The sequence below is a fragment of the Haliotis rubra genome, unplaced genomic scaffold, assembly GCF_003918875.1.
Source record: "Haliotis rubra isolate DU_JTF1 unplaced genomic scaffold, ASM391887v1 Scf223, whole genome shotgun sequence".
NCBI lineage: Eukaryota > Metazoa > Mollusca > Gastropoda > Lepetellida > Haliotidae > Haliotis > Haliotis rubra.
The window spans coordinates 1,198,335-1,264,347 of record NW_025766259.1 but is presented as its reverse complement, the minus strand read 5'-3'; the positions used below and the strand labels follow the sequence as shown (position 1 = coordinate 1,264,347).

The following is a 66,013-nucleotide window of genomic DNA, read 5'->3' as shown; positions in this document are numbered from 1 at the left end:
GTTGAGTTTCTCCACTAATCAAAGTAAAGTCCAAATAATTCATTTGTCACTTCATGATCATGTTGCCTACCTCCCACGTGTATATTTCGGACAGTGTAGTGGACGGACTGGGCTGCGTTAACCTGGCCTTCTCAGCAGTGTCTATGGTGATGTTGTGGAGTTTACAACTGACGTTGTCACTGTTGAAGGCCATGGTCTTGCACAGCGCCCTCTTCCGACACTCACTGACACACATCTTCATGCCTGTTGCGTCCAGGTCCTTTATCCCGAACTCGTTTATCTTAACGTGCTTCTTAAACACGGGCTTTGTCCATGTTCCAGAGACAGTTAGGACCAGGCAGACTAAGTTACACTTCATTGTTCTCTTTAGGTACATCCTCCTGGATGGCTATATCCTCTTGATGTAACTGAAACATGTAACTTTATGCAAGGAAAAATGATGTATATCCTCGTGCTAATATATCTAACTGGAAGACCATGTTACACTTCATTGTTCTCTTTAGGTACATCCTCCTGGATGAGTACATCCTCTTGATGTAACTGAAGCAGCGTATACTTTATATAAGGAAAAATGATGTATATCCTCGTGCTAATATATCTAACTGGAAGACCATGTTACACTTCATTGTTCCCTTTAGGTACAACATCATCGATCGCTATATCCTCTTAATGTAACTGAAACATGTAACTTTATATATAAAGGAAAATGATATACATCCTCGTGCTGATATATCTAACTGGAAGACAATGTTACACTCCATTCTTCTCTTTAGGTACATCCTCCTGGATCGCTATATCCTCTTGATGTAACTGAAACATGTAACTTTATGCAAGGAAAAATGATGTATATCCTCGTGCTAATATATCTAACTGGAAGACCATGTTACACTTCATTGTTCCCTTTAGGTACAACATCATCGATCGCTATATCCTCTTAATGTAACTGAAACATGTAACTTTATATAAGGAAAATGATATACACCCTCGTGCTAATATATCTAACTGGAAGACCATGTTACACTTCATTGTTCCCTTTAGGTACAACATCATCGATCGCTATATCCTCTTAATGTAACTGAAACATGTAACTTTATATAAGGAAAATGATATACACCCTCGTGCTAATATATCTAACTGGAAGACCATGTTACACTTCATTGTTCCCTTTAGGTACATCCTCCTGGATGAGTACATCCTCTTGATGTAACTGAAACATGTAACTTTATGCAAAGAAAAATGATGTATATCCTCGTGCTAATATATCTAACTGGAAGACCATGTTACACTTCATTGTTCTCTTTAGGTACATCCTCCTGGATGAGTACATCCTCTTGATGTAACTGAAGCAGCGTATACTTTATATAAGGAAAAATGATGTATATCCTCGTGCTAATATATCTAACTGGAAGACCATGTTACACTTCATTGTTCTCTTTAGGTACATCATCCTGGATGAGTACATCCTCTTGATGTAACTGAAGCAGCGTATACTTTATATAAGGAAAAATGATGTATATCCTCGTGCTAATATATCTAACTGGAAGACCATGTTACACTTCATTGTTCCCTTAGGTACATCCTCCTGGATGAGTACATCCTCTTGATGTAACTGAAACATGTAACTTTATGCAAGGAAAAATGATATACATCCTCGTGCTAATATATCTAACTGGAAGACCATGTTACACTTCATTGTTCCCTTTAGGTACATCCTCCTGGATGAGTACATCCTCTTGATGTAACTGAAGCAGCGTATACTTTATATAAGGAAAAATGATGTATATCCTCGTGCTAATATATCTAACTGGAAGACCATGTTACACTTCATTGTTCCCTTTAGGTACATCCTCCTGGATGAGTACATCCTCTTGATGTAACTGAAGCATGTAACTTTATATAAGGAAAAATGATGTATATCCTCGTGCTAATATATCTAACTGGAAGACCATGTTACACTTCATTGTTCCCTTTAGGTACATCCTCCTGGATGAGTACATCCTCTTGATGTAACTGAAGCATGTAACTTTATATAAGGAAAAATGATGTATATCCTCGTGCTAATATATCTAACTGAGTTAAGAAGAAGAGACTGTAGACGACTTTTTGAACTGATTAATTTACATGCATATCCACTTACTGTATGACCGCCTCCGTGGTGTAGTGGTTAGAGCGTCCGCCCGGAGAGCGGAAGGTCGCGGGTTCGATCCCCGACCGCGTCATACCAAAAGACGTTAAAATATGGTACTTGCTGGTCCCTGCCTGGCCCTCGGCATTAATGGGTACAACAAGGACTGGTCGGCTCGGAGTCAGTATAATGTGTCTGAGTGGGGTATTCATGATTCACTGCGGCATGGTATCTCAGTGGGCTAGCACTATAAAACCAGCTTCAGTCTGGGCTTGTACAAGCAGCCGCACATACACATGCACGTCGTCATATGAGCGAATATTCTCAAGCACGACGTAAAACCCAATTTCACCTCACCTCACCTCACTTACTGTATAATAGCACAAAGACTGAAGCTGCTACTTTCATTTTATGCTAAACTGAATCTGTCTCGGTGCATATTTGAGACTGGTTATCCCTTGGTGTTGACATTTAAACGTCTTTTGTGTACGCACCCATTTTAACGAAGTTGATTTATTTAGTCATAGCTAGGCAAGTTCTTATTTGGCCAAAAGCCAATACAATTTTGCTCAATCAAATGGAAACAGCAATCATAATATCATTGCCAAAGAGTGAGGATATGTGTAAACGAAATATCACAAAAAATCAACTTTGTTTCTTTCATTGAGGATGTAATTAATACACTTCGCAGCTTTAAGTACTTCCAGACTGCTTTCACATTTTAACAATTTAATAAACTTAAACGTACATATATTTTCCAATAGAATATAACATTTACTTAAATGTTGTTTACGTATTTCTCGACATTTTGGATAAATCAGGAGTACGTGGTACTCATCGTCTATTTCGTTAGTACAAAAGGGACATGATCTATCAGCAAATGGGATTTTAGGCACACTCCATCTTCGTTTTTTCAATAATAAGCATATATTACTGAGCAATTCTGTACTTCTTAACATCAATATTGGTTAAGTATTTCTCGATACACAAAGTTTCCTTAACATGAAGATACAATCTATTTTCACTCAGAGTTGATAATTGATGTTTCCACATTTGAGAATAAATATCCTTAAGCCCTTTGTGTAAATTCTTTCACAAAATGACTACCTTCAGGAACATACTGGGTAACCCAAATATTACCAAACCCTCACCTGAAGAGCTTATCTCTCAATAAACGTGCCCAATTTTCAACATCAGGATTCCATTTGAACTATTCAATAATGAACTGTATATCAACGCTATACATTTGTCTGGTTTACTTCTCAAAATTTTAAGCCAATATTTGATAATCCTGACAAGACGAATAACTTTCAAATGGAATGTACCCAAGAAAGCTGATAGAGTGGACATTTTGACATATAGTACATATGTTTCATAATTTTCAAGAGCACCCTTTCAATAGCATTAGCTTCCATAAAGCCCCAAACTTCACAACCATATGAGAGAATAGGAATAACGACTGATTGATTGGAATAACTGATACTGAATATTTGGAGGAGTGTACACATTATCATTGAACATTTTGTAAAATGACCCAAGTGCCTTGTAGTCTTGTCCGGATAAGACTTTCTGAACTAGTGAAAAACTGGCATCTGTTGAAAATACTAAACCCAGATATTTCAAACTATTTACTACCTCCAAAGGTGAACCAGTTTAAGACCATTTTTCAGCCTTGCCTTGTCTAACTGTTTTTTCAGTATTTATGGTCAAGCCCCATTTCCTGCAGTAAGTATAAGTATACATCATATCCAAACCATTTTGTAAACCTTTAACACTGTTGATAAAGAGCACCATATCATCCACAAAAAACAACTGGAGTAAACGTACATGAGAAATAACAACTTCCAAGTCATCAACAGAAGAAGGTTGTTCTACTATGTCATTGATACATAATGAAAACAAATTTGGCGTCAGATTTTCTCCTTGCCTGACACCAATATTCGACACGAAAAAAAACAACGGAATGAATATTACTGGACAGCCTCACACAAGAATGCATACCTCCTCATGCATACTTCGAAGTAAAGTTAGAAATTTTGAACGTATCCCAAGCTTATATAAATTATCCTCAAGTGCATGTCTATTTACATAATCGAATGCTTTTCGATAGTCATGATTCAAGATTCAAGATGTGTATTTGTAGAAATGCCATATGACCCAAGTACAAATGATATAATATAGAATTCTATAGTTACTTTCTTTTGTTTTATAGATTCAAATACATGTTTAACAAAATTAGCAAGATTTGACAGAAAGATGTTAATTATTTGATTGACTCATGTTTGAAACATCATAATGATTACCACCACTACAATTTGTGATGAAACGCGCTCTCTCTATAACAAAATATACACATTTATACAATACATGTTTTTCATTCAGTATTACATTACAGTGTTTAGAAACGTAGGAATTATTACTAACGACATTTTTCTCACTCAGATATCCACTTCTAAATAAAGTTAATACACGTCTATGCTCATGGGAACTAATGTTTAACAAATACTTTTCACAGTTAAGTAAAGACTTATGAGAATTACAAAATGGGAGAGAATCACTCTGGAGACAATAATGCCAGTTCTGATAAGCGCATTCATTCACACGTTGACTAAAAACGTAAACAAAATGATCTGGATCCCCAACCTCTTGGCTTATCCAAACTAACCCCTTGGCATAACGAAAAAGTACATATTTTACATGATTCGCCCAACTTGGCCTTTTTCTCTCACAAATGGACAGCAACATATTATTGCATTAGAATGCGTGGCATTGTTAACAATCGTAGCCAATACTTAATGTATTTACTATGATAAGAAACATAAAGTGGATATCTCACTCCCGCATAAAACAGCATTCGACGATTTATAGCTAATGTCGAGAACAAATTTAAAAAAACTTTAATCTCTCTATCAAATAAAAGAAAGCATATTTTATTGAAAAATTAAAATGTCTGATCAACGATTTTATAGGCCATAATGGTTAACTAGCTTGCTCCGTTTATGTTTTACAGGCTCTAGTCCATATCAATTTTACGCGTTATCATTAACCCAAAATATTGCGTTAACATAGGATTCCCATTAAAGAAGAATTTTCCATATTTTGACAGAGGCCCACCCATTTTAAAGACAATTTCTTTACTTTTAGCTAAATTAATATCCATACCCCATCTATAGAAATAACCATGTAGAGCATCCGATCGTCTTTGCAACTATGCGGCACTATCTGCAATAAGTATTATTATCAGCAAACAACAAAGCAGTAAGGTCCAAAATTTCATTGGATACAAAGATACCACCATTAAACTGGCTGTGCAAATCACACATAAGTTCATTTATGCATAGCGAAAACAACACTTGGCTTAATGCACATCCTTGTCTGACACCACAGGAGCTGTAAAATAGTTTGTTAATTGTTTACCATAATTAAAAGTAACTGAAGATTTAACATTAGTATACATACTAATTATGGCATTGAATAATTTACCATGAATACCATTTTGTGATAGATAGTCAATGAATGCACAGTATAACATTGCTTTATTTTTAATTGTAATATTAATTAACCCATGTAGAACAAACATACAGCCAACAGTGCTGTAATTTTCTCGAAAACCGACCTGTTCTTCAATGATTAAACTGTACTTTTCACACCAAGAAGAAATCCTCGAATTCAAAATGCAAGTAAACAACTTGCTCCAACACGACAGTAATGTGTGATCAAAACATGATATAGTAGGTCAACAACGGAAAGAATTTTCATTATTCCGAAAACAACTTCATTTAATTGATTAATTTATTGATTAATTGATGTATATGCTCTTGACGAAAATAAGGTGCCTGTGGGAATATTTAATGTCCCAAATTCTGGAACCATCATTATATATAGGACCTATGAGAATATGGAAATCACGTCATGCAAAAGAACCTATTGTATGTACAGAATATGGAATGAACAATATTGGAAGCAGGAGAATATGCAGATCGGCACAATAAGTAGCCAGCGAGAACATATGGAACCAGTGAATTCACGGAATCACCGTGAATACGGATCAGCAAGAATATACACCTGCAAGAGTATAAAACAAGCGAAAATATGGAAGAATAAAGAACATGAAACCAACGAGAATATGAACCTGCAAGAATATGGAACCAGCGAGAATATGGACCTGCAAGAATATGAAACAAGCGAAAATCTGGAGCCATCAAGAACATGGGACCAGCGAGAATATGGACCTGCAAGAATATAGAATCGTCGAGAATACGGAACGCGCAAGAGCTATGAAATCTGCCGCAAGAATAAATAACCATTCAGGAAATGGAACTAGAGAGAATTGGGAACTAAAATCAATCTGGCTCTGAAGAAAATGTTGAAGTACCGAGAATATGGAATTTCCAATTATGTACCTGTACCAGGGGCTTTCATCTGAGAGGTAAACGCCTGAGGTCATTTTGGACTTTTCTACCTAATGAAGCCGGCAAGTCGTGCTAAAACTGAAACACCGTTCAAAGGTGTGTAAATAAAACTCACTCACTAATGGTTCATATCATAACAGCAAGGAACTGTCCGTTTTCTATCTATCTATCTATCTATCTATCTATCTATCTATCTATCTATCTATCTATCTATCTATCTATCTATCTATCTATCTATCTATACTAGATGTCTAGATTTATATTAGATCAGCACCGATGCTTAACATATGCAAGATAGACATCTAGATCTGTTTTTCGAACGAAGTATACACATACGCTTGTAATCCCATACAGTACCCTGTATCTTGTATTGTCATGATCTGCAAAAGAAAGAAAGTAAAGAAACAGCCGGGCAAAAGAAGCATAACTCTTGCAAGCTGGATTTGAAACAAAAATCACAAACGTCCATATCACTTGGGCCGTATGGCGACGGGCCAGGCAACAATGTCGAAAATTCAATAACGGGTACACCCAACGTTAGCAGCGTGCACACTGAGCTACCAAATGTGCATGGAAGGCCTGTGGAATTCCTTGGCATAGTCTCTGAAACTCAACAGCCAGTTATCTGGCGGATTCGGTTCACGGCGTAGACGTTGCTCCATTTCATCCCATACATGCTCTATTGCCGAGAGGCAGTACTTGAACATTGTGCTGTAGCCATAGAAACCTTAGCCGTGTGAGTACGGGGCCATTATCCTGGGCCATGGCGATGGAGAAACGGAATAGCCACTGGTCCGAAATGATAATTCTGTAGCCCACACGTGATTTCGGTACCACCTTTGATTTTCCCGATGGCTAATCAGAGGTGGGCCACCTGTATCCGTCTGTTCTGTCCTGAGTGAGTGGAGTGAGTTTAGTTTTACGCCGCTTTCAGCAATATTCCAGCAATATCACTGCGGGGGTTCTAGAAATATTCCAGAAAACACGGGCTTCACACAGAAATGGGCTTCACACATTGTACCCATGTGGGGAATCGAACACGGGTTTTCGGCGTGATGAGCGAACGCTTTAACCACTAAGCTACCCCACCACCCTGTCCTGTCCTGATGTTGTGACGCGTGGACGTCCTTGCACGTACGACATCGGTAGCTTCACCTTTGTTCTGATAACGTCTCAACGGTACTGAAATGGTGTTCGAGTGCCAATGGAAATGCGCCGTCAGTGACGTTGGACATTCCCCGTGGGCCACCCCAAATAGCATGATGAAGTTGTGCAGTCGTGAGTCGTAATATGATGTATGGTTCAGTATCCGTTTCAGTTTTTGAAAGATCAAGAGTCATAGAATTGGGTTTCCCAAATCGACATCAGTTTTGGACATTCCTTTGCGCCATCCAGTTTATCGAGATCAACATTCAAAAGCATGTTGCTAAAACCACTGATGTCATGAAACGTAGCACATACATATGTTTTCAGTTCAATTCACTAATTACTGTGTTTACGTCTGCATTTGTGTACACATGTGGTTCCAATATATGTTTTGATTTCTTATGTGCAGTTTCTTTTTGTTGCTAGTATATGATACTATATCAAATGCCACCTCTTGTTGGTTTCTTTTTACCCACCATCAAACACGAGTGCATATTTTCTTTTGAAGGACAGTGTGTTTGAATAATAAAGATACTAATGTACTATAATGAAATGACAACATAATAAGATTATTCACCATTTAGTTTTTGCGTAATAGCGAGTGAGTCAGTATGAATGATTGTCATAATTGTGAATAGATGCTTGTGCAAGATATTTCCTATTTATTTATTCTTTCGTCCACATAGAATATAGAAACATTTATGTACATAGTTTAGAACAGAAACTGAAATAACAAGGAGAGACATGGTCATCAATATCCCCGCCACAGTGTTCTGCACCTATTTTGATAACTATTCATTCTTCCTACAAACAGCGATACATAAGCCGCCGTTAAATGAGAAAATCTGTTCCCATTGGGGATACCGAGCACTAAGTCAAGAAACGCATGACAAGGGTCATAACTCTGTGACAAATTGTAACATGGTTTCCGTTGTCGAACCCCATCAAGGCTTTCATGTCCTGAAAACACATACCAAATTTGGTTCCCAATCTATAACGGTTTCTGAGAAAATCTGTCCCCATAGGGGATACCATGCACAAAGTCAAGAAACGCATGACAAGGGTCATAACTCTGTGACAAATTGTAACACGTTTCCGTTTTCGAACTCCTTCAAGGCTTTCATGTCCTGAAAACACATACCAAATTTGGTTTCCAATCTATAACGGTTTCTGAGAAAATCTGTCCCCATTGGAGATACCGTGCACAAAGTCAAGAAACGCATGACAAGGGTCATAACTCTGTGACAAATTGTAACACGTTTTCGAACTCCTTCAAGGATTTCATGTCCTGAAAACACATACCAAATTTGGTTTCCCTATCTATAGAACAAATCTATGAGAACATCTGTCCCCATCATCTCGGACGGACAGAAGGACGGACGGACGGAGCTCAAACCTATATCCCCCTCCCACTTCGTGGTGGGGGATAATGTTATTGCATTTCCTCTATGGCGGATGCAAACTAGAACATATTTTACGAGAAAAAGACATCCCTGGAGAGTTTGTGCAGGCAAAGACCCACCCCTCTAACCTCTACGGGCGGTGGGGTAGCCTAATGGTTAAAGCCTTGGCTCGTCACGCCAAAGACCCGGGTTCGAATCCCCACATGGGTACAATTTGTGAAGCCCATTTCTGGTGTCCCCCGCCGTGATGTTGCTGGAATATTGCTAAAAGCGGCGTAAAACCAAATTCAGTCAGTCAGTCAGTCTAACCTCTACACTTGTTTTTGTCCCAAAGTCGTTATACCACCATTTCTGCAACCGTTTTCAAAGTATTCCGCTAAGGAAATAAAAACATATTTCAGAAACGATGAACTTCATAACTACATATAGCGAACCTTGTTTATATATACCGTATCCGAAGGCATTAACGAATGTTGTCCGGAATGTTGGATTTCCGAATTAACGAGGTTTGAATGTATGCTTTGTATCTTTCTTAAAAAAGTGTTTGTACTACACACCCAACAATGCACATAACATAATGATAACAATAACATGACAAACTTTAACTGGGACTACCTGCTGGATATATATACCAAAGTATACTTACGTGGCACCATACGGTGTACCGCTTAGATGGACCAGATCAGAAAATGACGGATGTCTATGTAGCAGATACATCGTATGTTAGAATTCAGTCTCACACAAAAGATGCATTAAATATGTATTCCACCTCTTATCTGTGAAGACGTCAAGACCTGCTGCTAAGCCGACCTCCACATGAGTCTGAATGTTTAATGCTTAAACGAGAACGCCAGCACACACTGATGTAAAGTGGAATTGGTAAACTAGTGCTCAAGAGAAACTGTACAACAAAATATCACTTACAAACTCACCAAGAGAGAGAGAGAGAGAGAGAGAGAGAGAGAGAGAGAGAGAGAGAGAGAGAGAGAGAGAGAGAGAGAGAGAGAGAGAGAGAGAGAGAGAGAGAGAGAGAGAGAGAGAGAGAGAGAGAGAGAGAGAGAGAGAGAGAGAGAGAGCTGTCGGAATGGCCCAAATAGGAGCTAACCACACGGTCATTGCCAGATCTCAACACGAGACTTGTGATTATTCATGGCAATCTGAATGCTCGAAGATACAGGGATGAAGTTTTGCGATTAGCTGTGTTGCCATTTACCCAGCAACAACCACGTGACATTGTCTACCAAAACGAAAACGCAAGGCCTCATACAGCAAGGCTGACAAACGACTGTCTGAAAACGCTAACATCATTGTTTGGCCGTGGTCAGCATGTTCACCCGACATGAATCCGACAGAACACTTATGGGACTACCTGGATCGCCAAAAAATAAGACCTGTCACCGCTCACCAACTTGACAATGTCTCCAATAGGAACGGCAACGATTTTTTGGCGAGTATTGAAGTCAATGGTGGTCATACTCACTATAGATTCAACATTTGATGACATTTTGCAGAAAAAACCCGCCTTGTTGATCTGTGTAAAAGTTCAGACTATGATACCACGTAGAATGCCGATAATATTTTTATGGCTATACATTCTGTGAAAGGCGACGTTTCGACATAGATTCTAATGTCGTTAATAAGCATGTGAACCCACCAAGAACTTTCCGGAGAATATGAAGGCTCCCCAACACTGGGCAATGCATTACCCAGAGTGTCAGAAGGGATGTGCTCCCAGGAACAATAGGGAGCCTGACGACAGTGTATTTGGGATGCAAGCGAGACATTTCAAAGGCGAGGTCCGCATATTTGGCATGCTTTTCCTGAATCTTGCCAATCACATTGCTGTCAAAAGGGACAGAAAATTCAATAACATCAAAATATTCATTTGCTTTATCAATAAGGACAAGATCAGGTTGTTGGCTGGAATTCTTCGAAGGCTGTAATTGGGAGTATTCCAAAGAAGTTTAAAAGCATCATTTTCCATGGCGTCCTGGGCATAGATGGACCTTGGAGTCAAAGCCACAGGCATGGCGAAGGCGATAGTAGAAGCAACGAGCCATGCCATCATGTCGTTTAAGTTATGCTGTTTGTGCCAAGGAAGGGCATCCACTACCCAAAATGTGTCAATATTTTGGTTTGTACAATTTATACAATTGGTTTGTCATAGCCTTACTTCCTTGCGTACATGTTCGCTTATTTTCAATATTGCAGACAATAATCATGCCATACATTACTACTCTTTATACACGTGCTTTACCACATGTGTGAGTGAGGTTTACGCTGCTTCTAGAAATATTCCAGCAATATCACGGCAGGGAACACCAGAAATGGGCTTCACATATTGTACCCTTAATTGGGAATCGAACCCGGGTCTTCAGCGTGACGAGCGAATGCTTTAACCACCAGGCTACTGCATTGCCCCCTTTACTACATGAAGACAGGAATCTACATGAAGACATAGAAATGGCAAAGTCGTAGACTACTAAAATACGTTTTACAGTGTTGATACCAGGTGTTCGTATCAAGGATGTGGTGTCTAGCAAAAACCCACTTGATTTATAGGTAAAATGTCAAAAATGTCGTCCCATAAACAACACACATTCATTATATAGAGAGGCTTTTGTCCAATTTGCTCTGTACAAATTTCACATGAGGATGAAAGTATTTCATTTGTCAGTACTCTATCGAATATTAGAACTTGCTTTTGGATCTTTTTAACCGGTTAAGAAAAGAACCCATATAATATTCAGAAGATACTGAAGCAGTCATCTTGTATACATATTGCAAGACTTTAATTTCTAAAGCTCAAGACGAGCATAAAAGACAGGTCGATGTTATATTTATGTCGTTTAGGCATACGTAAAGACAGTCACGATCGTTACCTTCTGTCAAATTTAATTTGCATGGAAAGAAAAGACAAACACAAAGAACATGTAATGTTCAGTTAGAACACTTCGTTTGGGGGCTTTTCAAGATAGTGCCTGGTTTAAATTTCCAGATACGTCTAATATTACGAACAACACTTCTCAGTACGGTATTTGAATACACAAATTTGGAAATCAGAAAACATTCGCTCTGCATTCCGTCAGACACATTCATGATAACGGTACCTCTGAGGTACACGTGATCCAACACTGCACTGACACTGATATCCGTGAGATATACCCGACCAAACAATACCTTGATAATGGCATCTTCTGAGGTACACACGACAAAACGCTACCTTGACACTGATGTCCCTGAGGTATACAAGACCAAACAATACCTTGATAATGGAATCTTCTGAGGTACACACGAAAAATCGCTACCTTGTTAATGATTATATCCCTGAGTAACACACTATCAAACAATACCTTGATAAAAGCATCTTCTGAGGTACACACGAAAAAACGCTACCTTGACACTGATATCCCTGAGGTATACACGACCAAACAATATCTTGATAAAAACATCTTCTGAGGTACACACGAAAAAAAGCTACCTTGACACTGATATCCCTGAGGTATACACGACCAAACACTACCTTGGTACTGGCATCTCTGAGGTAAACGACGACCAAACACTACCTTGATAATGGCATCTCTGAGGTACACACGACCAAACACTACCTTGGTACTGGCATCTCTGAGGTACACACGACCAAACACTACCTTGATAATGGTATCTTCTCAGGTACACACGAAAAAACCGCTACCTTGTTAATGGTATCCCTGAGGTACACACTATCAAATACTACATGTACCTTGAAAATGACATCTCGGAGGTACACACGACCAAACACTACCTTGATAATGGCATGTTGGAGGTTTACGAGATCTAACACTACCTTGATAATAGTATACCATTGGTACACATGACCAAACACTTCCTTGATGATAGTATCTCCGAGGTACCACGACCAAACACAACCCTGATACTGGTATCTCTGAGGTACCCACGACCATGCAACATCTGCTGGTCTAATGAAGGATGACCGATGCGGAGGGGTGTGAGAAATATATTTATTTCCATTGTAGCTATCTCATGCTGTGGCATGATAGTCTGTAATAATAATAACAAAAATAATGCTTCGAGCAGCGATATAGGGCTCCTTGGCTTTGATATAATCTAGCCACTTGTACCTGTGATGTAGATGTTGAAAGTAGTAATGGCTACTGTTAATAGGGATCATATCACTGCCAGTAATGGGAAATTCGTCATTCGTTAACTTTGAATTCTTATGGTCCAGGGTTAGATGGGTTAGATACAAAGGATTGTGTAGTAATGTGTGGATAATGACACTTTCGATGTAGATTCTTACATCGTTATCAAGCTAAAAGTGACTAGAACCAATTACTGAAAAGTGTTCACTGTGAATCACATTATAAGGATTAAAACGTAAGTCTATCTCAAACAACAAAACAAACGTTTGCAGTAGTCTACTTTCAACAGCATATAGAAAAATTACCAAGGACCTTATTGACTCAGCATACTTAAATTACTACCGAGCTTATGAAGACTCTAGAAAACTTCAGTCCACCAGCAGAAACATGGACCCAGTCCAAAATAGCAGTTTGTAGATGGTTGTTGGCTTATCTATGGGTTTCACTTCGCCAAAACGTTTTTTTAGAGGGTAAGAAACGAACAAACAAGAGAAGGCCACTTTGTCAGTAAAGACGTCAAATATGGAATTAAACATCGCAAGACAAGATTATGTACCTATTTAGTTCTAATTTGTTTTTGATAGGCATTGTCTTATATGCAAGCATTAAGATTACAGTGAGTAATTATCTCGTATACAGCACTGGAAATAGCAGTGCACACGTTCCCCTACCGGTGATTTAGTTAAATTCTACTCCATAATATAACGAGATGAATTTTGATGCAGTGATCTTAAAATTATAGTACCTGAAACTATTATTATATAAAGAGAAATATATTCTAGTATTGTGTCATTTTAATTGAAGGCTGTGCTCTATAAATGTAAAATATTTTTAAGCATAGCCAAGGATATGCGACAGCTTTTTGGTGTATTTCCAATAGCTTTTGTGCATGGAACAATTTGACCTGTCACCTATGAGGTTTCGCGCGCTCTCGCTTTTTCCACTGCGAAAGCAGTTTGTTCACATGTGAGCGTCCAACTACTTTAATTATGACGCACATCAACCAATATTTGCACTACCAGTCCAACCATCCACCACAGGTAAAGACTGGCATAATATCCACACTCACCAGGAGAGCTAAGAACATCTGCTCCACTAATCTTCAAGAGAAAATAAACCATCTCATTGACCCTAATGATTATCCACCCCAATTAGTCAACAAGACAATTCTTTCAATTCTTTCACCACCAACTAAGTTACCAAGACCAGAGCCAGCACCGATAACAATCTGTATCCCCTACATTGGCAAGAACTCACACCAGACTCCTGAAGCAACAAGCAGATATAGACACCACATTCTCCACTTCACGAACTATAAACAATCTTCAACGGGCAAAACCACCCCAGCAACGGAAAACCCAATCCCAAAGGTGTGATTTACAAAATTTACTCTAACTGTGCACATATTGGCAAAACATCTAGGCCAGTAAACACCAGAGTGAAAGAGCACCAGGCATCAACAAACAAATTCGACAACAAATCAGCTATCTCAGAAGACATTCAGACCAACCCCAATCACCAAATCAACTGGACAGAATACAAAATCCTGGCAAACAATCTGGCTTTACCAAACGGAAATTAACTTATGCCATCCACGTCAAACGACACCGACCCCTGATCAACAGAGATCAAGATTATTTCATCCCCTCAGCATACGACGAACTCATCAACCAACCCTAACTGCTTGGATAACTTGTATAAACATGTCCAACCTCTCCTGCTCTGTACATCCCTCTGGCTTTTAACTGTTATCCATTGTCCCTGGCTTCTACATGTAAGCCTTTATCTTCACATTGTTTCTGTACTTTCCAATTAACTTCTTGTTCTTGTTATTATTTACTGTATATTTGATACATGCTATTTCATTTACCTCGAACAAGCATGAACAACATATGTACCAAACGGCGTTACTATCCACATGCACCATAGAACATATAATGTTCAGCAAACGTTTGGGACACATACTGCTAACTTTCATCGTGCTCTCTAGAGAACCGATAGCAACTGTAGTGTGGAAAATATAATCATTTGTCCCCTTACTGAAATCGGCAGATATGATCAGAACTAACAGCCTACATGTACAGGTACATTTTAGTCGAAATCGGACGGTTGGTTTCAGAGTTAGGGCTGTTTGAAGCGTATTTGAGGGTTTAAATCGTCCAAAACGGAGCCAGAACACGTTTTTGACAGGCGAGCGGATCTTAGAAATACAGCCGAGGTCGCGGGGTCATGTACCTTTTTAAGAAGTTCCGGAGAAGAAATAGTTCCTTCTTTAATAGACTGTAGTTCCGTTATCCTTGGATCTACCGTCAAAATGATTAGTGTTCTGGAATTGCCAGGACCTCAGCTACCAGATGCACACACAGATGACATACGGACCAGCGGAAATGCCTACCCGTCAAAAACGTGAAATTTCCTTAAATCCAATTTGGCGGCCAAACGGTGCCTCGTAGCCCCATGGGTCTTGCAGTTGAAATTGAAGGTAATCGGATTCCAGAGCTGCTCCAGAAATTTGGTAGTCATTGGACTTGCAGTTTCGGAGATTATTGCTTTGGAAACTGAATGTTTAAAATTAATTTTGAATGATCTGCCCTTTGCTCTTGGGCCTAGAGCCTTGAGATTTTTATGGGGAATATCTACACCTCTGTGGGCATCTGGGTAATGTTTTTCAAGCGATTTTGTCCGCTGGTGATCTTTGTAGGAGTGGAACAAAATACGGCGGAATGATAAATAATAAAAAAATTAACGATTACAATAGGTCTCCTGCTTTGCAGCAAGGAGCCCTAATAAGCCATAAGTATTTCCAAACACATTCACATATATACATACCAGTAAATTAAATATTGCATAAAAGGTAATTATCATTTTATCAGATATCATTGTGAAGTCACTGCATACGTGTAATATGCAGTAATGTAATTGCATGATAAGTTCATGATGTTGCTCATAAACATCTACCTATTACCCATTAGTTGATCATTACGTATTACTGTATCATTACTGATACAGATTATTATAGCCATTGGCTGATTATTTCTATGCAATATGACCTGTGACATATCAAGATGAGAAACTAACTATAAAAATGCACATACTGTGGGTGACACGGAAGTGTAGCCTTCGGACTGTGTGGTTGCTTACCATTAGAACAGGCAGTATTCGTAAGGCCCTACAGTATATATAATATTCAATCTACATTGTTGATAATGAGTACACAATGCAGACAACATACATTTTCTAAATAGCATTACTTCCATATTTACAATTTCCTGATTATTACACATTGGATAATAATCATACAGGTAAAGTTTAAAATATGCATTTAGATTAAAGTAGTACACAGCCATTACAATGAAATCTAACACATTCATCCATGAATGAAATAACATTCATGCTCACCAATCCCTAACTATTTACACATTAGATTATTTGAAGGTATTTAATGCAATCAATAAGATTAATATATTTCAGACAACAGACTTAGTTTGGTAAGTAATAATATTAACTGACCTTTAAACTGACCTGTACCACGGTGCAGGGCAGTGATTGTGCAAACCGAAGCAAGAGTATCATGAACCAATTCAGACAATGACCTACTTTTTAGCCGATCCGAATATGAAAAGTGAAAGTTAAAAGAGACGCTATAATCAACTATGGCTACACGAAATTCCAATCATTGTTTCATAAAAAATGGTATTTACAAATAATACTGATTAATATTTATATATCCAGTTGAATGAGTTGGTCTCAATAGGACGAACCCAGTCAGCAGGAAACGAGACTGCCGTGTAATCAATGTTTTGACTTGCCAGTTCTGAGAAGCCTTAAGATGGCTGGTGACATAGATATTCAAAATCACCAATCAAGACAACGAATTAGGCTTCAGTCCTTAAAACAGATATACTAAAATGGAATAACCTGTCTACCCTTAAAACAAGAATGAAGTGACCCTATAACCGGATTAAGATATGAGAGTTATACCTGACATGAAGATAGACAGACAACTACTTAGAACACTTGTTGTAAATAAGCTGTAGTCTGTTGAATAACCCTATACACCTTTATACAATATTTTAAGATGCTTTGCTAAAAGATCAAAGGCGCCGACAGTACTTTATCAGGCGATAATGTGCACTTTTTGCATTACGTCACACTGTATTGAGATCACTACGCCATTCTCGTCTGCCCCCTTGTAATCAAACGTACCCTTGGTAACCGACGTCACGATGCATGCCACTGTCTCCTACAGTAAACTACTCCGTAGCACCCCGTTTCTTGGTTTGTAGTTGACTTCACTTGGCTAACATCATTGGTGGAAACATTACGTTTAACCTTTTTGGGCGGATACATGTCTCAACTCGAGTCACAATTGAACAGCGAAACGGCAATGTTCGCTGACTGAGCCTATGTCCACAGTCCCACAAACATCCGTGGAATATCGCGTGAACTTCATCTGGATTTACTGTTCAAACCTTACGTTGGTAGAAGAAGAGCGACGTTCACATTGTCCAATGTACCATTCCTGCAATGTATGCATGGCTTTTGTTGTCGACCCTCTTTACTGCAAGACGACAATGCTAGGCCTCATAGGGCCAGGATTGTCACGGAAGTCCTTAGGCAGCAGGGTGTGGAGCGGATGGAGTGGACAGCATGCTCGCCAGAGTTCAACCCTGAGCATGCCTGGGATGAACTCGGTCGAGGACTCCGCAGAGCTCTAGTAGAGGAATGGAATGCGATTCCGCAAACTTTATGTATGAACTTGATAAGGATCAGGAGAACAAGGTGCACCTGTACTGCGGGGTAGTGTGTGTGTGTGTGTGTGTGTGTGTGTGTGTGTGTGTGTGTGTGTGTGTGTGTGTGTGTGTGTGTGTGTGTGTGTGTGTGTGTGTGTGTGTGTGTGTGTGTGTGTGTGTGTGTGTGTGTGTGTGGATGGGTGCTGTACATGTGCTATATATCATTTGGCCCATTATGAATGACGCCTGGGGGTGGGGCAGTAATCATCCTCACAACCACGTTTCCAACCCCAAACCCCTTACAGTTTCATGGCGTCAGAAGTGGGATATCTTTTTTGTATAAATAATAAACCTTCACTTTGAAGTAAATTCAAAATGTATCGCGCACACAAATACACAGGTTCGAGTTCTGCGGTAAATTTCCTGTTTCTTGATACCATCCACTATTATCTTAGGCAAAGCTGGAGTGCTGAAAATGACCTTTATAAATTGACTACATCGTATATGTCGCCATTGTTTGATACATTACAAAATTGCGATTCACAGACTGATTTGGTGCATGTTGTGAAATGTAAAAATCGATTAATTACTCGGAGTACTGAATTTCCAAAATAGTTTATTAATGATTACTGATATCAGTTTTTTTTTATCAAATCACAATTGATATTTCGCAATTCTTAAACGTTGCCAATAAGCCTGGAGTAGATTGAGACGTTCTGGAAAATACATGAACACGAACGCGGAAGTGAGCTTTCCGCCATATTGCATAGTATTTACAAAATCACGTTTCGCGAAGGCCGGTCATGAGACGCCTATTACATCACGTATATTTCATATTCAGCTGCGACAATTACATCACTGAATTTAAGAAATACAGTTCGCTCTACCCCCGTGTATTTCTTTTCTAAGATGCCAAATATAATACACACAGGAATAATCTAGGCAGAAAACAAACAGAAAAACAATCCTCGTTCAGGGCTAACTGACGGGCTCTTCCAATGACGTGTCTGGGCCCCTGCGTTAAGACGCACGTTGCCGTGAAAACAAATGATAAACAGTTTGAAGACGGTTTATGTTCGGGTAAATATACTCTCTATACTATTTTAGCTGTGATTATCGTAAACCAGTTGCTCAGGGTTGAACTCTGGCGAGCATGCTGTCCACTCCATCCGCTCTACACCCTGCTGCCTAAGGACTTCCGTGACAATCCTGGCCCTATGAGGCCTAGCATTGTCGTCTTGCAGTAAAGAGGGTCGACAACAAAAGCCATGCATACATTGCAGGAATGGTACATTGGACAATGTGAACGTCGCTCTTCTTCTACCAACGTAAGGTTTGAACAGTAAATCCAGATGAAGTTCACGCGATATTCCACGGATGTTTGTGGAACTGTGGACATAGGCTCAGTCAGCGAACATTGCCGTTTCGCTGTTTAATTGTGATTCGAGTTGAGACATGTATCCGTCGAAAAAAGTTAAACGTAATGTTTACACCAATGATGTTAGTCGAGTGAAGTCAACTACAAATCATGAAACGGGGTACAACGGAGTAGTTTAATGTACGAGGCTGTGCGAGGCGATGACAACTTACATGCATCGTGACGTCGGTTACCAAGGGTACGTTTGATTACAAGGGGGCAGACGAGAATGGCGTAGTGACGTCAATACGGTGTGACGTCATGCAAAAAAAGTGTACTTTATTGCCTGTTAAAGTACTGTCGGCGCCTTTGATCTCTTTGCGAAGCATCTTTGAATTGAGAAATACAGAGTATTGTTCTTGGTTTGCGTGTTTATAATGAACTGATATATCTTTTTCTTTATCCCGACCAGACGATGGTCTGATGCTTGATCTACCAAGCATATACAGGTACATGTATGGGTATACTGGTAAATACATTTTAGAATCAAATTGCAAAATTGATCTTTGTCACCAATACCAAGTGTCTAGATGAAATCAAACGCAACATGATTGAGTGTGAAAGGAACGCTGTGCTCGTAAGGCAGCTCTTATTTGAAATGTAAACAATGAAAAATTAAGATTTTACACTGTGTAGCAAACTGTTCTCAAATTTTCAGACATTGATTTGTCTGCTCGTAGCATGCATTAGCTCAATAATTTTAAAATATGCACAGAAAGAGTGCCGTAGCGATAACTAGAAAATTAACAGAAATAATACAGTAATTTGATATACATGTATTCATACGAAACTGTCAGTTTCTGTGCAGCTAGAACACGCAGCTAGTCAGAATGATTCGGAGTACCTACGTCACATATTTATGTACAAACGATCCCAAGATGAAGGGAAGGACCCTCACAAAATCCTGCGTACCGATGTCAGCGAGCCCGCCAGCGAACAACATTGTTGACAATGTACATATTTCTTTCAGGTTAAAGTCAGTTGAATGAGAGTATACGGAATACTCCGATCCTGCCGCTTACAGTTTCAATATTATGATCTATATTTTCATTATCTACATTTTCCATGCACAATATCAAATTATACGCAGATGATGGCTGTACGTTCTGTCTATTCTTTGAAAGTTATTCTTTGCTTAAACACTAAATAAGAAATTGACACATATAGCGTAGATCACCATATTCTTAATCTTTACACATGTTAGACGATGAAACGTAGGCATAACTGGAACATGTTCGTAGTTCTTGTCATCTGTCTATTCAATGTCGTTAAGGGTAAATGAACATGTAGCGATTTCATTCAATCTTATAAGTAAAGCTGGCTATAGTATATAATTAAGAAAGCAATTAATACTTTTTAATTTATTGTATATGCATATATATACTATTCACAAAAAGAAACGCATTACCCAGAAATCTGTTGCGAAAATGTTGTATTTTCAAACATGTATAACTCGTCCACAAATAGACTTTAGGAAATGAATTTTTGCATCAATTTAGAAGAAGGAAATGTCTATACAACCAAGTGGATAATTTTAGATAACGGAGACGTTGAGCGCCATGGTGACGACGTAGCATGGGCCCGACGTCGGATCTCTTGGCTCTCAGTCCAATCTCTCTAAACCTGTTCCGTACAGTTGGACCGGATATCCTGGGAAGTCCAGGCACCCTGGCTGCTGTGCTCTCACCCGTGGCAGTACGATCATGCAAATGTAGTTCCTGGATGTACCGAACTTGGGTTACAGTGGTGACTCGAGGCCTGCCTGTACGGGGACGGTCATTTGTTATACACGAGATCCAACACTATCTTGATACTGGCGTCTCAGAGGAGTGGTACACGTGGTACACACGACCAAACACTACCATGATACTGATATCACATGTCCCACATAATACCACACTCAACCTCGACATTGCTATCTTGCATAATATGAGCATATGAGTTCAAATGTCTTACGATAACGTTCTACGAAGCTTATCGACAAGCAGCTGGATATATGCCTTTTAAACACTTTCTATCATGTAATATGCCACTAACAGGGTCAGAGGTAATAGATTGAGTGGCAATATGTCAATCACTCAGTCACCCCGAGGTCACCTTATCTCAATAAATCACTTCCTGGTTGGTATTCGGAGCGAACTCGGGTAAGTTCGTAAACTAGTCTAGTTTTGGATCAACAAGCGCATAACACAGCAAACTGTACTTACACGTAGTGTTGATTAAAGGTTCCGCTAGAACACAGTGAGTGAGTGAGTGAATTTAGTTTTACGCCGCACACAGCAATATTCTAGCTATATGGCGGGGTCTGTAAATAAACGAATCCAGTGATCAACATCATGAGCATCGATCTACGCAATTGGGATACGATGACAAGTGTCAACCAAGTCACCCGATGACCACCCGATCCCGTTAGTCGCCTCTTTCGACAAGCATGGGTTACTGAAGATCATTTCTAACCCGGATCTTCACGGGTTAGAACACAGGGACGAGCTGCTTGTCACAACAGTCTCTTTAGTGAGAAACAAGCCAAAATATTTTTTAAGCCGTTGTATGTTTGGTTAACTTTAAATTTGCTTATGTGTGCAGGTACATTCTCATTATGCACTGAGATAATGTCAAAGTGACTGTTACAGACATTGCCTCAATATATTTGAGAAAGTTCGTCAAATCCGGAAGGCAGTCAATTTTTTTATTGTGTATTAAGTAAATCAATACCATAATTATTAACACGCCATGTAGTAAACAATTCTGTCTTTCATTTGAGCCTAGTGACACGACAGTTCAAAGTTTCTTAGGCAACCTTTACCAATTTTGTAACAAAACTCCACATTTTTTCGGTAAGAAATATTCTTTATGGTCACAACAATAATACAGATTGAAACAAAATGATCTTCTACACCAAGTTTGCAAGCGAAACATTTAAGTGAGGATGACGCTTTTCTAGCCATTGATCTTTGTTTCTTCTGTTTAACAATCCGGCTCTATATTAATAATTAACTAACGGATGTGGTTGTTTGTCTACAGTTTGTTTGTACCTAGAAATTTCGTAATATTTTCAAATTGAAATTAAAAATGTATTAGTACCTCTTTAAGTACCTTAAAGAAAACTACTAAATTCAGTGTTAACACAAACATATATTTGACTCATCATTATTATATCAATAATTATTAGCGAATGAAATATATTTTTGTATGAGTTCATTAGAGAATGTACTTTTATGAATTGATTGTAAAGCTGTATGACCTAGGGATATGCTAACGTTTTCAGTATTGCATTCATGAAACATTTTAAATCAGGATGTTTAATCCCAGAGAACACGAAATCGTTAATGTGTTTACGGATACTGAGACAGGTAGTGTTGTGACTAAAATCAAATGCCGATATGGCAAAGACTAGTGAATATAAAAGGATACGTGTTATCAATACAGTCACATGTCCTTTTGTTTCATTATTGATTGTCGTAATGATATGAAACACAATTCAAACATAATTCTTGAGGGAAAACATCACGCTGCACGTCTGCGGAGATTTGGGCGGTGACGTAGCCCAGTGGGTAAAGCGTTCCTTCGTGACGCCAAAGACCCAGGTTCGATTCCCCACATGGGTACAATGCGTGAAGCTCAATTCTGGTGTCCCCCGCCGTAATATTGCTGGAATATTGCTAAAAGCGGCGTAAAACTTCACCCACTCACTCTGTTGAGATGCTGGGAGATATATCAGACTACGCTCTCATACTCTTTGTTCTTGAACAGTTGAGTCGGAGCAATGTTCAGGATTTGGTTTTGTAGACAAGGGAAACGTGGAATGATCCATCTTGTGTAAAGTCGCACGTGGAAGATATCTGTGTCTGTATGCCTGGGACGATCTCTGGGAGTGATGTTCAGGCGCTGGCGTCAGGTCTGACCAATAGCTTACCGTCGACCCGTCCGTGACATCTGTGATATTCTAAAATCAAATTCGATACATATTGTTAAATGTTTGACAAGCATTATCAAAAATGATTCAGGTGTAACAGTAAGAGTGAGTGAGTGAGTGTATTTAGTTTTACGCCGCTTTTAGCTATATTCCAGCAATATCACGGCGGGGATACATGAAACGGGCTTCACATATTGTACTCGTGTGGGAAATCGAACCCGGGTATTTCTGCGTGACGAGCGAACGCTTTAACCACTAGGCTACCAGTGCATTGTGCAGCAGTATGCACAATTTAGAGAGAGCTACAATAAACACAATGTCGCGGATTCGCTTGGACTTTTTGTCAATTAAAAATGTTGCTTCAGTAAAACGTAAAAGTCTTAACTTGCCATGTTGCAATCGAATTTCACGTAAAAGGCCCCCAATAGACCTTCCGGAAATAGTAAAATTTGAAGGTTGTGATGTGCGACTAATTCATATCAGGTGGCAGGTTGCTGTTATCGTTCGTTTAAAACAGGTATAGTTGTCATGATGTCAGTCCCTGGTTTGCGTGTCCCAGACTGGGCTATTTACAGGCGTTTCACGTTTAGTGTTGGGAATTGGTTAAAATCTCATAATTGATGATTGGTTCATTACAACCTATAAATAATCGAAAATAATTGGTTAGCATCATTTATCAAATTTTCCTGGTTATATTTGTTAATGCACCAAAAATAAAGCATAAACATGTAGTTCTTTCGAGTGGTTTGCAAATTGCACAAAATGAATTTGCAAAGTTTACATCTTTGAAGTGTGACTAGTATGTTAGGACCATAAGATAAATTCAGTACTGACTTGGAACGAGCTTGTAGTGCTTATGAAATGTTACAGACAAAACCAACCTTGTGAAAAATATTGTTAAAGCAAGCAAGTGTTCCAAAGTTGTTTGTGTTCGATTATGAGAAAACATGATCGATTGCTTGGTCGTTTAGTCATCGCGACCAATCTTCGATTATTTCAATTAATCGGGCCACCACTAGTGTTAATACTTATATTACTGTGGCTAGGACAGTATTTCAGGCGCGTATGTACACAGATAATAAAGTTGGAAACGTTTTTCATATTTTATCAAATCGGTTCATGAATTGCGGTGAATGAATTACTGAGTGAGTTTAATCTAACGCTGCTTTTCGCAATATTCCAGCAATATCACGGCACGGGACACCAGAAATAGCCTTCACACATTGTACCCATAGGGAAATAAACCCGGGTCTTACACCTGATGAGCAAACGCTTTAACAAGGCCCTACCGTTCCTGATAATTGGCCCTATCAGATTTGACTTGATGTGGGGAATCGAACCCGGGTCTTCGGCGTGACTAGCGAACACTTTAACCACTAGGCTACTCCCCTCCCGTGTGTGAACTAGATGTATTAAACGCATATTTTAACAGCATTATACAGACGTCGTGTCACTCTGATTTGGGAGAAAAGTCGAAAGGGTTGAGACTTCTGAACGTGGTTAACTCAAGCCTAATAAACCTACAATAAAATGAAGCAGAATAGGGTTAGGATTTGAACCCGGTGACCTGCCACGACTAATGAATTTTGAGATAGGTTTTATAATGGAAACCGCACCTCCTTTTCCGTACACGTTTCTGCTGTTCCTCTCGAATCTTGTGAAATGTGTAAATAACAAAATTGAAGGCGTAGTTTGTGTAGTGAAGCAGCGCTGCGATGCTCCACGCCAGGTAAAGTCTTGCTTGGACAAACCCGTCCCTCTCGGTCCAAGTATATGAGTTGGTAACCATGACAACAGCTGACGGGAACGTGGAAATCAGGAAAAATGTTGTGGTCAGCACTAATCTATGTAGTTTATAATCTCCGATTCCTTCTCTGCCGCCATGCTTAGTACCGTCTTGGAGTTTAGAATGAACAACTGATCTTATGGTCAGAATTGTCAGCAACGCCAGAAGAGTAAAAGGAAGAAAAGACATCAGGACCATGTACACCCAAACGTAAACATCTGCACGGTAGACATCGACGCCAACGGCTGTGGACTGGCAAACAGTTATGATGTCATTTCTCCTGAGGCCGACGGTCCAGAAGGAGAAGCAGTTAAGGCAGGAGATACAGAGGAAAACGAGGAAGAGCCTCAGTCGTGTCTTCCTCACTGTGTTCCACAACATCCCGTAGAATGTGAAAGCAACACCTATAAACATCTCAAGATTGTAGGAGACAAGAATCCACGAAGACATGCTAGTGAAAGTGTATTGAATAAACACATGCAGCTTGCAGCCCACGTCAGAGATGGCCCGGATGTCAACGTTAAACATGTAATCCAACCAGACTCTTCCCAGTGCAGTAATTAGTATGATGATGTCAGTGAAAGCTAGCATTAACAGATTGAATCGTATGCATTTATTCATTTGGCGATTCAGTCGGAACATCATTACGATGACGTAACTGTTTCCCGTTGTTCCAATCAACAGTAAGCACGGCGCGACAGTCTTCCACAGCCATTCAGACACCATGTCTTCTGTATACGTCACTTCCGTTGTTAGGTTGCTAGAGTTACCGTTCCTGTTAAATCTCCTCGATGGCCAGAAGTCTTCATTCATCTTTCTCCTACGAACTGGACTTGACATTCTACAGGGGTCGTATAACACCGACTTAGGAAATTCAGGATTTTAAGGGCTACAAAATCCCGGATATGCTCAGGTAAACGGAAATATTTGCTGCATTTCAACAATCCTTTGTCACATTATACGAAGAGACAAAACAGCTGAACAATTGTTATAAAGACAAGTTTCCGTTAATGGGTACTATTACATAAGATCAGACCGATTTCTCTCCATAACATCTCCAAATTCCTTTCCTTTGGTACATCTTGGTCTTACGCTGCAAAATCTGATATGGTTATGCTCAGTAATATTCCACTGGAGTTTTTGATAGTTATTTGTGCTGAGCACCTCCATGTATACTCATGGTGTTATGTCCTGCAACATATGATATAGCACTGAGGCAAGCAATTGTTCCAACTATTCCATGGTGAAGGAGATCCGACTAGTACACTTTACACACAACAGATAGACACAGATCCTGTCATGCTCGTCTCCAAGCATGTAAACATTAGCCATGAAGAGAAATGAAGTGTAAATCCAGTCCTAGAATCTACACCAGCTCCATGTTCTTCGCCAAACGCGTTGTCAGGATCCGGATACCGTATTTTCAAGGTGCTCCAAATCTTGCGGTTTGAAGTCTCGGCCTTTATTTGTATTAGCTGAAAACTGCTAGCTTGATTTGAAAATATCACGAGCGTACGGATGAAACAACATGTGATAACTGATTGATCCTTGGACGTGCGTATCACACGCCATATCATCTATCTCTCTGACTGATACGATCTTTCCGATAGGAGCCCCGCTGTGAAGTAGCTTATCGTTGTTGTTGATATCAGCGCATACTCGTTTTAGAAAAAGGCGCAGTCTGACTCAAGTCGTTACGCACGTACAGTATCGTAATTACGTATTTCGTAACAAGGTGTCACGCGTAAGTAAATGTGCCATACATACACCTACATATTTTCTGTACTGGGTTAACAACTTTGTTAAAAATCGGGGCGGTGGGGTAGCCTAGTGGTTAAAGCGTTCGCTCGTCACGCCGAAGGCCCGGGTTCGATTCCTCACATGGGTACAGTGTGAGAAGCCCATTTCTGGTGTCCCCCGCCGTAATATTGCTGGAATATTGCTCAAAGCGGCGTAAAACCAAACTCACTCACTCACTTGTTTAAAAAAAATCATTGGGTCGTGAGTCGAAACACATGGTCGTGAGTCGAATTGAAAAAATATATGTTCACAGTTATTCAGTAGATACTCCTATACTAGTAGTGTAAATGCTGTAACAGCACCGAAGGTACGGTCTGGAAGATTAATCTCGTCCTATGTTGCTTTAATAGAGCAGACAATGCGTACTCTGCTTGCGAACACCTGATTGCCGTTGTACATCTTAGCGCTAAGGTGATCGTAACTCCCATACCTTAACATAGACTTAAGGTATAGTCCGTTTGGCTCAAAAGCGGACCGATGAATTGAAATCTAACTCGAAAACTAATAAACATAAAATACTCAATGAAACACTGATCATAATAAAAACGTCAGACCAACTCTGTGAGTTTTGTGCAGAATTTATGTCCTAAAAATAAAAAAGTTGTTTAACAAACTATCATTAAAATATTGACACAGTTCACTATTTGTTACGAGGGAGGAGTGCAGAGAAAGGGACAGCCAGGTGTGCGAGAAAGGATGGAGACGGCACAGCACAGGTTTATGAATCAATAACTTTGTCGGCACTTGTGCACGTGCTTCTCTAACACCTGGCTGTCCCTTTCTCTGGGCTTCTCCCTCGTAACAAATAGTGAACTGTGTCAATATTTTAATGATTGTTTGTTAAACAACTTTTTTGGTGGAGTCCGGAAAATTTTCATATATAAGAAAGCTGTTGGGTATTAGTAAATGATAAACATGCGTACTATTTATATTTATGAGGCAATTTTGTACAATGATAAAATTTGCAATTCATCGGTCCGTTTCTGACTCAAACGGACTGTGTAGTCTTAGCGCTACGGTTGCTTTGTACAACGACACCATTGTCTTATCACTGACTTTAAATCAACCACCCATATGATTTTTACTAACAGTTTGTTTTTGCGTCCAGTGTGTGTGCGCGTGTGCGCGCGTGCGTGCGTATGTGTGTGTGCGTGCGTGTGCGTGCGCGGGATTGCAACAGTCAACCAAGGCAACCAAGGACAGGAAAATGTCTGTGTTCTTTAACTCCGGTGTTTCATTTATAACTAACTAACTTATAACTAACTAACTAACTAACTAACTAACTAACTAACTAACTAACTAACTAACTAACTAACTAACTAACTAACTAACTAACTAACTATATATTAACAAACGACACACCAGGGGTATCACAGTTCAGCAACAGAATGTCGATTTCATCGTTGTCAGGTGATATGGTTGGCAATAGGGACAAATATGCACATAAAGCATGATGGTGATAATGGTTTTATGGATGCCATGCAACTGATACTAAGCTTAGGGATAGGTGTGGGTGAATGAGGTTTTATAGTGTTTCGGGGCGTATAATGTTATTGGAGAAAACGCCCGATGTGGAGCAGTTGATAAAACCAAAATCGAGTTTACAGGTGCCGGATCAAGGGTCATAATCAGAGAAAACATGGGATTCGAACTCACGAGAAGATGGTGTGATAAATTAAAGGATGTAGATCTGTACGTCGATGCGTGAACTGTACGGAACGCTATTCCTCATCAACGGGCATAATCGGGGAGAATAGGGGGTCCGCCACAGTGATAGTCAGTCTTCTGTGAGGTGTACGTCAGCGAGACGAGGGTTCGACTGTCCCAAATTCAATTTATCTCAAATCAATTCAGGAAAATAAGGGCTAGAACCCAGAAAAAACACAGCTAGCCTGGTAGATCGAATAATTATTGTAGCTTGTCAGTGATTAAACCATACTCAATTCATCCCCGTGGGTAGTGTCAGAGGAGTGTTCTGATTCGACCCCAGAACTAACACAATCTGTTTCATTAAGAGTGTACCCGTGACGTTCCGGGTTAGAATTGATTTTCAGCTACGCATGCTTGTCGTAAGAGGTCAATAACGGGATCGGGTGGTCAGGCTCGCTGACTTGGTTGACACGTCATCGTATTACAAAATGCGTAGACCGATGTTCATGCTGTTGATCACAAGATTGTCTGGTCCAGACTCGAATATTTACAGAACGCCGATATATAGCTGGAATATTGTAGAGTGCAGTCCTAAACAAAAACACAACCAACCCAACAAGAATACCCTGACTGTTTCTCCAACAGATGCTAGTTTCTCTCATTATCATACGCGCAGCGTGATATGTAATGTCGCCAGGGTGTTTGAGTAACATTTCCTTTACTTCGTTATGAAATTCCATATTTATGAAAAACAGTTGATATTTTACATTTCAGCTACAGTCTACCTTGGTCTTACGAACCATGTCTCCGTTTAATGTTCACTTAAAATATAAAAACATTTTCCTAAATTTTCCTCGTTTATAATGGCAAGGAGGATTTACAAGGGTTTCAACTTACACTCAGATTGAGACATACTCCTGGACGGAATGAACAATATGCCGATGACCAGATAGCCCCACGCGTAATCTAATTGCCCACGACTTGCCTCCATTGAGACTGGAGGATCTCATAAAGCAAGTATTTATTACTTTATCGTCTTCATCACCATTACTACAGACGAGGTAATAAGAACCTCATATTTCAAGAACATATGACTGTCTGTACCTCCCATCACCCTGGTACTTGTGCTTTAACCCCTGGATCAACATCAAGATCGGAGACTCAAGCAGAGAGAGGTGTTGGGTTTCATAAGAGGAAAGCGATAGCCTTCTCGGGTGGGCGGCCGAGCCGTCGGAACAATGCTCCATACACACACATATTTTTGTAAGAAGGGGGGCTTAACAGGAATTTTAATTGTCATGACGTGTCACAATCGTCTATTTAGTCCACCACAATGATTGTCGTTATAGTTTAACATTCCTTAGAGAGCAAAGAAATAAGCCTTTCTTCCAGAATTCGATCTGTTGCCATCGAGAACAAAAAGGTCGTCATCGTAGATCCTCCGATCCGTCTTGTAAAACAGGAGCCTGGCCATCCAAGCTTATGTTGCCCCTTAATATCACACTTAATATCCAAGGGAGCCCCTTTCAATGCGTCCGTTGTAGGCCATTACGACCGAACGATCATCAACAAACGGTGTACGTGGATAGCGTGTCGGGTCGACTCTAGACGGTGAGGACTGACATAGCGGCTAGAAAGTCACGTGACGGATGTTGTTGATGTCAAGGAGCTCGGATAACAGGTACACGGTACGCCATGACGAAACCAGACAAGCCTGCAGGTTGCATATGTACGAAAACCTAATGGTGCCATAATTGTGGCATAAAATATTTTTTCAGCATAATTTCTCTTTGCTTCGATTATTGTGTGTGATTAAGAGTATTTTCTCCTTATTTATATCATTTTCTTATTACTTCAAATATTTATTCGTTCCTTCAAGTTTCGAGTAATTTCTCGCTGCTTCGATTGTCATAATAGACAAACTTTATGGATAACAACTTCTTGCACTATTGTCAGCATTTTCCTGCTTTACAACAGTACAAATATCTGTATCAAAACGTCGCACTCACGAAATAAAAGAAGTTCTATTATTTTCTCGTCATTTCAAATATTTTCTTGAAATTTCGAGTATTTTTCTCGCTGCTTCAGTTATTATCACGTTACTTCATGTTTCATTAAAAAACTTGCAATTTCGATTTATTTCTCGTTACTTTAAATATTTTCTTGTTACCTTAAGTTTCTTTAAAAAACTCGAGATGTCACATTTTAAACTTGAAGCAACGAGAAAATACTCGAAGAAACGAGAAATTAATAAAAGCAGCGAGAAAATAATTGAAATTGAAAGAAAACCCTCCCAAGCACTGACAAAACTTTGGCTGAAAAAATGTATGCTACAAAAGTGGTTGCAATAGGCTTCCGTACATTTGTGATCGCTCCTTACATGGCTGCCGTTTGTATATGAACAGTTAGGCTTGCAGCAGGTTATTACACACGCGTGAGTGAAGTACTGAAGGCGGACGCAGAACTTGATACCTTTGTAACATGCAACCTTGTCTACATGAGTGAAATACACAGAAAAAGCCCTAAAGCTCAAGACAATTTACATATTTTACAAATACACGTTTATAAGTTGAATAGGTCATCACTGAATTTTCCGAATGAAAATAAAACATGACGAGTATGAAATAATTTCCTATTAAACGGTATGAGATCAGGTTAAAGTGTCAACGGTATAACATCTTTCAGAACGTCAAATTTGCTATTAACGCGGTCGTCATGGCAAGTGCATAAATATAATATGACAGCGCGTCTTGTCTAGGGGTTCATAGGGGTTGCCATTAATTGCGTGTATCCGCTTGGCAAGGTTTCACTATTTATGTATGAGTGAGTGATGAATTGTACGACGTTTTAGCAGCATTCATGCACTATCAAGTCGAAAGACACCAAACGTACCCATATTGGGAATCGAACCCGGGTAGTCGGCGAGATGAACAAAAGCTTCAACCACTATAGGCTACTCCGCTTATATAATGTCAGTATAACTTTCAAAAATACTGCAGAAACAAAAACGGATTATGTTTTGAGCAATCTCATCCTTCTGTCTTCTCATGTTAAATAACTTCAAGCCAAGCAAAGTAAGGCATCACGAGTGGTCCAGTGGTCTTAAAGGAGTAAATGAGTTGGGGTTTTCGCCGCTTTCAATAATTTCCCAGCCATATCAAGCCAGGGAAACGAGGAATGAGCTTCACACATTGTTTCCCATGTGGGGAATCGAATGCAAGCGTTCAGCGTGACGAGCTGCCTCTTTGACCACTAGGCTACCCAACAGCCAATCGGTCTTATAGGTCAATAAGATAGGATACTTATATAGCGCACATATCCACGCAACTAGTACATGCTCAAGGCGCTGGTATTTTCCCTCGATCATTGGATGTCAATCTCAACGCACATCGTATTATCAATCTCAACTCCCTGGGGAGCATACAACTCTTGCAGCCACTAGGCACACCGAGTTATTGCGGCTTTCTCATCCTTTCGAGGTACTTATTCACAGCTGGGTGGACTGGGACACATAGTCACAGTAATTTGTCCAAGTTTAACTGCACGTTGCTGTACCCGCAACTGGGTGTTTTCACGTATTCATGTGGCCACCATCTGGTCATATACCAACGGGTTCGTGGGTTCGTTTAAGAGCACAGGGTTGTTTACTGTACACTAGGGGTTGTGACAAAACTGAAAGCGTCAACACAAAGTTGACTCCAAGATTTTTGCACCCGATCTCAGGTGGGCTCGATCCCGACACCTCAAGCTCGATGGATCACTAGCCTGGCGCCTTAGACAGCTCGCCCACCATGCCCCTTTAAGGAGCCGAACTTGCTTCGAAGTAATGATCCCAGATTGTTTGAAAACATCACATCCCAGTCCATCATCCCTTTGATTCAGGCCGACGCGCGATATAACCGATCCCCGCTGTGTGGATAATAATAATATTTCCGTAATACGTCGTCTTCGTAGCGTTTTCGTGTTTTTTATCCCTCATTTTAATGTTATATTATTTGTATTAATGTCCATAGAATTTGTTTCAAAGTAGTTACATCAAAGCCTTGCGCCTACTTTCTAAAAAAACAAAAAGTATTCAAAATTGTGTAGAGAGAGAATAAATATGTTTCAACACAAAATGAATCACGCCCGCTGAGTAACTTCAAAGAACCAGCAAGACAACAATTGCTGTATTTAATTTGCATAAATACATCCTTTCCATTGTGCAGTTGTTAACACCAAATGCGTCCTGTTAAACATGACAATATTAGTGGTAAGGCGGTATGTGTAGTTTAGAATATCTTGTGTGTTTCCATGCTGAAACAGAGGATCTCGTGCGGTGTATGATTCCACGGGGTTCCTGCACATCATCTGTAAATCATCCTCCCTGTACGGCCCATACGTTATCCCTTACAAACTCTGATGGCAACACGTGGAGATTAGGGTGTTTGTCAACATCCAATCCATCTCAAAGCCCCTGGGGATGTTATCCCAAAGGTGATCCGACAGCGACAAGGTCGTAATTGGATTTTCTATGTTTATGTATTTTATGAAAAGTCCAATTTCGGAGTCCTTGCCGCCGATTATATTATGAGATGTTCAAAATAGCTCGCTTTAGTCCCCTCTACTAAGGTCCAGAGGCAACACGGGTGCTTGTCTTTCGTGAATGTATCTTCATACTGAGGTCAATAAAATGTGGGGCCCGTCTTCTTCTAATCCCCTAATCTACAGCTGCCTTACCAGAAGCGACTTCTTACCGTCTATCACAGGGTCCACGGCTCCCCAAGGTGACGAAAATGAAGTAAATCTTCAGGTTAATCCCAGTTGAAAGCAAGATACTTGAGCATAATGCATTCAATTTACAGACCTTCGTATTTGAGCGTTTTCAACGGGATGCCTGCTGTTTTTCTGTGATCGCTAAGCCCTCTTGCTAGTCTTTTTGACCATAACATACGCATGGCATTTGCCAAGGGGATTAATATATGTCTCACCTCGAACACTCATTTCAACCAACTTCGATGAAATCGGAGAGATAAGTAATCCCTTTCGACATAATCACCCACAGAGGTGATTTACGGATGTGACAAGCTAGCCATATATGAAAGTAACGTAGATGGAGTATCACATATTCCGTGATCTAATTCTGCGTGAATTATGTACGCTATATTCCCTCATCAGTTCACGTATGAGCGCGGTTGGAGTCGAATCCATATGTTGCAGGCTTGAAACCCTTTAATACATGGCGTCCGATCGTTCTTAGCTCATGTTAAACGTATATTTACGCATTAAAAAGGAACTGATATTTTGCTTTAGAGACAACGGCTTTGTCAAGATGTTTAGTACAGAGATACCATTAGGAGAGTTTAATATCGCTGTTTATAACGTTATATATAAATAGCCTCATTCACAAAAGGAAACTCAGGTTTCAGCGTCGAACCCAGCGAACCATGTATGCAATTACCTGGAGAGGCTCTTGAAAAAAAATACTCAAAATCACAACCATGATATTTTTTTCAAATTTCCCCTAAGTAATGTGGAATTCACTATAGATCATAGAGAGGGTTAAATGATGCTGTCATAACTGGTTGTCGCATGGGGATATCAAAGACATCATGGCTTTACTGTTTTTGAATTTGGAATACCACTCGAAGAGGTTTACAGTTGAGTGATGTAAAGTAAATGATTTACAGAATCTTTAAACGTACTCTTCATTTACAAGCACCCATAACCGGTAAATACAGCTAGCCATGCATGTGTTTTAGGGTATTATAACTGCTCATTGCTTCTTATATCAAACGCTTTTCTGAATGGCACGGATCAGTTACCAAAACCGTGAGCGATTTTGGAAGTATTGTTGGTCGTGGAAAGAAAACTGCTAAATGACAGATTTAAAGAAAACTGCTAAATGACAGATGGAAAGGAAACTGCTAAATGACAGATGGAAAGAAAACTGCTAAATGACAGATGGAATGAAAACTGCTAAATGACAGATGGAAAGAAAACTGCTAAATGACAGATGGAATGAAAACTGCTAAATGACAGATGGAAAGAAAACTGTTAAATGACAGATGGAAAGAAAACTGCTAAATGACAGATGGAAAGAAAACTGCTAAATGACAGATGGAATGAAAACTGCTAAATGACAGATAACTGTTAAATGACAGATGGAAAGAAAACTGCTAAATGACAGATGGAAAGAAAACTGCTAAATGACAGATGGAATGAAAACTGCTAAATGACAGATGGAATGAAAACTGTTAAATGACAGATGGAAAGAAAACTGTTAAATGACAGATGGAAAGAAAACTGTTAAATGACAGATGGAAAGAAAACTGCTAAATGACAGATGGAAAGAAAACTGCTAAATGACAGATGGAATGAAAACTGTTAAATGACAGATGGAAAGAAAACTGCTAAATGACAGATGGAAAGAAAACTGCTAAATGACGGATGGAATGAAAACTGCTAAATGACAGATAACTGTTAAATGACAGATGGAAAGAAAACTGTTAAATGACAGATGGAAAGAAAACTGCTAAATGACAGATGGAAAGAAAACTGTTAAATGACAGATGGAAAGAAAACTGCTAAATGACAGATGGAATGAAAACTGCTAAATGACAGATGGAAAGAAAACTGCTAAATGACAGATGGAAAGAAAACTGCTAAATGACAGATGGAATGAAAACTGCTAAATGACAGATGGAAAGAAAACTGCTAAATGACAGATGGAAAGAAAACTGCTAAATGACAGATGGAATGAAAACCGCTAAATGACAGATGGAATGAAAACTGCTAAATGACAGATAACTGTTAAATGACAGATGGAATGAAAACTGCTAAATGACAGATGGAATGAGAACTGCTAAATGACAGATGGAATGGAATGACTGAAAACCGCTAAAAAACTGACAGATGGAAAGAAAACTGCTAAATGACAGATAACTGTTAAATGACAGATGGAATGAAAACTGCTAAATGACAGATGGAATGAAAACTGCTAAATGACAGATGGAAAGAAAACTGTTAAATGACAGATGGAAAGAAAACTGCTAAATGACAGATGTTAAATGAACTGTGACAATGAATGACAGATGGAAAATGACAGAAAACTGTTAAATGACAGATGGAATGAAAACAGATGGAATAAAACTGAAAGACAGATGGAAAGAAAACTGTTAAATGACAGATGGAATGAAAACTGCTAAATGACAGATGGAAAGAAAACTGAAGGAATGACAGATGGAAAGAAAAAAAATGACAGATGGAAAAACTGTTAAATGACAGATGGAATGAAAACTGAACAGATGGAATGAAAACTGCTAAAAGACAGATGGAAAGGAAACTGCTAAATGACAGATAACTGTTAAATGACAGGATGGAATGAAAACTGCTAAATGACAGATGGAAAGAAAACTGCTAAATGACAGATAACTGTTAAATGACAGATGGAAAGAAAACTGCTAAATGACAGATGGAAAGAAAACCGCTAAATGACGGATGGAATGAAAACTGCTAAATGACAGATAACTGTTAAATGACAGATGGAAAGAAAACTGTTAAATGACAGATGGAATGAAAACTGTTAAATGACAGATGGAAAGAAAACTGTTAAATGACAGATGGAAAGAAAACTGTTAAATGACAGATGGAATGAAAACTGCTAAATGGAAGATTGAAGGAATGGGAGGACACTAAAGACATGGGAGGGCAGGTGAAGATTTGGTTTTGAAATGAATATTTCAAATGAGAGTATTTGCACAAGTGCACAAGTTGAGTAAATAGCCGATAACTTATAGTAGGCTTGTTTAAAGAAGTGAGTTTCCAGGAGAAATTTGAATGTCTGGCAGTCGGAACTGGATTGGATGAAAGGAGGGAAGTCATTCCATTCTTTTGCAGCAGCATAGGAGAAGGCACGGTGTCCATATTTAGCTTGTTTGACATTGAGGATAACAAGAAGGTGTTGATTCTCTTATCTCAGAGATCTAGATGGAACATAAGAATGAAGAAGATCTGAGAGGTAAACTGGAGTTGTGTTAGTCATGCACTGGTATGCGAGACAGAGGAGTTTGAAGGAGAGTCTGTGTTTCACGGGTAGCCAATGGAGGTCCTTTAGAGCTGGTGTGATGTGATGTTGTGGGTACATTGATTCTATGGATGGTTTGGTTCGTGAAGACAAGCTCATGGCGTATGGCGGGAATGTGACGACCAGGGAGCATTCCTAGTGGAAAAGGAGGCCGTGAAGATCAATGAGGTGGTTGAGGGAGCTGTTAAGATCAATGAGATTTTTGTGGTGGTTGAGGGACTGTGAAGATCAGTGAACTTTTGTGGTGGTTGAGGGACTGTGAAGATCAATGAGCTTTTGTGGTGGCTGAGGGAGCTGTGAAGATCAATGAGAAGATGTGAAGATCAATGAGCAATTTTGTGGTGGTTGAGGGATTGTGAAGATGGTTGAGGGATGAGAACTTTTTGTGGTGGTTGAGGGACTCTGAAAATCAATGAGCTTTTGTGGTGGTTGAGGGATTGTGGAGGTCAATGTGCTTTTGTGGTGGTTGAGGGGACTGTGAAGGTCAATGTGCTTTTGTGGTGGTTGAGGGACTGTGAAGGTCAATGTGCTTTTGTGGTGGTTGAGGGACTGGTGGTGGTTGAGGGACTGTGGAGGTCAATGTGCTTTTGTGGTGGCTGAGGGGGCTGTGAAGGTCAATGTGCTTTTGTGGTGGTTGAGGGGACTGTGAAGGTCAATGTGCTTTTGTGGTGGTTGAGGGGACTGTGAAGGTCAATGAGCTTTTGTGGTGGTTGAGGGGACTGTGAAGGTCAATGAGCTTTTGTGGTGGTTGAGGGGACTGTGAAGGTCAATGTGCTTTTGTGGTGGTTGAGGGGACTGTGAAGGTCAATGTGCTTTTGTGGTGGTTGAGGGGACTGTGAAGGTCAATGAGCTTTTGTGGTGGTTGAGGGACTGTGAAGGTCAATGAGCTTTGTGGTGGTTGAGGGGCTGTGAAGGTCAATGAGCTTTTGCGGGTGGTGGCTGAGCTTTGTGGTGGTTGACTGTGAAGGTCAATGTGCTTTTGTGGTGGTTGAGGGACTGTGAAGGTCAATGAGCTTTTGCGGTGGTTCAGGGGCTGTGAAGGTCAATGAGCTGTGCTTTTGCAATGAGCTTTTGTGGTGGTTGAGGGGACTGTGAAGGTCAATGTGCTTTTGTGGTGGTTGAGGGGACTGTGAAGGTCAATGTGCTTTTGTGGTGGTTGAGGGGACTGTGGAGGTCAATGTGCTTTTGCGGTGGTTCAGGGGGCTGTGAAGGTCAATGAGCTTTTGTGGTGGTTGAGGGGACTGTGAAGGTCAGTGAACTTTTGTGGTGGTTGAGGGGACTGTGAAGGCCAATGAGCTTTTGTGGTTGAGGGGACTGTGATGAGTGTTACGGTGGTTAAAGGACTGTCACTACCAATGTGTGCCTTTTGAGGTTGAAAAGACTGAGAAGATCAGTGACAAGGAAAGGAATGTATATATTTTCCCCTAGTAACTGACATCCAATCGGGATTCCTTGTCATAACGAGCGAGACTAACGGGATCCACTCGCTGACTTGGCTGACACATACCATCGTATTCCAACTGCGTAGATAGATGCCCATGCTGTTGATCATTGATTGTTTGATCCAAACTCTATCATTTACAGACCGCCGCCATATTGCTGGAATATTGCGAAGTGCGGCTTTAAACAACAAACAAACCTTTCGACCATAACGAGCGAACGTTATAACTACAAGCCCCTACTTGCCACTTTACGCTATTTCTCCCAACAATCAGATTTTTAAAACACGAATTCTGTAGAGCTTTGTTCCGTTCACAGTTTGATTCTATATTTACACAATGGGTGTCGCATACGCAAAAACTACATATGCATTCACATTTAAATAAAGTTTAAAATCTTGCTAATAGTGTTTGTATGTGTCCGGGGGAAAATGCGTGCGAACACAAGGCAGATATTTTTCATACTAGCATACCACTACGAGCATACAAATAAAATAAAATAAATAAATAAAAATAAAAATAAACAAAATAACGCAGAGGTGAAATTGGTATATGAAACTTCAAAGTTATTGTTTGATTGTTACAATTTCACCATTATAATTCTGGTATGTGTTCATGGACCGCGTGCACAGCTCAAAAACGCATCTTCGGAAATTTTAATGCACGTTTTAAGTTCGAAAGTGTCTACTTGCATGAAAATCTCAAGGAAAAAAGACGTTCGCAATATGCACGTGCAGTTCTGAGGAATCGTGACCTGGGACATTTCCTATTAGGCTGCTTTGCTTTTAGACGGTCACGGGCTTTTTCAGCTAAATGAAAGAATATGTTTATGCCGAGTCTCACTGCTGTGAATCGAAACATTGCCATTGGACGTCTTGAGTCTCAATCTGCCGTTGCACGTCACCTCAGTGATCACCATCAGTCGTTTATGGGGCCGATATCAGCGAACCAGTTCGTCGTAAGATCGGTCTCGAAGTGGTACACTAACATCCGGGTACTTTACCACTAACTGTCACAGCGCAACAACCGGTCATCAGGATCTGCAACATCCGGGTACTTTATTTGCGGATCTAACTGTCACAGCAACTGCAACAACCGGGTACTTTATTTGCGGATCTAACTGTCACAGCAACTGCAACAACCGGGTACTTTATTTGCGGATCTAACTGTCATAGCAACTGCAACTGCAACTGCAGTGCCTGGCTTGAGAAGAACGTCGGCGCAAACCATTCGTATTCGTTTACGCGAAGCTGGACTTCGACGCTTACATAGACGTCGACGGTCCCGTCCAGTGGTGCAATAACGTTTGATTTTTTAATCTAGAAAATTGGCGACGTGTATGTTTCAGTGACGAATCACGCTTTCTGCTTCAGTGCCGTGACGGAAGATTACGTGTCTTTCGACGTTGAAACCCAAAATTGGGTCGATTGACCAGGTTGACCGATGTGGCGGGAGTGTCATGATGTGGGTAGCCATATCCTACATGCAGAAATCTAACTTCAGGGCAATTCAACTGCTATTCGGTACAGAGACGAAATCTTAAGGATTCAGTGGTTCCGATCATTTACCACCAGAGGGAGGAGATGTTGCAGCAAGATAATGACAGGCCTCACACAGCAAATGTAACTATTCAGTATCTTCAGAATGAGGTGAGGTGAGGTGAGGTGAGGGTGAGGTGAGGTGAGGTGAGGGTGAGGTGAGGTGAGGTGAGGTGAGGTGAGGGTGGGGTGAGGTGAGGTGAGGTGAGGGTGGTGTGGTGGGTGAGGGTGAGGTGAGGTGAGGTGGGGTGAGGTGAGGTGAGGGGTGAGGTGAGGTGAGGTGAGGTGAGGTGAGGTGGGTGAGGGGTGGAGGAGGTGAGGTGAGGTGAGGTGAGGAGGTGAGGTGAGGTGAGGTGAGGTGGGGGTGAGGTGGGGTGAGGTGGAGGTGGGTGAGGTGGTGGTGAGGTGAGGTGAGGTGGGGGGTGGTGGTGAGGGTGGGGTGAGGTGGGGTGAGGTGAAATTGGATTTAACGTCGTGCTTGAGAATATTTTGCTCATATGACGACGTGCATGCGCGTGTGTGTGTATGTGCGGCTGCTTGTACTAGCCCAGACTTAAGCTGGTTTTATAGTGCTAGCCCACTGAGATACCATGCCGCAGTGAAGCATGAATACCCCACTCAGACACATTATACTGACTCCGAGCCGACCAGTCCTTGTTGTACCCATTAATGCCGAGCGCCAGGCAGGGACCAACAAGTACCATATTTTAACGTCTTTTGGTATGATGCGGTCGGGGATCGAACCCGCGACATTCCGCTCTCCGGGCGGACGCTCTAACCACTACACCACGGAGGCGGTCTCTTCAGAATGAGAACATGACAGTGCTTCCATGACCTTCTAAAATTGCCCGCCCTCAACCCCATCGACCATTTGTGGGATGATCGCGGCGGTGCCCCAGACGTTTTATTAATTGTTGCAGGCATTGCAAGAGGAATGGGCCAGAATTCCACAAGGTCGAATTAAAAATGTATTCAGTTCCTGCCGAGGAGGCGCAGAGCAGTTTTGGGGGGCTCATGGTGGCCACAACATATAATGAAGACAACACCCATCTTAGGAATGAGTGAGTGAGTTTAGTTTTACGCTGCACGCAGCAATATTCCAGCTATATGGTGGCGGTCTGTAAATAATCGAGTCTGGACCAGACATTCCAGTGATCAACAGCATGAGTATCGATCTGCGCAAATGGGAACCGATGACATGTGTCAACCAAGCAAGCGAGCCTGACCACCCGATCCCGTTAGTCGCCTCTTACAACAAGCATGGGTTACTGAAGGCTCATTCGAACCCGGACCTTCACGGGTCTCATCTTAGGACGGACGCCTTCATCTATTGAACTTTTGATAAGCTAACAAACATTTGATCTGTTATACTGCTGCAGCTGATCCAGAATTACATGTGTTATCTCTCTTTAAAGTAAGAAGAATAAATTCGTGAAAACACACCTATGCGTTTCTTTTTTTAGAGAGAATACCTATCACACACCAGTAATCACACGATAAGCGTAACGCAACTAGATTTAGGTCAAGCATTCTTCAGAATATATAGAGCATATCGACATTACCAGTTTTATTAAATGAAACTTAAACATGACGAATCATAAATAGTTTAGTATGTCATTATATACAATATATTGTGAAAAGCAGATAGAAAGAATGTACATATCATAAAAAGAGGAAGGTGGAACACATGTTAAATTTAGGAATACAGTAACTCTCTCAGAAAAGTACAGATTCTCGTACTTTGAATGTGAGTGAGGCACCTAATTGCCAGTACTGACCATAACACATGTTTGACCACTTTCTAAATGTCAGTGTATATTAACAGAAGAAGAGCAGAAAAACAATGGCATTATGTCTGCCATTCCAATATTGCAGGTTCATCCTCTTGCATGGTTTAGAACACTTTAAGGGCAAAAATCACAGCCTCATTATGTTATGGGACCGATATCAACACATTAAATAGAAATCAAATACCCTGATAAAAACTGTTTAAATGAAAATCTGCTGATTAAGTCGAACTTATTCCTGTTCACTGTCCATAGTGGTATTGAAATATCCTTAACATCATCCGCTGCATGATGTGAATAGAGTTAAACCTCCTTAGACCGGACGGTACTATTTTCAGTCAAATTTGTTCAGATGAGCTGACCCTTTACGAGGTTGTAAACTTTTCCAACAAAAAGTGCCCAGTAAATAGGGAGTCCGGATTACCGGGGTCCGGACGAACGAAGAGTTAGTGTTTGTGGAACTTTATGAACGAAGAGGTTGACGTTTATAATAACAGAGACGTGAGTTGCCAAAACCCTATCTTGATTTATGGCATTCGTGACCACTCGTGTCTTCCCGCAGCATGTCATTCGGCTTGTCTCGGAATGTCACCAACTACCAGGAACATATGATAGGGGTGTGCACATTGTGCAGTTGAAGAATGTTTCCAGTGCGTTGGGTTTTGTTTTTTTCAAACCTTTGGGTAGATTACGACTTAATAGTGGCGGTGACCTCCTCACTTCCTTATAATGATGCACAATAGGGTCAATTTCCTTCCTCCACCGTGAACTGCATTCCCGAAAATTGTATTCAGCAACAGATATATTTAGTCATGTCACGACCGGGACACACACAAAACAAATCGTTGAGTCATGTTTTCAGAGAGAAGGAATTAAATATAAACCTGTAAATTAGAAAACGTGGGAAAGTCCTATTGTTTTGGATAGTCTGTCCACTGCGGTGTACAAAGACAAGGTATTGTTTTTGTTCTTGGCTTGTTTGGTCACGTAACCTGAATCTCTTCCGTATCAGATGAACAAACTTTCCTCCTTTCGTGAAGTTTTCCTCCAAATTTAAACTGCCGTCTGTCATGACATCGCAATATGGCGGGATTGTTCGGATGCTGCGTGCGCAGATGCAGGAAGTGCTCCTCGGGGTCGTTAGTTGAGTGACCACATTCCTCACACACGTACACTTTAGTCCTGCGTTCATTGAAGGCAAATGTGAACATCATCCCGTGAATCTTTTTCCCGTGGGATTCAAGAGAGCATCTCTGTGTGAAGGCCTTCCCACAGATATCACACTTGTAGGGCCGCACACCTACAGAATATAAAAAAAACATGTGTTGCATACAATAATTATTAAGTCAATAAGGTTTTACACCGCTTTTGGTTTTTTTATTTGCCAGCGATATGGTGGTGGGGACACCAATTATGCCACAGTTTTCATACATCCATACCCATTTAAAGAACACTGACTATCTTCTTTAACCAACAGACTACCCTGCCTCCCACATGCTACTCTAAGTGAGTGAATGAGTGATTTTAGTTTTACGCCGCACTCAGCAATATTCCAGCTATATGGCGGCGGTCTGTAAATAATCGAGTCTGGACCAGACAATCCAGGGATCAACAGCATGAACATCGATCTACGCAACTGGAATACGATGACATGTCAACCAAGTCAGCGAGCCTGACCACCCGATCCCGTTAGTCGCCTCTTACGACAAGCATGGGTTGCTGAAGATCAATTCTAATCCGGATCTTCACGGGTCGCTGCTGTAGGACACCACGCTTATTGCTTGTGGGTGCGAAACGCTGCTTAGGTTCACTGAAGAGACTGAAAGAATTAAGCATCATTCCGCCAGGACACGGTTAATGCAAACAGCAAAGGCAAAGTCCTCATTATTGTATTCCCTGGTGGTGTTTTGGACAAATCATAAATCAGTTATTATTTCACATTTCGCTTATCACAGAGAAAACGTTGGCTATGAGTTCCACCACAACTTAGTTACAAGAACTGTTTGTAGTAATGGTAGGATATGCCCAGATGAAAGAATCTATCTATCCATTCATCCATTTTGCATGCACACACACGCACGCACACTCGCACCTTTCGACTTACAGAGTTTCCATACATGACACTCGTTAGTATATCATCTTGTTGTATGCACAATTGGCTGTAGTAGGGAATATATAAAGATTTCTGTCCCAAATATGCAAATATGTATACGAGAATCTGACGCTCACAATTAATGACATGTCAGTGTACCCAAATGGAATGAGTGGTTGCCCATGGTATGGTCATGGTCGCCGTGGTGGAGCTGCAATACTGAAATCTGCGGCGCAAAACAACATTCGCCCACTCTGAAAATGAAATCAAGACGTACCTGTATGGGTGCGTGTATGTCGCTTCAGGTCGAACGTGTCGTTGAAGCCCTTCCCGCATACCGTGCAGAGGAATCGCTTGATCTCCTTGTGCGATTTGAGATGTTTCTGCAGCATTCGAGGAGTGTCTGTCTTGAACCCGCACAGGGTGCACGCGTGACACGGTTCTGACGTCATCAGATAGGCCGGGGAAGTTTCTGTAATATGGGAGAATATACAGAGTTAAACTACACCATGCCTGGTTGACTACAGCACCGTTGTGTGGAGGTTAAATGACCTACGTAAATAGTGAATGAATGAGTGAGTATGGTTTTACGCCGCTTTTAGCAATATTCCAGCAATATCACGGCGGGGGACACCAGAAATGGGCTTCACAAATTGTACCCATGTGGGGAAACGAACCCGGGTCTTCAGTGTGACGAACGAACACCTTAACCACTAGCTATAGGCTAACCCACTTCGAGGTATCCAAAGTTCGACACAACCGGAAACTAACGAATAAAGAAAGAATACGAATGGAAAAACGAAGCGAACGAATGTTGATCGAGGATAAGATGAACTAACTACAAATGGTTCTTCAATCATACGGGCGCCATAGCTGTTAGACTTGCACAGGTCTCTAAGGTAATTATTAATGGTTTAAATGACAATTCATAAAAATGTAAATAACAGACAAGTGTACCGTCCGCTTATCTAGACTTGCCTAGGATAAAATTACTGCATACATGTGCTTAGCATTCAGAAGAGCCTTGGAGCAAGGCAACATAGTTGTGTGTGCAGTCTTTTGGACTGTTTTCGGCAAAGTAACCTTTCGATAACGAGGCTGGGGATTTTTTTGTCAAAATATTCTGGTGTATACTTTCTTTTGGTGGTCAGTTTACATCAAAAGGTAGAATAGTTTACATATACTACTCACACTTTGATAAGGATCACACAAATTCACAACTTTACTTAAACATAGATTTATAATTTGAAATTGTATCCATTCAAAACTGGATAAATAATGATATGGTAACCCTTCTTTAGGCAAACAGCCACTTTATTCTAATCTTACGCACTTGATAGATGAGGAACCATAAAAATGATTTTCATGGCACCAATCAACCATTTTGCAAATCATGGAACGAGTCATTGAGAAATAAACAACACCTGTCAATGGCAGGTATGGAATCCACAAGATGAAATGACATACTGAAACCAAGGAACCATGCTTACAATAAACTTAGATCTTTAAACCAAATTTGACGCCACATCATAGTTTAATGTTGAATCCATGATTTGATCCTTAGCAAAAAATGAATAGTATATAACCATTCCCTGATACACAAGATTGAAATAAACCCTTTGAAAAAACCCATGGAATCATGATGCAATAAACATGTTATGCAAAGATTTATGTGTAACAGTACATGCATAAACCAGGAACTAATGCTAGACAACCATTCTGGGAATAACGGTTTTATGGTTTCTTTTTTCCTTCGTGATAACAGAGGAACAGTGAAGTAGACGTGGATACAGACATGTTAAATCAAAAGAGTAAGCTAAAGTTTCTGTGCAGGATCGGACCGCCTCCGTGGTGTAGTGGTTAGAGCGTCCGCCCGGAGAGCGAAAGGTCGCGGTTTCGATCCCCGACCGCGTCATACCAAAAGACGTTAAATAATGGTACTTCTTGGACCCTGCCTGGCGCTCGGCATTAATGGGTACATCAAGGACTGGTCGGCTCGGAGTCAGTATAATGTGTCTGAGTGGGGTATTCATGCTTCACTGCGGCATGGTATCTCAGTGGGCTAGCACTATAAAACCAGCTTCAGTCTGGTCTAGTACAAGCAGCCGCACCTACACGTCGTCATATGAGCGAAATATTCTCAAGCACGACGTTAAACCCAATTTCACCTCACCTCACCTGTGCAGGATCTGCTTTTCGGGGAGAGATAGTCATAGTCTTGGACACATTGAGGAACAAAGTCACGGTTTAAAGATGATCGATGTATCAATGTCGACAGATTTTTATGAAATTCTGCAACTGGTGTTTGATAAGTAAACTGTTTAATCCACAACAATTTGTTGAAATGTCTAACATTTTCATCCTTTTTGGTACGGGCTTCCAGTATGAAAGTGACCAGCCATGACATACTAGTAATCGAAATGTTCAAACGTTGTTAAACCAAACTCACTTACTCACTCACTCTTTCAACCACTCTCCAACCGTCCTATCCAAACAATGAGAACTTCACTCACTCACTCCCTCACTCGCTGTAAAGCACAGAAGTACTCACGAATAGGGTGCACATCTGGGTGAATAGCACCTGGCTTCTCGTTGGTCAACAGTGGATTCTTGATTCCAAAGCCATTGTTGATGACTTCTACTTTAATTCCGGTCGGCTGGAATGGATAAGAATAAGTTACTTTATAAGCATGAGTTTCTTCTTCAAAATTTTCGATTGTTCACTATTTCTATATTCAGATACACTTTCACTTAAATAACTTTTCGTTTTACTTCACATAGAATGAATACAAGGCATTCGGATTCCATTGTTGTCTTTTGACAAAATAATGTTTTCAAAATATTAATCATTCTCACTTTTGGATAGGGTGTAACGCGTTCTCTGATTGGGAAGTGAGGGACTGGCGCTTGTAACAAGGGTTGCGATTGGTCAGCTTGTCTGGTCATCAGGTCAAGTGGACCTATATGAGAAGAAAGATGCACTGGCATTGCCGCACTGTTGAATGAAGAGGGTTCTTCCGCCATTACTGTCGATGAAGGTGACGGTATTTCCGCAGGGGAGAGAACTCCGAGAGGCGATGGTGTTTTCCCAGCGTAAGGCGACATCCAGGTATTTGGTGAAGAGTTGATAGGGGGTGGGGTCGGTAGCCAAGTTGGAGGCGGAGAATGAACGTGCATAAACGAAGCTGGATGCGCATGCATAACATGATTCCACAGAACAGGCGGTCTGAGGGCTGGAAGACGTGGGAAATGAGAAATAGGGCTGTAATCATGCTCTCGTCTTGAAGGGATGTGTTCTATGGGAGGTCGACTGAAGGCTGCGCTAAAATGTGGATGGTTGAGTCGTGGTGGGAACTGGAAGATATTAGATGTAATTGTTTCAGGTCTTGCAGGAGAGGTAACCTCGGCGTAATTGCGCGGTTTCTTCACAGGTACAGCCAGAGCCTTTTCTCCTTTTGTGTCATCTGAAATGAGATAAACAAGCTATGAAGGGAGCTTTTAAAACTTAAATACATGTATGATGATGTATTCAGCGTTTTCAGCTTTGTGATGTTAATCCTTTTGATGAGAGTCTGCCCTTTATAATAATGCTCTTCTTGCTCCCTGCATGGTATAGTGTTACCCACTTAAGACACCTACAGAAGGAAGACGTTTAAGTGAGGGCAAATTATCAACAACAAAGCTTTTTATTTCATTTACCACGGCGCACATGAATGTAACCGGTACCATGCTTTCGGTGAGGACAGTGTCACACATAAAGCAGGATTAAGTTGGATTTCTTGTGCATGTTCCAAGCAAGACAAACACGCCGCTGCTCTTTGTAATAGAAATGTTATGTCCTTTACACACATGCGATGTCATGTGTCTTGTTGATACAGGATCACAGCGCATAAAAGTCTTTGACTGGGGATTTGTGTGGTGCAACATTGTTATGGGACCAGATACCCTGTCTTCTATGCAAATGTGTTACACTGGATGGCTTTGTTCGGTCCTGTATTAAAGTAGGCGTTTACACCCTGGGATCTCAGCACATAGTCTGTCTCACAGTCCCTGAACCGCATTATTTTCCTTACACTGCCTAGTCTTCAATGTTAAAGCCCTAAATGAAGCAAGTCTAGATTTCCCCAGTTCAGGGCAGCACTCTGGTCAGATCCCATGGAGATGGGACAGGGCTTAACACGATGGCCAATAAGTATGCCTCTCACTTAAACCGTTATCTGATGGTTGTAAGATGTGACTTCTAATTGGTAAGGACCCCAGCATGAGTGGTCCCAATGTAGATGTTATAAGTCCCTGAATCTCCCAACTCACTGGGGCTCCTTTTCAATTTAAATGAGTTTATTTGTTTCAATCAAAACTATATATATTCAGGGACTAGGTGCAAGTCTACTCAACACAATAAACCACTGCTTAATCGACAAGATGCACAGATTCACACAATGTTGTCGTTCCAACGCTCTAAGGCGTTAACATTATAGGTTGTTGAATGAAGATAATTATGTTTACGGCGGTACATGCATTTTTCCTGTGCAGAAAATGTAAAGAAGGCATATTTTAGTTCGAACATTCTTAATACATGGGATCTAGAATATATAATGCATAAACGATTATTTTTGTACGAAATCAAGAGTGTGTCATCTGGAGTGAGTGAATGAATTTGCTTTCCCACAGCATCAATTACATCTCGGCCCTGGCAGAGTAAAGGGGAGTAAATCCCGAAACTCTATACGTGTCAGACGCCTACCCCATAGGGGAAGCTGAGAGGATGGGTATGGCACGGACAAAGCCAAATTATTCCGATTGATGATTATCTTATGGCTATAACTAGAAACTAATATTTCTCAAAACTTTGGGACGAGTGAAGAACGGGGTTAGAATTGGTCTTCAGAAAGCCAAGCCAACGGGACCGGGTGGTCGTGTGGGTGGTTGACACATATCATTATATCCCAACTGTGTAGATCGATGCTCATGGTGTTGATCACTGGATCGTCCAGACTCGATTATTTACAGCCCTATAACTGGGATGTTCATGGGTGCGGCGTTAAACAACAAACAAACACAATTTGGGGATTTTTTAGTCCAGTTTCAGAGAATCATCTAAAGAGTATTCCTTCTAATAGTTACACCCGGAGAACACAAGAACCGCTTTGTAATGTAGACAATATTCAATGCTACCACAGCTGTGCGTCAGCGTTAGAAGGCCGGTTTCAGGTTGAAATCCAGCCTTAATCGTAATCGTTAAAGTCAGGTAAATCTGTTTGAAATATGTAATAAAGACGCTCGTCACATTATGATGTTGTAAGGCCCACAACAATGGTGTGGTGGTCGGCACATTTGTAAGTTATATCGTCGGTTAGTATAGCCTTACACCTCAGTGGCACATTAATCCCGCAGCCGTAAGATTTACATATAAGTCTTTGTGGGCTCGGTGATCTCACCTTGTTTTCGTGAAAGGCGAAAGATTAATTTTTCACCAACACATTACACACATATTTTAAATGGTTAGGAGTGTTCATCATGGAAACAGATACGAAAACTATTCATTCCACTGCTTAAATCACACAAAGGTAGGATCTGTTTTATATTATATTCCTTTGACATTTCAACAATTAAAGCTCATTTATCATACAGCTTTATGTAGTATTAACATGTGTATTGACGACGGGAAGGTTTGAAACCGCCTTCTTTAATGGGCATTTTGGAGACATAGCATACGGGTTTGTATCAATAAAGGGTTTGGTACATAAACATAAGCCATAAGCATTTGTTGACTCAGAGAGTGCCAACTCTTTATAATGATGATGATGGTGATGATGATGATGATAATAATAATAATAGTAACAATAAGAATAAGAAAAACTCTTATCGAATCAACATATCCGAATATATCCTTAAATGACCAGATGATGGCCACATGAATACGTGCAAACACCAATACGGGTACAGCAGCGTGCAGTGAACTTGGACAAAGTACTGTGACTATGTGTCCCAGTCCACCCAGCTGTGAATGGGTACCTCGTAAGGATGGGAATGCCACATTAACTTGGTGCGCCTAATGGCTGCAAGAGTTGTATGATCCCCCGAGGAGTTGAGCTTGAAAATAAAATGCGGCGTTGAGATTGGCATCCAATGATCGAAGGAAAACAAAGCGCCTTTGAGCAGCTGAGCTGGACATTGGCGCTATACAAATATATGTATGTATGTATGTATGTATGTATGTATGTATGTATGTATGTATGTATGTATGTATGTATGTATGTATGTATGTATGTATGTATGTATGTATGTGTGTGTGTGTGTGTGTGTGTGTGTGTGTGTGTGTGTGTGTGTGTGTGTGCGTGCGTGCGTGCGTGCGTGAGTGCGTGCGTGCGGTATCCTAGTGGTTATAGCGTTCGCTCGTCACGCCGAAAACCCGGGATCGATTCCCCACATGGGGAAATGTAAGCATATCCTGTCTCACAAACACACGTAAAGGCAAATCAATTATTCACTTGTACATTTTACAAGCTAAAATAAAACCGACTACAGAAACATTTATTGCAAATACCCTTCATAACAACTCATTTACAAATCAGGACGCAAGCGTTCTCCCCTTTAACTATAACAGTTCACGGTAAAACTGTACTTTATTATTCTATACATCGGGCTAGAGCGAACTGTTTGTCTTGAACAAATGAAGAATTCATCCACAAATGATACGTTTCTGCTGTATATGAAAGATGTCATGTGAATACAGTAATAATACAGATGTGGTGAATAGCGCTCATCATACGGTTTAAGGAGTTACATGTGTGGGTAATTTAATGAGTTACATGTGTGGGTAATTTATGAACATTTTCATACCATGCTGGAGTACCAGATTACAAGATCAACCTACTTTGTTTTCGACTGAAAGTTTTCAAATGTAAATTTGTTAAAATAATTCCATTCGAAACAGAAGCCGAGCTATAAACAGCAACATCACGTGGTAGACATACCGTGAGTAATATTAAATCCTAAGGAGAAACAAGGAAACATTACTCTGTATTTTTAAAAAGTATTCCTCGATACTATGACGTCAGACCGTTTTACAGATGAGAAGTATAATCATTGTGAGCGTATGTCACAGTACATGACTAGCACAATAGTCCAGTATCATACTGAACGTATAATCATTGTGAGCGTATGTCACACTAGTACATGACAGGCACAATATGCCAGGCCTATGTATCATACTGAACGTATAATCATTGTGAGCGTATGTCACAGTACATGACTAGCACAATATGCCAGGCCTATGTATCATACTGAACGTATAATCATTGTGAGCGTATGTCACAGTACATGACTAGCACAATATGCCAGGCCTATGTATCATACTGAACGTATAATCATTGTGAGCGTATGTCACAGTACATGACTAGCAATAATATGCCAGGCCTATGTATCATACTGAACGTATAATCATTGTGAGCGTATGTCACAGTACATGACTAGCACAATATGCCAGGCCTATGTATCATACTGAACGTATAATCATTGTGAGCGTATGTCACAGTACATGACTAGCACAATATGCCAGGCCTATGTATCATACTGAACGTATAATCATTGTGAGCGTATGTCACAGTACACGACTAGCACACAATATGCCAGGCCTATGTATCATACTGAACGTATAATCATTGTGAGCGTATGTCACAGTACATGACTAGCACAATATGCCAGGCCTATGTATCATACTGAACGTATAATCATTGTGAGCGTATGTCACAGTACATGACTAGCACAATATGCCAGGCCTATGTATCATACTGAACGTATAATCATTGTGAGCGTATGTCACAGTACATGACTAGCACAATATGCCAGGCCTATGTATCATACTGAACGTATAATCATTGTGAGCGTATGTCACAGTACATGACTAGCACAATAATAATATGCCAGGCCTATGTATCATACTGAACGTATAATCATTGTGAGCGTATGTCACAGTACATGACAGGCACAATATGCCAGGCCTATGTATCATACTGAACGTATAATCATTGTGAGCGTATGTCACGCCAGTACATGACTAGCACAATATGCCAGCCCTATGTATCATACTGAACGTATAATCATTGTGAGCGTATGTCACAGTACATGACTAGCACAATATGCCAGGCCTATGTATCATACTGAACGTATAATCATTGTGAGCGTATGTCACAGTACATGACTAGCACAATATGCCAGGCCTATGTATCATACTGAACGTATAATCATTGTGAGCGTATGTCACAGTACATAACAGGCACAATATGCCAGGCCTATGTATCATACTGAACGTATAATCATTGTGAGCGTATGTCACAGTACATGACTAGCACAATAATACAATATGCAGGCCATGTATCATACTGAACGTATAATCATTGTGAGCGTATGTCACAGTACATGACTAGCACAATATGCCAGGCCTATGTATCATACTGAACGTATAATCATTGTGAGCGTATGTCACAGTACATGACTAGCACAATATGCCAGGCCTATGTATCATACTGAACGTATAATCATTGTGAGCGTATGTCACAGTACATGACTAGCACAATATGCCAGGCCTATGTATCATACTGAACGTATAATCATTGTGAGCGTATGTCACAGTACATGACTAGCACAATATGCCAGGCCTATGTATCATACTGAACGTATAATCATTGTGAGCGTATGTCACAGTACACATGACTAGCACAATATGCCAGGCCTATGTATCATACTAAACGTATAATCATTGTGAGCGTATGTCACAGTACATGACTAGCACAATATGCCAGGCCTATGTATCATACTGAACGTATAATCATTGTGAGCGTATGTCACAGTACACGACTACACGACAGCACATATGCCAGGCCTATGTATCATACTGATACTATGTCACATGCCAGGCAACGCACAATATAATCATTGTGAGCGTATGTCACAGTACATAACTAGCAATAATGCCAGGCCTATGTATCATACTGAACGTATAATCATTGTGAGCGTATGTCACAGTACATGACTAGCACAATATGCCAGGCCTATGTATCATATCGTATAATCATTGTGAGCGTATGTCACGTGACTATAATCAGCGAGCTGCATGTCCATGTGAGACATTGTGAGCGGCATCACCGTACAATACGTATCATAGCACAATATATCATACTGAACGTATATCATCATTGTGAGCGTATGTCACAGCACATATGACTAGCACATATGCCAGGCCTATGCCATCATACTGAACGTATAATCATTGTGAGCGTATGTCACAGTACATGCACTAGCACAATATGCCAGGCCTATGTATCATACTGAACGTATAATCATTGTGAGCGTATGTCACAGTACATGACTAGCACAATATGCCAGGCCTATGTATCATACTGAACGTATAATCATTGTGAGCGTATGTCACAGTACATGACTTGCACAATATGCCAGGCCTATGTATCATACTGAACGTTCCAAAACTCTTTTTATTACATTTTCGTCATGTTTTACGACTTAAATATATTGCCACATTTAATCTGAGTTATTTTGGAGCCGTAGCGTTATGTACTACTTTCAAAGAGGGAGAATCCCTATTTCAAAGTGCATACCATTGCAATGCTCTGTTGAATTCATATTTTCTTTCGCAGTGATGTGCGGGATGATGTAGCGGCTTACTTTCGATTCTTCAAGCCGACCAGTCAAAATATAAAATTCTCAAAATATAATTGTGGAATTATTAATGTTTTTGTCAAAAGTACAGTGTTAGGAAACACTTTGAAAAAACGTTTAAGCCATGCCTGGCCAATAATAAGATTAAAAAAACTTATTTTTCTTTCGGCAAAGACCACGTTGCAGCTCGAATGAAGACGAGGAGTGACTTCTACGCACGTAAAGATTACAAAGAAGTTGTACAAAACTCCATGCGTGAATTGTAAACCGCAAACGCGTTAAGTGTTTATCCTGGATGTTAATAATTAATTTCTACAGGTGAGTTGCGTGGAGGGGTGTGACGAGGGTGTGAGATGGGAGGGTGATGAGCAGCTCGGAGTCCGCCTTCTGTATAGGGATGAGGTTTATTTAGCGCCTCTGAGGGTCCTCAAATCCCTGGCTATATGCTCAAAAGATCATTATTTTTTGTTTGAATTATTAAACCCAAGAGTCTACTCTCACACAGTGTGCGAAATAGTTTCCAAATATTGCTTGACAGTTGGGCTACCTGTGCCTGAAAGTTACTAGTCCACAAAGTAATTCACTAGCCCAAAATTTGAATGTAGAAACTAAGCAAAACATCACAAAAAGGTAAAATACCATCATTTATCAGGCCATAATCTTGCATGATTTAATAGTGTATTAAACTTAACAAGTCGGAGAGAGTGATATATTTAAAAAATTACCCCTTGCAAAATCACTAGCCAGTCGGGCCAGGGACTCTGGATATTTACTGCCCCGACTGGATATTAACTAGCCACGGGTTAACGGGCCAGAGGCTACTTCGCATACTGCTCTCACACAACGTATATGACTGGCTAAAGAAATACTGACACCATATTCGAAAAATACTTACATGCGTGGTCAATGAACGTGGATTGAGTGATACACGTAAGTCAACCAGAAGCAGCGAATGAAAAATAATTCCTTTTAACCATTCCCATTGCGGGATATCTGAACGGAATCAAACGTTCCATCTGCTTAACATCTTATCCCTTAATTGCCTAAATCTGACTAAACAAAAAGTTAATTACAGCAGTATTAATGTCTTAAGTCCATTATAATGAAAGCATACGCTTTAAGTAAAGAATACAATTCATAGCTATCTTGTTTTTTCGCTTATGATTTGTAAACGTTTACAACAGCCGTAAATTTTAAGTAGCGTTCGTTTCGAAAGTGTTGTGACAGAATGTGAATAATTTAATTTTATGCTTCGTTTAAAAAGTGTTATATTTTCATCTGGCATATGTCGAGGTCTGTAACCTCCAGTTTGTTATTAAATATTCATGCACATCTATTGATGATTTGCAAACTTCCTCCCAAGAGGTCGTGATTGAGAATGTTATGATACAGGCATTTGTATGTAAATAATTAATTAAGCTTGGAAGTAAGAATTTGAGCGATCAGCTTACTGACCCAAACGCACGTTGGATGACCTGTGTTGCTTGCCAGATGTACACTATATCTGCCGAGATGGCCAGAGGTCACTTTTCATCTAGCCAGACTTCAATAATAATAGTTATTGTTTAACTTGCTGTACTATAATAGCTATTTCAACACCATCTGTCTCTATTTGTGAAGGCTCTTGAAGAGAAAATGATTCAAATGATAGCTTTGTCTGTAAAATGCATTATGTACAGGACTTTTGTTTTGTTTTTCAACTTTGTCAGAAATTGAGTATTATTCAGATGTTCCATATGGAGACATGGAATAATAGGAACTTTCTTAAGAAGCAATTTTGCGTACCAAAGCTGATAATGTCAACGTTGGGTATGTGTTTCTTCTTTGAAAATAGACATATGTAGATAAATGAATGCGATATACATTCACAAATGGATGGTTGGAATGATGTTTAGATGGTTGGTTGGATGGATGTAAGGATGGGTGGATTACAAGTAGGTCCTTGCATGGATTGATGGATGGATGGGAGGGTGGATGGATGGACGGACGGACGGATGGATGGATGACAAGTAGGTCCTTGGATGGATTGATGAATGGATGGGTGGACGATGGATGATGGATGGATGGATGGATGGATGGATGGATGGATGGATGGATGGATGGATGGATGGATGGATGGATGACAAGTTGGTCGGTTGGATGGATGAATTGATATATGGGTGAGTGGGTGAATTTTGGTTGGATTGTTAATGGATTTTTTCGTGGGTGCATGATTGAAAGAATAAACTGGATCTATGGAGGCATTTCCAACAAATTAGAATTAACACACAGAAACAATATACGTGGTAAAATAACATGTGATTATTACCCGAAAGGACCCTCATCAGTGACGTCCAAATGACATGACAATAATCGCCTAACTATGCGTGAAGTTACCAGGCATATGTGGAGGTATAAAGGTGGGTCTAACCAGCCCCCACAGACACCCGATCCTTGTGTTAACCACCCTTTCTATCCACCCTTTTGATCCTGAAATAGATCCGAACGCAGGTCACAAAGCCAGATGTATCTACCTGGCGCCTGCCAATCATACGCTTGAGGCATTGAACCCAAAACGTGTGTCGAAGAAGAGTGCCACCTGATAGTCCAAGGTTGTCCCCCCTTGACGGAGATAACAGGTTTCACGTTGCCGTCACTGTCTCAGACGTAACCGTAGCCGCTTGATAAGGACCACGCCCTCTCATTTCACGGCTGTGAGCAGTAGAGAGTGTGTGGTAGTCATCCTGAGGTAGAAATCTCGAAAGAAACTGTTGCATTTACACTAATGTGTCCAGACTTTACATTTGTTTCGGGTGGTGAACAGACGTTCACATATTGAATGGATTTCTGTATGTATGTTTGTTTGTTTGTTTCTTGTTTAACGTCGTACTCAGCAATATTCCAGCTATGTGGCGGCAGTCTGAAAGTAACGGGTCTGAATCAAACAATCCGGTGATCAATAGCATGAGCATCGATCTACACAATTAGGATACGATGACTTGTGTCAACAAAGTCAGCGAGTCTGACCATCAAATACAGATATAACCCTTTAAGAACATCCTTTTTTTAAATTAACCTTAAATTACGAAACCGTATCGTTTGTCCCTACAAGAGCCAAGGAATAACAATGAATGCGTTTTAGTTAGCAAATATTCCAGCAATATCACGGCGAGGGACACCAGAAATGAGATTCGACCATTGTACCCATGTGGGGAATCAAACCTGGGTCTTCGTCGTGACGAGCGAACGCTTTAACCATTAGGCTACCCCATACTAATAATTAATAACCTGGACAAATATGTTATACATTATATCATATGACTTCTGACTCACGGTTATTGTACTAATGCTCAGTGTGTGACTGATAATACATAATGACATCAGTCATACGTTGAGTGTTAGTAGTTTCTAGCCATGTCGACAAGCAACACGATTAATTTTTTAAGTGATGAAATCACCTTTTGTCACCATCGGAGTAAACTACATGTTGTGCTAAAGAGCAGGGGCGAGTTGACAGTCACAGAGCTATAACTATGACTATTCTGAATCTCTTCGTCATCACCTTAGTTCAGCTAACTATCATCATTTGCATTGGGCGTACGGAATGTCAGGATGAAAGTTTCACTCCCTTACAACCACAGCATACAACACAATATGAAGATTGTTCAGATGGATGGCAACAAGTTAATCATCTGTCAGCCCAGTGTTTATCGTCATGGCAGCACGGAAACACATATAAAATCATACAGGAATGTTGAACCTGTTAACTCTTGTAAGTGTAAAAGCTACTGCTGCTTGGATGATTCAACCAAGTCCTTAATGGACCTGCGGTAACATGGCATTGTAATTAATGGATGTACGGTTGGATGTTACAGAAATGAATTCTTCATAGGTGGATGTCACTTGTCCGATGATGTTATGAGCTGGTTGCTAAATACTTTTTCTGTTGTAGGATGTTGAATATTACTTGCCAAATGCTGTGAGTTTCTTTTGTAAAATGTTGAATATTACTTGCTAAATGCTGGAATTTTTTTGTATGATGTTAAATATTACTCGCTAAATGCTGAGATGCCTGTTGTGTGATGTTAAATATTACTCGCTAAATGCTGATATGCCTGCTGTATGATGTTGAATATTACTTGCTATATGCTGAGATGCCTGTTGTATGATGTTAAATATTACTTGCTAAATGCTGAGATGCCTGTTGTGTGATGTTAAATATTACTTGCTAAATGCTGAGATGCCTGTTGTATGATGTTAAATATTACTCGCTAAATGCTGAGATGCCTGTTGTGTGATGTTAAATATTACTTGCTATATGCTGAGATACCTGTTGTATGATGTTAAATATTACTTGCCTGTTGTATGGTGTCGAGAGTTGGGTGCTAACTATTCGGATGTCTGCTGTCTGATGCTGAGAGTTGCTTGCCATATTATAAGGTCTTGTTTCGCTGATGTTGGAAACCGACTCAGATATATCATGGATCTTAAGGCGACAGTTTTATACTGTGAAAGGTGCGGTCAGGTGTCACTGCTCAGGCCATGTCCCACCCGTCATTGACCACACGGGAAAACAATCGCCAACAACCTGTTCAAATTTCATTACACTTTTTACACATGGAAATAGACACTGCGGGAACACACCTACCCCTAAATGCTAGCACTCACACACTAGAAGTTAAAACCCTATGTGGAAATCCCCCCTGTTGTAATGATTCAAAGTCAAAGGTGGTGAGGCTAGTTTCCGCCATTCTAACGGTACACCAGCGTACAGAGTGTTTAACTGTGATGTTATCGCCGTACTAAGGCATTTTCAGATACATGAGAATGCTGTTTGGTGGACAATGTCGTGGTACAAACATCAACAGAGACCTTAGGTTCTGCTAGGTGACAGAAGAATGTGTGAATGTAGTTCTACTGGGTGATAGAACAATGTGTGAGAGTAGTTCTACTGGTTGACAGAAGCATATGTGAGGGTAGTTCTATTGTGTGACAGAAGCATATATGAGGGTAGTTTTACTGTCTGACAGAACAATGTGTGAGGGTAGTTCTATTATGTGACAGAACAATGTGTGAGGGTAGTTCTACTGGGTGACAGAAGCATATGTGAGGGTAGTTCTACTGTGTGACAGAACAATGTGTGAGGGTAGTTCTACTGTGTGACAGAACAATGTGTGAGGGTAGTTGTACTGGGTTACAGAACAATGTGTGAGGGTGGTTCTACCTGGTGACAGAACAATTTGTGAGTGTATATTCTTCTGGGTGACAGAACAATGTGTGAAGGTAGTTCTACTGGGTGACAGAACAATGTGTGAGGGCAGTTCTACTGGGTGACAGAACAATGTGTGAGTGTATATTCTACTGTGTGACAGAAGCATATGTGTGAGTGTATATTCTACTGTGTGACAGAACAATGTGTGAGCGTAGTTCGATTGTGTGACAGAACAATGTGTGAGTGTATATTCTACTGTGTGACAGAACAATGTGTGAGGGTAGTTCTACTGGGTGACAGAACAATGTGTTAGGGTAGTTCTACTGTGTGACAGAACAATGTGTGAGTGTATATTGTACTGTGTGACAGAACAATGTGTGAGGGTATTTCTTCTGGGTGACAGAACAATGTGTGAGTGTAGTTCTTACTGGAGTGTATATTCTACTGTGTGACAGAACAATGTGTGAGGGTAGTTCTACTGGGTGACAGAACAATGTGTGAGTGTATATTGTACTGTGTGACAGAACAATGTGTGAGGGTAGTTCTTATGGGTGCCAGAACAATTTGTGAGGGTATATTGTACTGTGTGACAGAACAATGTGTAAGGGTAGTTCTATTGTGGGACAGAACAATGTGTGAGGGTAGTTCTACTGTGTGACAGAACAATGTGTGAGGGTAGTTGTACTGGGTGACAGAACAATGTGTGACAGAACAATGTGTGAGGGTAGTAGTTCTGAACAATGTGTGAGGGTACTGGGTAGACTGGGTGACAGAACAATGTGTGAGGGTAGTTCTACTGGGTGACAGAACAATGTGTGAGGGTAGTTCTACTGGGTGACAGAACAATGTGTGAGGGTAGTTCTACTGTGTGACAGAACAATGTGTGAGGGTAGTTCTCTACTGGTGTGACAGAACAATGTGTGAGGTGTAGTTTCTACTGGGTGACAGAACAATGTGTGAGGAACAATGTGTAGTTCCTATTGGGTGACAGAACAATGTGTGAGGGTAGGGTAGTTCTACAGGAGTGTATGACCGAACAATGTGTGAGGGTAGTTTCTACAGGGTGACAGAACAATGTGTGAGGGTAGTTCTACTGGGTGACAGAACAATGTGTGAGGGTAGTTCTACAGGGTGACCGAACAATGTGTGAGGAAGTTCTAGTTCTACTGTGTGACAGAACAATGTGTGAGGGTAGTAGTTCTACTGTGTGACAGAACAATGTGTGAGGGTAGTTCTATTGTGTGACAGAACAATGTGTGAGGAAGGTAGTTCTACTGTGTGACAGAACAATGTGTGAGGGTAGTTCTACTGGGTGACAGAACAATGTGTGAGTGTATATTCTACTGTGTGACAGAACAATGTCTGAGGCCAGAACAATTTGTGTTCTACTGTGTGACAGAACAATGTGTGAGGGTTGTTCTACCTGGTGACAGAACAATGTGTGAGGGGGTGAGTTTACTGTGTGACTGAACAATGTGACCGAACAATGTGTGAGGGGTAGTGTCTTCTACAATGGGTAGACACAGAACAATGTGTGAGGGTAGTTCTACAGGGTGACAGAACAATGTGTGAGTGTATATTCTACTGTGTTACATAACAATGTGTGAGGGTAGTTCTACTGGGTGACAGAACAATGTGTGAAGGTAGTTCTACTGTGTGACAGAACAGTGGGTGAGGGTAGTTCTATTGTGTGACAGAACAATGTGTGAGGGTAGTTCTACTGGGTGACAGAACAATGTGTGAGCGTAGTTCTATTGTGTGACAGAACAATGTGTGAGTGTATATTCTACTGTGTGACAGAACAATGTCTGAGGGTAGTTCTTCTGTGTGACAGAACAATGTGTGAGTGTATATTCTACTGTGTGACAGAACAATGTGTGAGGGTAGTTCTATTGTGTGACAGAACAATGTGTGAGTGTATATTCTACTGTGTGACAGAACAATGTGTGAGTAGAGTTCTACTGGGTGACAGAACAATTTGTGAGTGTATATTCTACTGGGTGACAGAAGCATAAGTGAGGGTAGTTCTACTGGGTGACAGAACAATGTGTGAAGGTAGCTCTACTAGGTGACAGAACAATTTGTGAGTGTATATTCTACTGTGTGACAGAACAAAGTACGAGTGTAGTTCTACTGGGTGACAGAAGCATATGTGAGTAGAGTTCTAGTGTGTGACAGAACACCGTGTGAGTGTATAGGTTCTACTGTTTGACAGAAGAAATGTTTAAACGTAGGTTCTAATGGGTGGCGGAACAGTTTGCGAGAGTAAGAATGAAAGTGGAGCTTTCAGTATTACTTCCGTGTAATTCCAGCTGTCCTCAAGGAAAATGTCTCTCAACCTTTAACACCCTCATTATTGGCACACTTGTAATCCACGCTAGGGTTTCACCTGCCGACTTACAATTTGAGATGTAAAGAAGGCAAGTATTTTCAAAACCGCGAATTACTTCCATAAATGTCAAACATTCAACAATCGTGTGCTTAAGAGAATGGAGACAGTTGATCGAGCAGAGACATTTATGGCGAAATGTGTAAATCGTGAATCGGCGATACCTTACATTTAAACCCCATGGATTAAGAGTGAGTGAGTGAGTTTAGTTGTACGTCGCTTTTAGCAATATTCCAGCCATATCCTGGCTGTGGACACCAGATATGGGCTTCACACATTGTACCAAGGTGAGGAATCGAACCCGGGTCCTCAGCGTGACGAGCGAACGCTTTAAACATTAGGCTATCTCACCGCCCCACTGACGCTGTGACAGCATTCTATATAAAGATTCGCAAAAAAAGATTCACATACCGCTAATAATTTCATTACAAAACAAAATGTGTTTTTACGTATTCTGTGTAGATAAAAAGACCCAAATATCTTTAATGACAATAATAAAACTATAAAACGTACACAAGAATAAAAAGCAACGTTTCTTCAAACGAGCTCCTAATCCTTTGTTTCCAAATGGGTCGTTTAAACCTCCATCAATTCCATATGGAGTATCGCAGAAAGACATCACACAAACACTGCATTGTTCCCGAACATTCATCCGCAACAAGTGTTCTATATTTTTTCTCGGCGTTAAAACCCAGCCAATCCGGCCTCCGTGAGTCGGAATTCGAGAAAAGGATCCCACCCGTTGCTACACTCTTAATTTGTTCAACCATTTTCAGGGACGCTGGAAGGAAAACCGTTCTGTGTCGAACTCCAGGGTAGCTTATAATGAGGCATTTTTTCTTTCCTGTATAATGGTTTCCACGAGTCGCACAGCCTGAGAAGGATGGGTGACTGGCAACCGTTAGGTGCAGTTGGTTCGCCTATCGCCTCCTGCTGACTTAAACCGACAAGTGAAATTACATCGCTTTTTCTCCATCTATGGGCTGCTGTCTGAAGAGAATGCCCCATCTGAATGTTTTTGTGTTGCAATAATGGAAAGGTATGGGGGGTACCTTCCCAGGGTCACTGAAGGAGTATCTGTGAATTTTATCGAGATATTTATCAAATTCATTACAGTCACTGCGGTAGCACGGGTAGAAAAAAATATACGCTAACAAAGACTGTATTGTGTACGTGTTCCATGTAAGAAGGATGTTTTTTACCGTAACATGCGTCAATTCTATTTCGTCCAATTTGATGGAAATTTGAAGATAACGTTTTTGGATGAACTCGGTGTTGAATGAAAATATGAAGTGGCAACGCACTTCGGTGTTTTTTCTTGTCGTTAACTAACCCCAAAAAGTGAACAAAATCGAATTATGAAATATTTTTGGGTTTTTAAGATAACATTTTTGAGAGATTGGGATTCATGCAATATTTGGGGGATATACACACCATAGTGCGGTAAATGATTATACAACGGTGTTGATAGGCGTGAGTTAAGAATGTCCCATGATCTTTCATAAGATAGTATGTGATTGGCCATGTGGACGAACCACGTGATTAAACACGATTCAGAGAGGAGAACCAATGAAAATTATACGGAACTAGACTTCCAAAAAAATGGACAAAATTTTGTTGGATAACGTTTTAATCCAATTCCAGGATAGCCAAGAACTTATAAGCATTGAAACAGGAAAAAGAAAGAAATCCCCAATTTCAATTTAGAATATGCGGGCCAAATCATAAGGATATATTTCCTTATATGGACCGCTGACATAATCATGTGAATGTACAGAAGGACGCCCCATGTGTGGCATTGAGGAAACCGATGTTTGCACATGACTGTACCTGAATAGGACGCACGAAATTTTACCACGCCTTTTCATCTTCGAATCGTAACGTACGTGAAAGAAAGTTTGTTTTGATGACTGAGAACATATAACTCCCTCCGCTATGTCAGACCTAGTCCTTTATCTTCCCTCTTTATCCAGAAGAGAGAACGGGATGTTAGGGTGCGAGAACCCAGACAGGCAAGGGAGTGAAACATACCCTTGTCTAACCCCGTAACTGGCTCCACTAGTGAAACTGCGTTCAGCGCCGTACATCCACGGTGGAGTTGTGGCTCTCACTATACTGACAACCATTGAGTGTCTATGTTTGCATCTCGACGTGTTTTAATGTCTTGATGAGACACGTATAACTGTTATGCATGAAATCCTTGTATGAGCAAATTGGAGGATGAATAAAACATTTTGACATTTTAACGCATATAGTAATGTCCGATTCATGCAAAGTTCGTATTAAGGATGACTGGATTGTGTATAACCTGATGAATATCTTAGTAACGGTAACACACATGCATTGCGATGTTGATGGAGATTGGGACAGAGAAACAGACTCGTAGACAGGAATGGAGGAGCTATTCGTGTGAGTGAGTGTGTGTGTGGACGATGAAAGAGGAATGGCTTGTGGCAGAGTTTTTGGTAGGCTGGTTATTGATTAGTGGTAGGATTGATGAATTGATGGGCGGAGGGATGGTCAATAGATGGATCATTAGTGGGTGACTTTTAGATGGTGGACGCATATATGAATAGGCGGACGATGAGTGGATGGGTAGTTTTGGTAAGTTGGATGATGAGTGAATGGATTTTAGTCTTTTGGGTGATGTGTGTGTGTGTGGGGGGGTTGTCTTCTAGTCACGTGTGCTGTAATACTTCGATTGATTAATTAGATGGCAAAACAGTATATTCATTCAAGTTTAAACATGTACTTCATGTTGAAGGACATTTCAGGATAACAGCTAAACATTTTACAAAAAGTTAAAGAGTCCTTAATGCATGCTTAGAAATAAAATGGCTAATTGTGTCTGGATGATATCAAGCACAATGAGGAAATTGAAACTGCTGTTTTCCCTTCTAAATTAAACAGCCTGACAACTCCACGACTTTGTTGTATATCAAACAAACACACAGTATGTGTGCACATACTACAGTGTCAGTAAGAAAATCAGACAACACTAGCGAAATATATATGATCACGCTTGAATATAGAGTGAATATATTCTGAATTGTAACTTCGGATGTAGTCATCACACTTACAATATGTTTATTGATTAAGAAGACTATGACAATAACGGTAATACAAAATGGAAGCAGTGATGATGACTAGTATATCATCGCGAATAAAACATATCTTTGTGAGAATAATCACTACAGTTCCCAACATATGAGACATAAGATGTATTCTAAATTTTATGTCTATTGACAGATACTCACAATACTGTGGATCTTGAAAAGCGTTAAAAATATATAATCTTTTATGCTGTCTTCAATAACTTTCACGGCTCGATAAAGTTAAAGTTTGCATATAATATATCAACAAATTCGGTCAAACACACCATAGATGCTAGGATTATATTGCTCTTTCTTGGGTTTAATAACTATTTACACAGCACACAAAAAGAATTCGCTGTTGAACATCTCAACATAATAGTCCAGCGGTCCCGTGCAATGCAACTAGTTTTAAGATGAATATAATATTTACTCAGTTTCCTCAGATAAATTAGTTGCATTCTCACGTATTCCCTTGCCAGCATCTCACGCCCTCTAGCTACAGCCCTGTTAAAGAAGATGCTATGAGATGTTATGGTTATCACGCCCTCTTACCTTCACAGTCTGATACTGTTCTCTTTTCTGGCGTCGGTGGGGGTGTGGTCCAAGGGGTAGAGGTGTCCGAATCCCCTGGGGTAAAGGTGGGCGTGGCAACATCTTCCCATGTCCGTGTTTGAACGCAGGACTTTTTTCGAACCAAAAATGATTTCGGCATTTTCCTTTTAACACTTAAGAAATTATCCGCTTTAAATGTTCAATGAAAATTAATTTTCGCGACAATGATCGGCCTTCTTTCAAATCATCACACAGAGTCGATATATCCAATATTTCTCTTCAGTTTAACAGCGTACTTTTTGTCACAGTAATGTAAAAACATCCATGTAAAGATGTAAGTTTCTCAGAATCACTTCAGTCCACAGCAAGCTCCCGAGGATGCGCACGGAACAACAGGGAGCTTTCTAAGAGGTGAGGTGAAGGTGCGTCGCCTTGTCTCATCCACCCGCTATAGATAACGTTCAGCTCTCCACATCTGTAAGCGACGTTATGGTCTCTCGATTTTCAGCGCATCCTCTACCCGCTACACCCGCTTCGGCTCAGTGACCCTTAACCAACAGGAGTAAAAGTAGTTCTCCATCTATTGACAAGCTTAACGGTTGGTGGGGTTGACGCGGTGGTGAAAATACCTAACGACTTTAAACGAAATGATTGTTATAAAAGCGAATATCTGTTTCTGTATTTGAAAACTTTAACACATATTATCTGGTGGAAGAAAAATTTAAAGTATTTTGCGGTGATGCCAGGTATCGTGATGCAGCTGATGTTGAGATCATATGACGCACACATCATATCACACATATCATCTCGCGAGGATCTTAACGGTCTATCGGTATTCATTGATGGTAGAAAGATAGACCATTACAGTCAGATGACCTGGTGGAGGGAGCATGGGTATAGTGGACCTGTTTGTTTATTGACCTGTAGATAACTTCAGTATCACATCCAGGTCTTTGAAGCTTCTCATACTGTAGATGGTCTCTACTACGCCCCATTACGTTCAGTGATTGGTATCCGAGCGATGACACGATATTAATAGCTTACACCTTTCCAGGCCGGGGAGGCTCAGGTTTTACGGGGAAGGGAGACATTGGGTGGGTGATGCATCGGATACCCAGAGTTAAGTTTCCGAGCAAGGCTACACTTTTGAGTGATTCTGTATTTCGATACAACCTATTTGTCACTTGCTGTTAGCACGTGGTATATTTCAATTTGGTTTAGTATTTGCTGTTTTCCCGAGCAAGGCTAGCGCTACACTTTAGAGTGGTTCAGTATTTCGATACAACCTGTTTGTCATTTGTAGTTAATACGTGGTACATTTCAATTTTGATTTTACGAGCAAGATTAGCGCTACATTTTAGAGTGGTTCAGTATTTCGATACAACCTGTTTGTCACTACTTGTTAAGACGTGGTTTATTAAATGTTTGGTGTACCATTCCTTGTTTCCCAAGTTTCCTAGCAAGGCTGCAGTTTAGTGTAATTTTGTATTTCGATACAACCAGTTTGTCACTTCTTGTGAAAATGTGGTATATTTAAAACTGATTTAATTTAGTATTCGCTGTTTCTCGAGTTTCCGATCAAGAGTGGACCAGTACTGGATTCCACCTGTTTGTCATTGGTAGTTAACACGTGTTATATTTCAATTTGGTGTAGTAG

General features: G+C 40.4%; 2 protein-coding genes across 2 annotated transcripts; both read right to left on the bottom strand.

Annotated features, from left to right (window-relative positions):
• Positions 1-21,903: 21,903 nt before the first annotated feature.
• On the bottom strand, positions 21,904-26,603 carry LOC124277552. The gene is made up of 2 exons (XM_046713259.1): positions 24,911-26,603; positions 21,904-23,324 (listed from the first exon to the last, which is right to left on the bottom strand). Exons 1-2 carry the CDS (start codon positions 25,918-25,920, stop codon positions 23,291-23,293), a joined length of 1,044 nt encoding a protein of 347 aa, XP_046569215.1. The 5' UTR covers positions 25,921-26,603; the 3' UTR covers positions 21,904-23,290.
• Positions 26,604-41,124: 14,521 nt separating this feature from the next.
• On the bottom strand, positions 41,125-64,860 carry LOC124277566 (zinc finger protein Gfi-1b-like). The gene is made up of 5 exons (XM_046713284.1): positions 64,357-64,860; positions 46,308-46,915; positions 46,003-46,108; positions 43,729-43,923; positions 41,125-42,659 (listed from the first exon to the last, which is right to left on the bottom strand). The coding sequence occupies exons 1-5, from the start codon at positions 64,514-64,516 to the stop codon at positions 42,343-42,345; spliced, it is 1,386 nt and encodes a 461-aa protein (XP_046569240.1). The 5' UTR covers positions 64,517-64,860; the 3' UTR covers positions 41,125-42,342.
• Positions 64,861-66,013: the final 1,153 nt, after the last annotated feature.

What these genes read in the sequence shown, in the direction of transcription:
- LOC124277552 (XM_046713259.1), bottom strand. Translation starts at nt 25,920, where the DNA reads ATGTCAAGTCCAGTTCGTAGGAGAAAGATGAATGAAGACTTCTGGCCA. An exon ending in AAACGTGTACGGAAAAGGAG is followed by an intron (nt 23,325 to 24,910) that starts GTGCGGTTTCCA and finishes ATTTGATTTTAG; the next exon opens with AATATCACAGATGTCACGGA.
- LOC124277566 (XM_046713284.1), bottom strand. Translation starts at nt 64,516, where the DNA reads ATGCCGAAATCATTTTTGGTTCGAAAAAAGTCCTGCGTTCAAACACGG. An exon ending in AACAGTATCAGACTGTGAAG is followed by an intron (nt 46,916 to 64,356) that starts GTAAGAGGGCGT and finishes ATCTCATTTCAG; the next exon opens with ATGACACAAAAGGAGAAAAG. An exon ending in GCGTTACACCCTATCCAAAA is followed by an intron (nt 46,109 to 46,307) that starts GTGAGAATGATT and finishes TATCCATTCCAG; the next exon opens with CCGACCGGAATTAAAGTAGA.